Source organism: Cetorhinus maximus, chromosome 3, assembly GCF_964194155.1.
Source record: "Cetorhinus maximus chromosome 3, sCetMax3.hap1.1, whole genome shotgun sequence".
NCBI classification, from domain to species: Eukaryota; Metazoa; Chordata; class Chondrichthyes; order Lamniformes; family Cetorhinidae; genus Cetorhinus; species Cetorhinus maximus.
The window spans coordinates 196,272,426-196,333,837 of record NC_135881.1 but is presented as its reverse complement, the minus strand read 5'-3'; the positions used below and the strand labels follow the sequence as shown (position 1 = coordinate 196,333,837).

At 43.0% G+C, this 61,412-nt stretch overlaps 1 protein-coding gene across 1 annotated transcript; it reads left to right on the top strand.

The window, feature by feature from the left end:
• The first annotated feature begins 9,135 nt into the window (after nt 1-9,135).
• Nucleotides 9,136-40,708, top strand: LOC144679166 (uncharacterized). The gene is given in 8 exon segments (XM_078539550.1): nt 9,136-9,293; nt 10,615-11,787; nt 15,801-15,897; nt 17,774-17,783; nt 17,785-18,068; nt 32,937-33,070; nt 35,030-35,153; nt 40,060-40,708. Coding segments are annotated over 7 exon segments (2,058 nt in total). The 5' UTR covers nt 9,136-9,293; nt 10,615-10,616; the 3' UTR covers nt 40,298-40,708.
• The last annotated feature ends 20,704 nt before the right edge of the window (nt 40,709-61,412 follow it).

Genomic DNA, 61,412 nt, shown 5'->3' with positions numbered 1-61,412 from the left:
GCATGTTGTCAAGTGCCATTCCCCTACCTTTTCTCCATAACCCTGCACATATCCTTTTCAGATAGCAGTCTAATTTCCTCTTGGATGCCTCAATTGAACTGCCCCCCACCACACACTCAGGCAGTGCATTCCAGACCTTAAGCACTTGACGCCTGAAAAAGTTTAAATTACTTTGTATCTGTGCCCTCTCATTCTCAATCCTTTCGTGAGTAGGAACAGTTTCTCCCTAACTACTCTGTCCAGACCCTTCATGATTTTGAATACCTCTATCAAACCGCCTCTCAGCCTTCTCTTCTCCGAGGAAAACAGTCCCAAGTTCTCCAACCTATCTTCATAACTGAAGCTCCTCATCCCTTGAACCATTTTTATGAATCTTTTCTGCACTCTCTCCAATGCCTTCACATCTCTACTAAAGTGCGGCACTCAGCACCAGATGCAATATTCCAGCTGAGGGTCAACTAGTGTCTTATACAAGTTCAACATAATCTCCTTGCTCTTGTACTCAATACCTCTATTAATAAAGCCACGGATACTGTATGCTTTATTAGCCGCTCTCTCAACCTGTCCTACCACCTTCAATGACTTATGCACATATACACCCAGGGCCCTCTGCTCCTGCATAATGATATACATCATAATGATGTAACATGTAGTTTAAATGGTAGCAGACCAGTTAGAGGAAGCCATAATCAAATTCTGCTATGCTCTGGTCAGGCCACTGCATCCAGTTCTGGTCTCAGAGGAGCAAGTAACTCATTAACTGTGCAGACTGTACAGAGGGACTATGAAACATTTGGTTGGCTTGGAGTGCATGATAAATGCAACCCAACATTGACAAACATCTTATTCTTTACACTCACCACGTAGTCTGATATTGAGCCATGTAGAACGTTGCTCATTTGCACATAATCCACTTGCAGATTACAAATGTCAACACGCTTGCCATGCATCTCCAGCATTTTCTGTTTTTATTTCAGATTCTTCAGTTGTGTTGACCTACCTGGTTGCCTCAGTTTCCCCCAGTGGCTCAGCTCATTAAAGGAGTAAGCAGCTGAGCTATAGGTAGGAATGCTCTGGATTCCATCCTCAGCAATTGTCTTAGTGCCTCTCAACTAGGGACCGAGGCTTTCAGTTGGAAGTATGAATGTGTGCAGAGTCGGGTTTAGCTGTTGAGCAATTTGCCAACACTGTTTAGGTTAACATGGTAATAATAGCTGTGTTAAATAGTGATACAAAAGAAACACTGCCCAGGAAAAAGTCAATGTCTTCAGAAGAGCAGGGAGAAAGGAAAGAAAGTTTGCAGAAACGCAGACTCAGTTGTTCTCCTTGTGACAACAGCAGGAAGGTTGCAAGATTTGTTCATAGACTAGAGAGGGGAAAAGCAGGTCTCTGCTTTGCTGGTTATTACATGATGATTTCAATTGGATTTTGCCATTTTATTCAATTCCCTATTGGATTTTCGTTGAGTAACATTTATAGTCCTTTGAGAGGATTTCACAATATTCAAGCTAACACAAGTTAAACTGCTTTAATGTTTAAACAACACACCAATTTAGCAGTGTTCCTTTCCATAATTGAACTTTATCAATGTAAAATCAACAACACTGTCAAATTCCACATTACACTGAGGCCCTTTATGAACCATAATAAAAGTATAGATATGCCACATGAAAACAACAACTTCAAGAGGTTTGTTCTGCAATATGGTTTAACATACAGAATTCACATATAATTGGGACAATTGAAAAGCAACCATGTGTTCACAACCTTTTCCAGTGTGCAGTTGTTTTAAAGCTGCAGTTCAATACTTTATTTCTGGCTGAGGTATATAAGTGCAGGCTTGTGAGCTGGTAGGATCAGGAAAGATGGCTGTCTCTGCCCTGAGTTTAATTGTTTAATTGACACTGAGGATGTCAATAGAATTGCTGACAAAAACAACAGCTTTGAGTGGATGCTCTGAGCTTCCTTAGAGACCAGGTGTTGAAGTCATAACATTCAATAAGTTAGGGATGGATTTCATATTTAACTTATTCAATGCAATGCTCCAAGTTACCATTTGTGACACGTATATCTTTGGAATCTCTCAGTCTACAATTGCCCTCATTAACTTCTTCATTTCCTAACTGGGGAAACCAAATTTTTACTTTCCAATTAGATAGGTACTACAAATTACTACTTTGACATTAAATTGAAAATGAGCCAAATATTTCTGGGGAGGTGGGGATCATAGAAGCTGGGAAACCTGGGAATACAGATAACCCAAATTCTTGCCAATTCTAAGCATATTTAAACGTTTTTTTCCCTCAGGCTCCTAATTGGCTGGTGTGCGGGAAAGCTTGAGGCACTGGGCCACAGCTGGTGAGAGGAGGGCAGGATGGAAAGATATCGGAGGCTGGAAGGGGGAGGAGGGTGGTGGGTGATGGGTAGTGGGGTGGGATCCTAACATTAAAGCACTGTGGCTCACTCACTTAAAAGTGAATTGTGAACATTGATTTGCACTTCCTGCAGGAACAGAAATTTTGGAACAGCAGGCACATTTCAGGAATGCTTAGATTATCTGAGATCTGATCCTGTAATTAGAGGAAGGCAATGATCTAAGCCATGTGAAGCTATTAAATATCACGAACCAGTAGCTCAGTTGGCACTAACTTGGCACTATCATTGTCTATACCCACCTGTTGACTATCTGCTATGTTGCAATTTGTCTTTTAGCTTGACGTCTGTCATGAGGAAGTTATTAGAATCGATCATTAAGGAGGTTATAGCTGGGCACTTAGAAGAGCTCAAGGCAATCAGGAAGAGTCAGCATGGTTTTGTGAAAGGAAAATCATGTTTAACCAATTTATTGGAGTTTTTTGAAGGAGTAACCTGCGTAGTGGATAAAGGGGAACCTGTAGACGTATTGTATTTGGATTTCCAGAAAGCAGTTGATAAGGTGCCACATCAAAGATTATTACGGAAAGTAAAAGAGCATGGTGTAGGGGGTAACATATTAGCATGGATAGAAGATTGGCTGGCTGGCAGAAAGCAAAGAGTATGCATAAATGAGTCTTTTTCAGATTGGCAGGATGTGACGAGTGGAGTCCCAAAGGGGCCTGTACTGGGGCCTCAGCTTTTTATGATTCACATCAATGACTTAGGTGAGGGGAGTGAAGAAATGGTAGCTAAATTTGCAGAAGACACAAAGATAGGAAGGAAAGTATGTTGTGAAGAGAACATGAGGAAGTTGCAGACGGATATAGATAGGTTAAGTGAGTGGGCAAAGATCTGGCAACTGGAGTTTAATGTGGGAAAATGTGAAGCTGTTCACTTTGGCAGGAAGAACAAAAAAGCAGAATATTACTTAAATGGAGAACAGCTGCATAATTCTGAGGTGCAGAGGGATCTAGGTGTTCTAGTACATGAGTCACAAAAAGTTAGTATGCAGTTACAGCATGTAATTAAGAAGGCTAATGGAATGCTATCCTTTATTGCAAGTGGGATTGACCGTAAAAGTAAGGATGTTATGTTTCAGTTATGCAGGATATTGATGAGACCGCACCTCAAATTATGTGTGCAGTTTTGGTTTCCTTATTTAAGGACAGATGTAAATGTATTGGAGGCAGTTCAAAGGAGGTTTACTAGATTATTACCTAGAATGAGTGGATTGTCTTGTGAGGAAAGGTTGGACAGACTGGACTTGTTTCCACTGGAGTTTAGAAGAGTGAGGGGTGATTTGATTGAAGTATAAAAGATCCTGAATGATCTTGACAAGGTGGACTTGGATAGGATGTTTCCTCTTGTGGTTGAGTCCAGAACTAGGGGACACTGTTTTAAAATTAGGGGTCGCCTAATCAGAGATGAGAAGAATTTTTTTCTCTCAGAGGGTTGCGCAACTTTGGAATTCTCTGCCTCAGAAGGTGGTGGAGGCGGGGGTCACTGAATATTTTTAAGGTAGCGGTAGATCGATTATTGTTACGCAAGGGAATCAAAGGTTATTGGGGTTAGAAGGGAACGTGGAAATCGAAACACAAGAAGATCAGCCATGATCTTATTGAATGGTGGAGCAGGCTCGAGTGGCCGAATGGTCTACTCCTGTTCCTATTTCTTATGTTTTTATGTTCTTTTCTGGTATTTGGCTGTCTTCTTGCTCTCTCCTCCCCATCTAATTTAAATGATTTTGATTTCTGCACCAATGTTCTTCATAAGCCTTTGTTCCTACTTGGCTTGGATCATTGAATAGTAATCAGAAGGAAAAGCCCTGGCCAATTTTTAATCCAGAGGCACTGACATCAAATTGCAGCAACTCTATTGTTATCCTCCGCTGGTTTCACTTAACACTGCACAGACTTCCTTGTCTATGTAAGGCTACTCATTTGTGCCATTGAGGAGTGTACATCTCTGAATTAACTATTTATTCAATGACACACCTGACCTCTACTCCCTAGAAGGATAAGGGCAGCAGACGCTTGGGAACACCACCGCCTGCAACTTCTCCCCCAAGTCACAAGCCTTCCTGACTTGGAACTATATTGGCATTGCTTCACTGTCACTAGGTCAAAAACCTGGAATTCCCTTCTTAACAGCACTGTGAGTGTACCTTCACCATATGGACCGCAGTAGTTTAAGAAGGCAGCTCACTCCCATTTTCTCAGGGGCAATTAGGGATGGGCAACAAATGCTAGCCTTGCCATACCCCATGATAAAAAAAATGGAAGTTATAACATGGAAATAGGCCAATTGGCTCAAACTGTACATCTCCATCAGTGGTGTAGTGCTGCCGGAGCACACCGGAGCACTGCTCCGACACCTTCAATTTCAAACAGTCTTGTCAACTCAATGCAACCCGCCAAACCTGGACATTCAAGTGACAGGTATTTGAAAAATACTGTAAAGCTGCTCAGATCCAATCACAGGCTGGTTCCTTCCTGCATTTGCTGCCGATAGGCTCAATAGTGAGCCTATTGGCAGCAAATCAGAGAGAAACCAGCCTATGATCGGAAGAGCAGCAAAGAGTGGGAAGGTAAGCATTGAAGCTAAGTTTTAGGACCCAGAGCGCGAGGCAGCCGGACCGGCGGTGGGGGGGCCCCAGGCAAGGCATGGAGTGGCGGTGCAGGGCCAGGCGAGGCAGCCGGGGAGGCAGGGCCTAGGCTGGCAGCCGGAGTGACAGGGCCTAGGCGAGGCAGCTGGAGTGGCAGTGCTGGGCCGAGGCAAGGCAGCCAGAACGGCGGTGCTGGGCCGAGGCGAGGCAGGCGGAGTGGTGGGGTTGAGGTGAGGCAATTAGAGCGGCGGGGCCCAGGTGAGGCAGCTGGAGCAGTGGAGCCCACTGGCGTCTGAGTAAGTGAGTGGCTGAAGACTGTGTGAGTGAAAGAGAGTGAGGGGATGGAGGGAGACAGAGCGTGAGGGAGAGAGAGTGTGCCAGGGGAGAGAGTGGTGGGGGTGGGGTGGAGAGAGAGATTGGCAGGGAGAGAGAGTGTGGTGAGAGAGAGTGATTCACATTAATTCTTTGGCTGTTATGGCCTGAGGATGTGAGACATGATATACTGTTTGTATTCCCAGCTGGCAGCTTTACATGTAATTTACAGCCATTTGGCCCACCTCATCTATGTTGGTGTTTATGTTCCACACAAGCCTCCTCCCACCCTTCTTGATCACACTATCAGGGTAACCTTCAGCTTCTTTCTTCCCCATGTGTTTATCAAGTTCCTTGAATGTATCTATACTAGAATTGTAGAATGGTTACAACACAAAAGGAGACCATTCAGCACATTGTCTTTGTGTCAAGTGTCTGCAACAGCTACTCCCACTCAACCTTTTCCCTGTAGCCTAATAAAACCTTTTCTCTTCAGATGATTATCCAGCTCCCTTTTGAAAACCACAGTTGAATAGGGAAGTTCTTCTGGTTTCCTGGCCAATATTTATCCCTCAATTAATATCACTGCTATTTCTCCTTAGATTAGAACAATGGAAGTTTCTATATAAATGTCTCCACCATACAATCAGCCAGTGCATTCCAGATCCAAAGCACTTGTTGCATGAAGAGGTTGTTCCTCATCTCATCTCTGGTTCTTTTGTTAATCGCCTTAGTGTTCTTGAACTTCTGCCAATGGGAACAGTTTCTCTTCATTTATGCTATCCAGATCCTTCATGATTTTAAATACATCTAACAAATCTCTCAACCTTCTCTCCTCCAAGGAGAACAGCCCCACCTTTGCCCACTACACCACTGATCTCCATGTGAGCAAATAGCCCTGATCACATTTTTCTTTACTCCATGTCCTGTCTAATCTTGAATTCTTATATAACCTCACCCACTAGCTAAGATGACAGTCTTGGCTCAGTGGTAGCACTTTCACCATCGAGTCAAAAAGCTGTGGGTTAAAGTCCCAGTACTGGACTTGAGCATCCTATCCAGGCTGACTGACAACTCTGTGAGGGAGTGCTACACTGTCAGAAATGCAGTCTGTCAGATGAGTCTCCCCTGTCCTCTGGTGAATGGAAAATAGGGAAGTTCTTCTGGTTTCCTGGCCAATATTTATCCCTCAACTAATATCACTGCTATTTCTCCTTAGATTAGAACAATGGAAGTTTCCATATAAACGTAAGTTAATTCTCTAACATGTGAATGTTACAGCCTCACACCTCTTTATAGCCTATTCCCATATCTTAGCAATATCCCTTTGTTTTGCGAAAGAATTAACTGTATATTGCTGAAAAAAGAGATATGTTGTCGAAGCTTTTTGTCTTGCACTCATCAGGACAAACGCAAGAATGCCAAATTGCAAACAATCACAACAATTTATACTACAGGAGAAGAGGCTGGCTGAAGCCAACTGAATCAGCTATTCAACACAGAGCCTGAGATCATCCTAGTTTGTAGTAGTCGGCAAATGTAGTAGTCGGCAAATGTAGGCACATTAAGAATTGATTGGAGCTTTTAACAAGTTCTTAAATACAAAATTGTAATATAGGCACTGGAGTAATGTAAATGGCACGTACAATTGACAGGTATTGCTTGGTGCAGGCAGAATTACTTTTTCGTTCTTCTAACTTTCACCTAAAACCATACCGGACTAAACTGTTGTAAAATTAGGGATAGCATGTTGTAGAAAAGTACTTTCTGCAAAGTTACAGACCTATGTAAAAGTAATTGCTTAATCTTATAAAATTAATAATCAGCTAGAACACTAGTAACATGCCCGACTGACGATGGACAAAACCATTCTTTTAAATTAAATCCAACACATCTTGAAATCAACAACCTAAAGTGTCAGTTGTGGCTCAGTTGGTAGCACTCTTGACTCCAAGTCAGAATGTTCTGGGTTCAGAAGCCCACTCCAGAAACTTGACCACAAATATTTAGGCTGATACTCCAATCTGGCACTGAGGGTGTGTTGTATTGTTGGAGTTGTCATCTTTCAGATGAGACATTAAACAGAGGTACTATCTACCCTCTTAAGAGGATATAAAAGATCCCACGGCACTATTCAAAGAAGAGCAGGGCAGTTATCCTTGGTGTCCTGGCCAATATTTATCCCTGATCCAACATCACTAAAACAGATTATCCGGTCTATAAATATCTGTATTTGCTGCTTGTGGAAGCTTGCTGTGCAAAAATTCTCAGTCACATTTCCTACATCCCTAAAGCATACCCTGAGGTTGCGAAAGGTGCTATGTGAATGCAAGTCTTTCTTTGTTTAAAGAAACAAAGCATTCTTAGATTTCTCCAAACTGCTCAGGAGTGATTTAGGAAAAACTTATGTGTGGGGTAGAGGTTTCCACAAAAGGCAGTTGATGCCAGATCAATTGTTATTTTTAAATCTGAGATTGATAGATTTTCATTAACCAGAAGTATAAGGGGATATGGGGGAATGGTGGGTATATGGAGTTCGATCGCAGATCAGCCATGAGTCTTATTGAATGGCGGAACAGGTTCGATGGGCCAAATGGCCTACTTCTGTTCAACTACTATTAGCAGAAGAGATTTCCAAACTTCTAACCCACTCTGTGTGCAGAAATTTCGCTCCTGAACGGACTGGATAAATCTAGAATTAAAAACAAAAGTGTTGGAAAAACTCAGCTGGTCTGGCAGCATCTGTGGAGACAGAAACAGAGTTAAAGTTTCAAGTCCAATATGATTCTTCTTTGGAACTGAAGAGAGGTAAAGATGTAATGGGTTTTATGCTAGGGATAATCTAGGGGTGCTTTGTTCTTTTAAAGAAAGAAGGTCTTGCATTTATCAATCGCGGCGTAGATTACAAAAGTAGGGAGGTCATGTTGGAGTTGTATAGAACCTTGGTGAGGCCACAGCTGGAGTACTGTGTGCAGTTCTGGTCGCCACATTATAGGAAGGATGTGATTGTACTGGAGGGGATGCAGAGGAGGTTCACCAGGATGTTGCCTGGGATGAAACATTTAAGTTATGAAGAGAGGTTGGATAGACTCGGGTTGTTTTCGTTGGAGCAGAGAAGACTGAGGGGTGACCTGATCGAGGTGTACAAGATTATGAGGGGCATGGACAGGGTGGATAGGGAGCAGCTGTTCCCCTTAGTTAAAGGGTCAGTCACGAGGGGACATAAGTTCAAGGTGAGCGGCAGGAGGTTTAGGGGGGATGTGAGGAAAAACTTTTTTACCCAGAGGGTGGTGACGGTCTGGAATGCACTGCCTGGGAGGGTGGTGGAGGCGGGTTGCCTCACATCTTTTAAAAAGTACCTGGATGAGCACTTGGCACGTTATAACATTCAAGGCTATGGGCCAAGTGCTGGTAAATGGGATTAGGTAGGTAGGTCAGGTGTTTCTCATGTGTCGGTGCAGACTCGATGGGCCGAAGGGCCTCTTCTGCACTGTGTGATTTTGTGATTTATATTTCACGATCTCATTAAAGCAAATACACAGCAGCAGCAGTAGTATGAGCGCTAAAATATTATCAACCAGATTTTTGTTCAAAACAGAGACAAGGTCCCCTCGAACACAAGCTGCATGGCTGGTGGGGGGGGTGGGGAAGCAGGGGCCAGGTGCATGACGTCACAAGCCTCTGGTTGAATTCTGGGAATTCTGGGACTAGTTCCCAGTCTTCGGATTGCTGACGTCATAGGACTACAACTCCCGCACCCCCCCGCCCGCCCCGCTCCTCTCAGTGCGCATGCACCGACCCGGGTCGCCTGCAGCTTCCTGTCCCGGAAGCGAGTCGGAGATGTCGCTGCTCTTAGGCCTAATCACAGCGAGAGCCAAGCTGGGCAGTTCCCATTTTGTGAGGATTACTTCAGGAAAAACCTCCCGCCTGGCCGAGGTCTGTTAATCCTGTCGGTTTGTTAGTAAGTTTATCAGCAAGAATTTAAAATTGCTTGTCTCATTATATTGTGCCACTTTATCCATCCACTGGATTGACAGTATGTGAGGGTTAATATTTCCTGTTGCCATGGTTACTGATAGTTTTCCTGGGGGGTTTTTTTTGCTGCTGGGGGTACACTATTAACACCTGTATCCATGTCATGTGTGACTGTCAGCTCAGCCCTAGTGCAGAGTGTTTGTGTTTTAAAACGTGTTGGCTTTAGGAGGCCAGCCTTTTTCAGTAAAGGTCATGGAACATTTTTCAGACAACCATCAGACCAGGTGGTGCAGACTGGTCTCTTTTTTAACAAAGTCCTGCTTTATGTTCACATGTTCATGTGGGTGCATGTTACAACCGGGAGTGGAGTTAGGATTTTCAGAGGGAGAGCAGAATGCCTGGCTTGAGAAATGATTCAACTAAGGTGGCTCCATGGCTGAAGTATATTGTTTCTTTTTTTTTTCCCCCAGTTATGTTTTGTTCCCTGGAGCAGCCATTGTTAAAATTACATTATAAATAGTACATATTCTGTGTCCTTGGCCACGGGCGAAATGGATGGGATTGTACTGAGAGTTGTGGTGAAGTTACAAATGGAACTGTGAATCTTATTAATTCGTAGTGGATCTTGTGTGGTAGCAAAGGTCTGGCAGTATTTGGGAGAAAACTGGCTCTGGCAGTATTGGGTCCCAGGTTGTGGTATTAGCATGGAAAGAGGAATCTGCCGCTGTCTTCATTTGCATAGTATTAGATCAGAATTAAGATGGGTGCTTGTCCTTATGATGATGAACAAATTACATACACAACAGCAACTTGTGTAATCTACTTTTAGTAATCCAAGAAAGTGCACAACATTATGCCATGCACCAGATACTAGTTAAGTGAGTGTAGGATGAAGGTGTGGAAATTGTGCCCATTTCATTGTAGGGATAAAGTCAAGTGAATAAGAATTGGAAATCTCACCCTGCAATAATGCCAACATTTTTACTAAAGTTATGACACTGGGAATTTCAGCCTTTGGTTGCTTTGTTATTTTGACCTATTCAATAACCTCAATTTGGCTATCGCCATATCTAATATCACACCTCACAATCTAAAAATGCAAAGTTAATTGTTCCTTGGCCTTTAGTATTAAAAGATATTGCACAGAACATTATTTTTCTTCATGAATTGTATGTTAAGAGCTATATTCTTCAATTTGCTACATCATAAACTTTGAATAAGGAGTTACCCAGCAGTGAAAATTAGACCAGTAGTTAACATAATGGATTTTGCAGTTTGCCATTTCAATCTGTGATCTGTATTTGCAGATATGATTATTTTAAAGAAGATGAATGAAGCTAAATTTGTGTTCCAGAACATTCCACCAGTGACTTTACATTTGTCAGAAGAGACTACTACATCAAGTTTATGCATAAGCAATATGGAGGACATTGAGCATCATTTTAAAAACTTTGTGGAGATATTCCTTGTCGAAGTTTACAGATGTAAAATCTGTGCATTCACCTGCAGCCTGAAGATTAAAATGAACTCCCACATTGAAGACCTTCACAAACCCAAGGCCAATGATCAACCTTCTAAGAAGTTGACTGGCACATGTCACACAGAGCATGACTCCTCGTACAGCACCGATGTAGACATGGACACTGAAAGTAAGGTGGCTGAGGACATTATTGTGGACAATCTAGAGAGGATGTCATTTCTTCTTCCTATGTACAGGATGCTTCACAACATTAGCCCAGTGTCCTGTGAAATGGGACTTGGAGGACACAATGATAATCTTCATGCTGCTGATGCATGTGAGGTCAGCACACTGTTTGAAGTGGAGTCTACACCTTTTCAATTAGATGGACCCCATTCTGTGGCGTCAGGGCCTCAGCCATCTCCAGTTGGGACAGCTGTGCCTGAAGATGATGAGGAAGCTCAGTCAGAGCACCTTATGTCACTAGGCCTCTGTCGGATATCCAATAACAATAAAACGCATACAGTGAACTTGGAAGCCAACGATGATCACGTAATTCTTAAGAAGCAAAGGCAGCTCAGTAAGAAAAAGCGGAGTGAAAACCAACGTTCCAACAATGCTGAAAACTCTCAAACTGGCTCAAAAAATGAACGTTATATTTGCAAGATGTGCAAACTAAACTTGAAGTCAAAAGACATTTATCACCTTCATTTGAACTGTCACGATAGGGATACAGGTTTTAAATGTATGTACTGCAGCTCCTGCATGACGGAGTGGAATCTGATGGAACAGCACCTCAAGAGCCACAATACCAAAAGGTCGACCTACAGTTGCTCATTCTGCAAGAAAGTTTTCACAAAACAGAAAGCTTGGAAACTGCATGAAGTCACCCACCAGCAGAAGCCAGATCTCTTTTACTGCTCAAAGTGCCCATCTTTCTATTCTTCTGAGAACGTGAGAGATTTACATTCTGCCAGCCATTATGAGAATGCTTTTAAGTGTACAGAGTGTGATTTTACCGGTAGGTTTATTCATTCCACTCCCCACCCCACCACCCTTAGAAACTTGGCAAGAGCTATCTGGTCTGTTTCTTTTTATTTAGAGTTTGTCTCCATTTAGGTTTCATATATTGACATAGTAAATTTCCTTTGTTCACCATTTCTGATGAAGTTGTGCTAAAATGTGTTCCAAAAGACTGAGTTTACAATTTTGTTAGTAATAGCACTTAGAGAATATTTCTTCAGTGTTTCAGTAAGCCAGTGTGATTCAGGTGCTCTGTAAATCGTCAGTGCTTGAATCTCTTAATCACCTTTTTGGGCAGTTTTTGATTCAGTGGGTGAACGGATTTTAAGATACAACACTGAGCTTTAAAGGTCAGGTGCTCCCTGGTTTGATCCCTAGCCTGCGCTGAGTCCAGTTATCTCAGCTGTAGTAGTAAAGGGTAGCTGCAATTCACCTGAGCAACCCTGTGAACGAGAAGAGCAAAATCACCCAGAGTTTCCTCTGCTGATCATTTTCTCGTACCCTCTGTTGGGAAATGCGCAGGCTTAGGCTTAACTGTGATTTTTGTACCCCTCTCGTTCCCTCCATCTAGCCGCTCAACGCATTATCTAGATCCCCAAGTGAAGTTTAGGCATATGACAACATACCCAGAGAACAGCCATAGGATGATACCCCAGTACATCCTGGCGCATTGTCAGGGGGTGATGTGATAAGGGATGATGATTGTGGTGAGGCTAATCACATACATCATTACGTTCTTTAGGAAAGCAGTAAAAGAAGTCATAGCACACACAGCCTACTATGAGCTGCATCTGCATGTCTAATTGCTGATGCAAAGTACTGCAGAGGCTGGAAACTCTCAGCAGGTAAGCCAACACCTGTGGAGAGAACAGATAAATTAATGTTAATGCTTCTGGTTTGGACCTTTATGAACACTGGAAAATAGTATTGATGAACGGCTTTTAAAAAGGAACAGCACATGGGGGAGGTGGAGCTGGAGAAAAGGAACACACACACACACACACACACACACACACACACACACGCGCGCACACACACACACACGCATACACACACGCATACACGCACACACCCCCAATAGAAATAGTCCATTCTCAGGACTGATGTAAACAGAAGACAATAGGAGGGGGTGGCAGATAGTCTGGTGGAAAGGTGGCCCCGAGGATTCAGACCACTGCACTAACCAAGGTGTTCTGACACAGTGGGGGAGAAAGTGGGAATGGAGTCTTGCAGGAAGCACAGTAGAAAGAAATATAATCCAGGTAATTGTGGGACTCAGTGGGCTTCTGCTGGTTTTTAGTGGCATAAGAATACTTATTTCTAGTTTGAAAGCAATCATAATTCACAGTAAGATGGCCAAACTACAATTTCAAGTAGTGATTATTTTACTGGACATGTAATTCAGGAATTTAGACTAATAATCCAGTGAACATATGAACAAGGAGCAGGAGTAGGCCATTAAGCCCCTTGAGCCTGCTCCTCCATTTAATAAGATCATGGCTGATCTGATAGTAACCTGAAATCTGCATCCCACCTACCCCCCGATAACCTATCACCCCCTTGCTTACCAAGAATCTATCCGCCTCTGCCTTAAAATTATTCAAAGACTCTGCTTCCACCACTTTTTCAGGAAGAGAGTTCCAAAGACTCACGACCCTCAGAAAAAAATTTCGCCTCATCCCTGTTTTAAATAGGTGACCGCTTATTTTCAAACAGTGACCCCTAGTTCTAGATTAGCTCACAAGAGGAAACTTCCTCTCCACATCCACCCTGTCAAGACCCCTCAGGATCTTATATGTTTCAATCAAGTCGCCTCTTACTCTCAACTCTAGCGGATACAAACCTAGTCTGTCCAACCTTTCCTCATAAGACAAGCCACTCATTCCAGGTATTAGAGTGGTAAACCTTCTCTGAACTGATTCCAACACATTTACATCCTTCCTTAAATAAGGTGACCAATACTGTACACAGTACTCCAAATGTGGTCTCACTAGTGCCCTGTACAACTGAAGCATAACCTCTCTATTTTTGTATTCAATTCCCCTCGCAATAAATGATAACATTCTATTAGCTTTCCTAATTACTTGCTGAATGGAGTGCAAATCCCGCCATTTCAGTTTGAGAATTTGAATTCAGCTTTAAAAATTTGGAAATAAAAAAGCTGACATCAATAAAAGTGATCATGATGTTTTCAGATTGTTGTAAAAATCCAACTGGTTAAGTAATCTCTGTTAGTGAGGGAGAGAAATCTGCAATTCCTATCCTGTCTGACTTACATCTGACTCCAGATCAATGTACTTGACTTTTAACTGACCTCTGAAGCTGCGTCCAACTGTTTAGCTCTTTTCATGGCAACTAGAGATGGGTAAAACTGGTCGGCCTTCAGGAATGAACTTAAAAATTGGTGATGCACTTTCCAAAGCACCTTGGGAGATAATTGAGGGTTTCATCATCATCACAAAACTTTGAATAGAATAATCAGAAGTGTATTTACACTTCAGGATCAGTGTTCACAAATGTTAGTAAACAATGCTTTATTGGAACTTGTATAAACAATTTTTAAATCATCATACAATGATTAGCCTTTGATTTGGTGTGAGTAATGTCACCAGTGATCTGCTAGTCTATAGAAATATTGACTCTGTCACACTAAGTGTCAAATATATTTACATAAGGGAACAATTTTAGTGCTTTTTTTCTGACTTGGAAATTTACGTGCATCTGTCAATGTGCAAATTGTCTTTACCAATAGTAATAAACATCCAACTAACCTCAGCTTTTTGTGAATAAGTAGCAATGCGACTACGTGGCCAGGTTAAACATCACTGTATCTTTGCAGCAAAATAACACATTGTACATAACGCTTTCATCTGGAACGCTATACAGTACCATATATTGCCTGACTTATCATAAGCAGTGCCTGGTGAATCTGCTGGATGTGTATCCGCTTTTCCAGGTACCATGCCCTAAGAGGGCATTGACGACCATGGACTTCCATTAGATTAGTCCATGATTATCTTTGGCAAAGTACTGTAGTGGCTGCCATTGCCTTCTGCAGTATGGCTGACGAGGAAACTCTCCCACTCTCTTACTGCCTCCTATCAGGTGTATGGAAAGGATTTACAGGCTGATAATCAGCCTGTTTGGCCATGTTATGAACACAGCATCTATGGCCATCAAGTCCTGAAGTGGGATTTGAACCCAAAGCTCCTTCCCAGAGGTAGGGACGCTAATACTGCGCCACAAGACCTTGGATGTGTGTATATTTTTTTAAAATGCTGGACATTTTGTATGGTGGTGTGATCAGCAGATCCAGATCGGCTGTCAGGCTGATCTAATGTCACAGCCCCCATGCATTTATTGGAGTTATTCCAGAATGCATGAGAGTTCTTGCAGTCAGTGACATTGATGAAGCATCCTGGTGATAAGGAGAGATGAGATATCTGTTTCATTTAAAAAGTCTTATTTACCTTGTCAAACTCTGTTCAATAACGCTCCAATGAAGTGCCTTGGGATATTTTTCGATGTTAAAGATGCTATATAAATACAAATTGTTGTCTTTCTCCCTATGTCTGTTATGTGACTCCTTTCACAGTTGCACAGGCAATGGTCACCCTGCTATGTTTTAGTCAAGTTATTGTAACTCCATGGCAAGATTTGACAGAGATAGTAGGCTATTGAATTGCAGGTGGTATTGCAATCCTGTCACAAATCCAACAGGGATTGCTGAACAGTGATTAGGAACAGGAACCCTGGATTCCTTCCTCCTTTAAATGGTAACACCATGTGTAGCATCCCTTATATTGCCTGCCCTAGCTGAGAGCCTATAGCCCAACACTAACAATTTGCAAAAAAAAAAGTACATGACTATTTGTATGCGTGTGTAATTTTCATGTACATTGGAGGTATACTTTCCTCCCCCACAAAATAGCGTTGCCTTCGCCTTTAAGATGTTGATCAAAGCCATAAGCACTGTAATGATTATCAGCAAACTATTTTCTTTTTTATCAGATGAAACTTGGACCAAGGTTTATAAACATCTGTGCAACCATGACAGCAGTATTAAGCCACACGGGTGCACTGATTGTGACAAAAGATTCTTCAGAATGTAAGTGTTTTATGGTACTCAGTGGTGTAACTAACTAGAATCAGCTTGGGATAGCTTTAAGGGCCAGAGGGAAATGTACAGCCCAGATTTTTGTTATCCCCTGAGCCAGGATGGGGATTGTGGAAGAATAGATTTCAGCATTAATCTACCCATTTTAGGAAAACTTCAGTCAAAGCTTCCTATTTTCTGAATAATTTTGTATTCCCAAAAAAGCATGTTTTTGTAGTGAAAAATCACATGTAGTTCCTGTTTATTTGACAGTACATAAAAACACTGCTCAAATCCAGATTAGGTTTGAAAGTCATTATAAGGGGGATGGTAGTGTAGTAGTAATGTCACTGGACTAGTAATCCAGAGGCCCAGGCTAATGCTATGGGGGCATAGGTTCAAATCCTACCACGGCAGCTGGTAGAATTTGAATTTAATTAATAAATCCGGAACTGGAAGCTAGTCTCAGTAATGGTAACCATGACACTATCATCGATTGTTGTAATTCCAGTCCCACAGCAATGTGGTTAACTCTTAAGTGCCTTCTGAAATGGCCTAGCAAGCCAATCACTTCAAGGGCAATTAAGGATGGACAACAGTGACACCCATATCCCGTGAAAGAATTTTTAAAAATAAAGTAATTTCTACACTTCATTTTTTGGCATTCAGAATCCTTTATACCGTTTAAAGGCACGTGATGCCCACTTTTTAATTCACAGTAAAAAATCAACTTAATTTACTGCCGACAACAAAGCCTATTGTCAGACAAGCACAAAACAGTAGATCTGTCTGCACATCAGAAGCGTACATCAGGGAAGATAATATTATCTATAAAATTACACTGATCCCTATGGCCTATAAAATAAACTCCCAACATCTAGACAACACAATCCCCATTTTAAATAAAAACAGAAAATGCTCGAAACACTCAGCAGGTCTGGCAGCACCTGCGGAGAGAGAAACAGAGTTAATGTTTTGGGATGATGACCTTTCATCAGAACTGGGAAAAGTTAGAAATGCGGCAGGCTTTGATTAAGTACACAGGTGGGACAGGGTGGGGGCGGAGAACAAAAAGGAAAGACTGTGATCGGGCGGAAGGCAGGAGAGATTAGATGACAAAAGGGACAATGATGTAAGGCAAAGGAGATTGTAATGGGAGCAAGTAAAGAAATAAAAGATGGGTCTGGAGGAGGTGTAAGCAGAATCATTACTAACAGTTACTGTCCAAAAACAGGAAACCAATTGGGGCAAACCTGAAATTGTCGAACTCAGTGTTGAATCCAGAGGCCTGTAAAATGCTGAATTGACAGATGAGATCCTGTACTGAGAAACAAATAGAACCCAATAAGCTCCATCTGGGCTCTCACAGATTGCATAAAAAAAAAGATTAAAAGATTTACCTCTCTAGGTCTCTTCTGATTCTGACTCCTTTTCCCATGAGTTTGACGTAGTGGGAAAGTTATGATGGCCTCAATCCTCAGGCCCATTGTTAAAATAGCAGTTAGATCCTGATGAGGCCATTGGGGTAGGATCTGAATATTTACAGAAAGACCCCCACTGGTTTCTGACAGGTGTCCCTCGTGCATGCTCAGAAAGCGGAGCTTTAGGGAGTTTGTCACCTGGAGGATTTTAACTGCCTGTCCAACCTGGTTTTCCCTGGACTGGCAAACCAAAGTTACCCCTGCATTCTCTACACTCAGACATGAAGAATGGTAGTAGATAGCCTCTCTGTGGAACCGTACCACAACAACAGAGACAAAAAAATGGAGGGAAAATAAATGTTTTTAAAAATGAAGCTGATTTTTCTCAGCTTGATATTCGATCAATGGGCCTTTTTCTTCAATTATTTATAAGCCTGTTCAAAATACAGCAATTTATGTATGAGCAGGCTGATGTGCTTTTTTTTTGCAGCATGAGATGGAATTATTTTCTGCTTTTGTCAGAGTTGAACTGAAGGAACACATGGCAAAGCATAACGAGGCAAGACCATTTCTCTGCCAGTTTTGTGGACGGACATTCAAGTACAGACGGCAAGTGAATAAACACCGCAGGCAAGTTCACCAGAAGACCAAGGAAAAGAGAGAAAATGAAAATGATGCAACAAGTAAAAGGCATGAGGAGAAGGAGCCTCAGAATAAGACAAAGAAGTCAAACAAGGAATTTGTCTGCAGTATTTGTACCAGGTATTAACTTGCCAAACTAAGAAATACTAAATATTGTTTCTAAACTGCATCAGTTGCCTCTTGAAACGTAGGGGTTTTAGCAAAGGAACTTCTGACATCCTTATCTTTTTTTGTCACCTTGAGTCACAGTTTTCCTCATCGTTCTTTCTGGCCTCTCATTCTTTACCTTCATAGACTACAACAGATTCAAATCTCAGCTGCCTATATCCTGTCCTCTAGTAAGTCCCACTCATCCCATCTCTAGTTACATACATCAGCCAACAACATGTTCAATTTAAAATCTTCAGTCTCATGCCCCCACTGCCTGAGACACCTATCTCTGAGACACAAACCCCTGCTAGGCCAGTCTTTCCTCTTGAACCTTATGGTTCTCTGACACACTTTTTCTTTTTATCCTCCCTTTGCCAATCATTTATGTTAGAGCTGTCAACTGCCTCGGTTTTAACCTCTGGACCTCTCTACCAAAGGCCCTCTGCTTCTCCTCCTCCTCCTCAAACCCCATAATTTTGGCCAAGCTTTTAGCCACCTCCTAATCTCACCATCTGTGGCTTGGAACCTGTGTTCCCTTTTAGTTTTTGCTGTCTCCTTATGTTAAAGCAAGTATATTAATACAGGTTGTTTGTAATCAGCAGTGTGTTTCATATTGTGGTATATGTGGTAGGTACACAGTGGGTGTATCTACATGGTCTGCAGTGGTTCAAGAAGGCAGCTCACCACCACCTTCTCAAGGGCAATTAGGGATGGGCAATAAATGCTGGCCTAGCCAGCGACGCCCACATCCCATGAATTTAAAAAAATGAATTGTCCTGCATTTCATTAGTTAGGATTCATTGGAAACAAAAAATTGCTACTTGGTTTCAAAATATTTTTTTTATAAACTGGTCACAAACCCGTCCAGCTCTCCTAATACGTTCTTGAACAACACTGTGCTAAACGAACATCACTCTCTCATAAGGAAACACGCAATAAGGCTGGGTTATGTGCCTGACTTGTCATTTTTACATTACAAACCAATTGGCTGCCTTGAACCTAATCTGGCCCAAAAATCCTCTGACTAATTTACTGACTCTTACTAACTTCAACTCTGACTCCTTCTGACACCAACTCTTTCTAATTAGATCTGAGTCACCCCCATCTCGCCTCCTGGTGGCCGCTTCCATTCCCTGCGCCCTCCCGCCCGCTTATGGCCACATGTAATTTCCGGGCCATTGCACAGCAAAGGCGCTTGACGATATGCGCATTGCCTCCTGGCAAGCGATGTTGTCGATATGTGCGTGCGCATTGCTTCCCGGCGAGCGCGGTTGCCGCTGTCTGCACAGTAATTGGCCCATGAGGACATGCGCATACGCAGTACCTCCTGGAGAGCGATGTTGTCGATATGTGCGTGCGCAGTGCTTCCCGGCGAGCGCGGTTGCCGATGTCTGCACAGTAATGGCACATGACGATACGCGCATGCGCAGTGCCTCCTGGCGAGCGCGGTTGCCGATGTGTGCACAGTAAAGGCCCATGACGACATGTGCATGCGCAGTGCCTCCTGGCGAGCGCGGTTGCCGATGTATGTGCGCAGTAATGGCCCATGACGACATGTGCATGCGCAGTAAAAACAGAATTACCTGGAAAAACTCAGCAAGTCTGGCAGCATCGGCGGAGAAGAAATCAGTCAACGTTTCGAGCCCTCATGGCCCTTCAGCAGAACTGAAGCATAGTTTCAACAAGGGAGAAATATAAATTGGTTTAAGGTGGGTGGGGGGGAAGAGACACATTGAGGGTGTGGTGTGAGCAGATAATCAAAAGATGTCAGAGACAAAAGGGTTAAAGAGGTGTTGAAGGTGGCGGTCTTTGTCTGAGAAAAGTGCTAATTAAGAATGCAAGACAGGATATTCAAAGTACAGCTCTAGTGGGGGTGGGGTGGAAGGACTAAAGGTTTTAGTTTTAGATTTAAAAATAATGGAAATAGGTGGGGAAAGAAGAATCTATATAAATTATTGAAAAAAAGGCGGGTGGGGGGGGAAAAGAAACGGGGTGGGGATGGGGGGAGGGGGGTTTAAGATCTAAAGTTGTTGAATTCAATATTCAGCCCAGAAGGCTGTAAAGTGCCTAGTCGGAAGATGAGGTGCTGTTCCTCCAGTTTGCGTTGGGCTTCACTGGAACAATGCAGCAAGCCAAGGACAGACATGTGGGCAAGAGAACAGGGTGGAGTGTTAAAATGGCAAGCGACAGGGAGGTTTGGGTCTTTTTTGCGGACAGACCGCAGGTGTTCCGCAAAACGGTCGCCCAGTTTGCGTTTGGTCTCTCCAATGTAGAGGAGACCGCATTGGGAGCAACGAATGCAGTAGACTAAGTTAGGGGAAATGCAAGTGAAATGCTGCTTCACTTGAAAGGAGTGTTTGGGCCCTTGGACGGTGAGGAGAGAGGAAGTGAAGGGGCAGGTGTTGCATCTTCTGCGTGGGCATGGGGAGGTGCCATAAGTGGGGGTTGAGGAGTAGGGGGTGATGGAGGAGTGGACCAGGGTGTCCCGGAGGGAACGATCCCTACGGAATGCCGTCAAGGGGGGTGAAGGGAAGATGTGTTTGGTGGTGGCATCATGCTGGAGTTGGCGGAAATGGCGGAGGATGATCCTTTGAATGCGGAGGCTGGTGGGGTGATAAGTGAGGACAAGGGGGACCCTATCATGTTTCTGGGAAGGAGGAGAAGGCGTGAGGGAGGATGCGCGGGATATGGGCCGGACACGGTTGAGGGCCCTGTCAACGACCGTGGATGGAAAACCTCGGTTAAGGAAGAAGGAGGACATGTCAGAGGAGCTGTTTTTGAAGGTAGCGTCATCAGAACAGATGCGACGGAGGCGAAGGAACTGAGAGAATGGGATGGAGTCTTTACAGGAAGCGGGGTGTGAGGAGCTGTAGTCGAGGTAGCTGTGGGAGTCGGTAGGCTTGTAATGGATATTGGTGGACAGTCTATCATCAGAAATTGAGACAGAGAGGTCAAGGAAGGGAAGAGAAGTGTCAGAGATGGACCATGTGAAGATGATGGAGGGGTGGAGATTGGAAGCAAAATTAATAAATTTTTCCAGGTCCCGACGAGAGGACTCGTCGGGACCTGGAAAAATTTATTAATTTTGCTTCCAATCTCCACCCCTCCATCATCTTCACATGGTCCATCTCTGACACTTCTCTTCCCTTCCTTGACCTCTCTGTCTCAATTTCTGATGATAGACTGTCCACCAATATCCATTACAAGCCTACCGACTCCCACAGCTACCTCGACTACAGCTCCTCACACCCCGCTTCCTGTAAAGACTCCATCCCATTCTCTCAGTTCCTTCGCCTCCGTCGCATCTGTTCTGATGACGCTACCTTCAAAAACAGCTCCTCTGACATGTCCTCCTTCTTCCTTAACCGAGGTTTTCCATCCACGGTCGTTGACAGGGCCCTCAACCGTGTCCGGCCCATATCCCGCGCATCCTCCCTCACGCCTTCTCCTCCTTCCCAGAAACATGATAGGGTCCCCCTTGTCCTCACTTATCACCCCACCAGCCTCCGCATTCAAAGGATCATCCTCCGCCATTTCCGCCAACTCCAGCATGATGCCACCACCAAACACATCTTCCCTTCACCCCCCTTGACGGCATTCCGTAGGGATCGTTCCCTCCGGGACACCCTGGTCCACTCCTCCATCACCCCCTACTCCTCAACCCCCACTTATGGCACCTCCCCATGCCCACGCAGAAGATGCAACACCTGCCCCTTCACTTCCTCTCTCCTCACCGTCCAAGGGCCCAAACACTCCTTTCAAGTGAAGCAGCATTTCACTTGCATTTCCCCTAACTTAGTCTACTGCATTCGTTGCTCCCAATGCGGTCTCCTCTACATTGGAGAGACCAAACGCAAACTGGGCGACCGTTTTGCGGAACACCTGCGGTCTGTCCGCAAAAAAGACCCAAACCTCCCTGTCGCTTGCCATTTTAACACTCCACCCTGTTCTCTTGCCCACATGTCTGTCCTTGGCTTGCTGCATTGTTCCAGTGAAGCCCAACGCAAACTGGAGGAACAGCACCTCATCTTCCGACTAGGCACTTTACAGCCTTCTGGGCTGAATATTGAATTCAACAACTTTAGATCTTAAACCCCCCTCCCCCCATCCCCACCCCGTTTCTTTTCCCCCCCCACCCGCCTTTTTTTCAATAATTTATATAGATTCTTCTTTCCCCACCTATTTCCATTATTTTTAAATCTAAAACTAAAACCTTTAGTCCTTCCACCCCACCCCCACTAGAGCTGTACTTTGAATATCCTGTCTTGCATTCTTAATTAGCACTTTTCTCAGACAAAGACCGCCACCTTCAACACCTCTTTGACCCTTTTGTCTCTGACATCTTTTGATTATCTGCTCACACCACACCCTCAATGTGTCTCTTCCCCCCCACCCACCTTAAACCAATTTATATTTCTCCCTTGTTGAAACTATGCTTCAGTTCTGCTGAAGGGCCATGAGGGCTCGAAACGTTGACTGATTTCTTCTCCGCCGATGCTGCCAGACTTGCTGAGTTTTTCCAGGTAATTCTGTTTTTATTTTGTTTTGGATTTCCAGCATCCGCAGTAGCTTTTAGCTTTTTGTTTTTATCTTTGTGCATGCGCAGTGCCTCCTGGCGAGCGCGGTTGGTGATGTGTGTACAGTAATGGCCCATGACGACATGTGCATGCGCAGTGCCTCCTGGTGAGCGCGGTTCCGGGTTGTTTGGAAACCATGCTAAGTTGGGAAGGAAGGCTGAGCTGTTTGAGCAAGTTCTTGACTCTATAATCTGCCCAAATCAAAAACACGCATTCAGAACACATGTTAAGTAGGGGAACACCTGTGCCAATTTATGAAGCTTTAATTAAATAGCTGTTTCAAAGGAAGTAATTTTAATCACAATAATATTAAATGCTCAAAATGTCATGCTCTGATTGATTTTATCTCTGGCGACCCCCAAGGATCTTTCCATGTTCTGTTCCTATTTCTCATCTGCATATTGTCCCTTGGTGACATGATCTGAAAGAACGGTGGAGGCTTTCAGACGTGCACTGGTGACACCAGCTCTACCTCACCCCCATTTCTCTTTTGACTCCTCCACTCTTGCTAAGCTATCAGACTGTTTAAACAACATCCAGTACTGGATGAAAACAGAAAATGCTGGGAAAACTCAACGGGCCTGGCAGCATCTGTGGAGAGAGAAACAGAATTAACGTTTTGAGTCCGTATGACCCTTCAGAGCAAAAGAGAAGTAGGAATGTGATGAAATTTATGCTGTTTAAGGGGGGGGGGTGGAGCAGATTGATAAAGGTGTCATGAACAAAGGGCCCACTGCCCCCTCCCCCCACCCCACCTCTAAGGGCCATCTGTTACTTGGTCCATGTTCTTTCACAGAGTGAAAGTTGTTCTGTTATCACATTCTTTATTCTTACCTTTATGCCACTATCAGCACTTTTTTTAGCCCTTACCATTACTATTAACACTCCCTTTGTCCTTTTGTTCATGGGTTGCTGGTTGGAGAGGATGGGCAAGTCAAGCTTTTGATCATCTGCCCTTATATTTCCTTATGAGTCTTAGAGTCAAGTTTTGTTTGATGACACTCCTGTGAAACTCCTTGGGTCATTTCACTATATTAAAGGTGCTATATAAATGCAAATTATCGTTGAGGCTGCCCTTTTGTCTCAGTTTTGCTAATCAATGATTCATGTGTCAAAAATAATGAAAAGAAGTATTTATTGCTATCAGCAAGACGCGTTTTGTAACACACCTCACCTTTGCTCATGCCATATTGTCATAAGAGGCTTAATGACTTTCCAAATGAGAGAGAATATATTCTGCAATGTGCTCAACAGAGTGAGGTACATTATTTTCCAGGGCTCGGATTTTAAGGTTGGGTGCATTGGGGGATAGGGAGCCTCTGTCATTTAATAGCTTTTCTCTTTGGTTATGCACTTTGTCCTGCGATGACAAAGATATTACTGAAACCTGAGCCGTGCCATTGCTGTGGAATTATCCACCAACAACATGAGTGCATGAACGTGTAACATGCAAGCAGTCTTTGATGGAGTCTTTCATAGTCCTACTCAATGTCATTAGAGGATTTATCAGAATGTAAAAGCTGTGTGATGTCTAAACATGGGTTACCTAGTGATGGTGTTAGATAGGTCAGAATTCCTGAAAGCTAAGCAAGAATACCAATTGCATATCTCACTTATGAAGGTAGAGGTCAGTATCACTGTCATGCAGTACAGCAGTGGAGAGAAACTTCAGCTAACAATTACTTTGGCTAGCATCTTGCTGTTGTGCTTTTCTTTGCATCAGGGTGACCAATATTTTGACCACATGCACCATTTTAACCTGCCTGTACAATTTCCTTTTGAGGAGTCATCCCTTCTGAGCAAATAAAGCAAGTTTTCTTTGGTTCATCTCCCTCAGCTTTACTGCCAGGGCTCCATCAGAAAAGGGGACAGACCTCCCTTTTCCCCTGATTCTTGCAGACCCTCAAACCCCCTCAGAAAACTCCAAGCAAAATGAAATGCCACCAAATGTTTCATTACAACCGAAAGTGCAGGTGGCCCTTAAAGATGAGGCAGCTGCTGTTCTCTAAATGTTCCACGAATATCATGTGCTTCGCAGTCTCCATGCTCCCAGAAAAGAGCCCAATCAACTGTGGGAACGCTCCATAGTTATGTAAATTTATGGAAAATACAAACTGTTCCTCTCTTCATCCATGGTGTGGGCTGCACCAGTGCGTGAGCTGGACCAGCGTACTAATGCATACACTGGTGCATTTCTGCACCTATCTCCACTGCAGCTATAAAGGAAAAATCTGTCTGTTTATGATCTTTTTCAGAAGAAACTGCAAAGGGTTGAAATTCTCCCATAAAATTAACCAAATAAATTTTGTGTTTCTGTAAGAATGCTCCAGTGAAAGACCCAGATTGCTTGTTTGCAGATTGTGAGAGAAAATACCTGTTGTCATTGAGGAAACTGCTAGTTAACTTAAATTGTCACCTCATGTTGGAGTTGAGGTCAGCAAGCAGCTAGTTTTATTGTTTAGTGCATTCCAGTAGAGGGCAGCAAAAGATAGTTATTTTCATGCCCTCCTCATTACTTCCGCCCAGCTCAATATGCATACAAACTCTTTTTCCACAAAACTTCAATTTACAGTAAAATTGAAAGTTTCTGGATCCCAGGTTAGTCTTATTTTTACGTGACCCGAGGTAGAAATTGGTAACAAATCTAATGGGGAATTCAGGAGAGCTTTACCCTGGAATGACGAGAATATGGAACATGCATTTGGAAACATTGAGGTCAATAGCAAAGATGTGTTTAATGGGAAGCTAGATAAGTACACGAAGGCGAAAGGAATAGAAGAGCGTGCTGATAGATGAAGTAGGGTGGGGGAAGGCTTGTGTAGAGGATAAGCACCAATGGACCAATTGGGTCCAGTGGTCTGTTACTGTGCTGCAATTTCTATGAAATAAGAAATTTCCTAGGGACAATTGTTCATGAATCGTGGTTACAAAGTTGGGTTTTGCAGAATTCTCTCTGTAAGAAACCAAAACTTCTAAGACCTTTTTATCTATTTTTATTATATGAATAAATTGCAAAGCTTGTCCCAGAAAAGTGTCCTCTATGGTATCAAAACAAGTTGTGCATTTAAATTCTCATGAATTTCAAGTTTACACTTGCTTTACTAGCAGGAGTCACTGGTTAATGATCAGGTGGCAAGAGCCCTGACTGATGTTTCCTTCTATATCCCTGGGTTGCTGAGACCAACTATAGCATCCCTATTGCCGCTCCGATTGAGGTCAGCTTAAGGCACAGACTGTGGATTGGATCTGGTCCATTTGGCTTGGTACAACACTGGGTATTGCCCGTAATCAGTAAGACATCAAATTATATCTTTAACTAAAACATTGAATAATGTATGCAATTAGCAAAGTTTTCAACCACCTATTTACAGCAATGTTTGGCAAACAAACTGAAACAGTGCAAAGCTAATGTGATTGCACCATCACAGAATTAGAAAGGGAATTCATCCAATAATAAACTTGCTCTCTTTCAGTATTGATCCACTAAAACCTCATTCTTCCCATATTGTCTTTTTGTAGGTTTTTTATGGCTTTGGAGTCTATGCAAAGTGTGTACATTTGATCTTAAGCTCCCTTTCTCTTGTGTGCACATTTTTATTTATTATTTCACAGCATGCAGACGTTGCTGGCTGGGCTAGCATTTATTGCCCATCCCTAACTTCCCTTGAGAAGTTAGAAGTGAGCCGCCGCCTTGAGCCGCTACAGTCCACGTAGTATAGATGCACTTACAGTGCTGTTAGGGAGTGAGTTCCAAGATTTTGACCGAGCAACAGTGAAGGAACGGTGATATAGTTCCAAGTCAGGATAGTGTGTACCTTGGGGGAGGTGGTGGTGTTCCCATGCATCTGCTGCCCTTGTCATTCTAGGTGGCAGAGGTCATGGGATTGGAAGGTGCTATTGAAGGAGCCTTGGTGAGTTGCTCAGTGTATCTTGTAAATGGTACACCCTGATGCCATTGTGCGTAGGTGGTGGAGGGAGTGAATATTTAAGGGAATGTTTATGATGGGGGTGCCAATCCAAGTATGCTGCTTTGCCCTGGATGGTGTCAGTCTTCTTGAGTGTTGTTGGAGCTGCACTCATCCAGGCATGTGGAAAGTATTCCATCACACTCTTGACTTGTGCCATGTAGATAATGGACAGGCTTTGGGGAGTCAGGAGGTGAGTTACTTACTACAGAATTCCCAGCCCTGACCTGTTCTTATAGCCACAGTATTTATATGGCTGGTCCAGTTCAGTTTCTGGTCAATGGTAACACCCAGGATGTAGAAAGAGGGGGATTCAGTGATGATAATGCCATTGAATGTCAAGGGGCGATGGTTAGATTCTGTCTTGTTGGAGATGGTCATTGCCTGGCACTTATGTGACCCGAATTTTATTTGCCACTGAAATGCCCAAACCTGGATATTGTCTAGGTCTTGCTGCATATGGACATGGAATGCTTCAGTATCTGAGGAGTCTCAAATGGTGCTGAACATTGTGCAATCATCAGTGAATGTCCCCACTTCTGACCTTAAGATGGAGGGAAGGTCATTGATGAAGCAGCTGAAAATAGTTGGGCCCAGGTCACTACCCTGAGGAACACCTACAGCAGTGACCTGGGACTGAGATGATTGACCTCCAACAACCACAACCATCTTCCTTTGTGCTAAGTATGACCTCAACCAGTGGAGAGTTTCCCTGCTGTTACGATCCCAGCTGATGTTACTACTGGATAAGTCAGATCCCAGAGTGAAACCTGGCTTGATAGATTCTAACTTTTTTGAGAAACCGTGGGGGAAAGTTACTGAACAAATTCACAGGAGCCTGCTGATGAACTTTTAACACAGAATAAAATATTTATTAAAACAAGAAAAATGAACTATATTATACCAGACAAACACATTAGAAGAATCTCAATATAGACACAAGAAGATGATTAAATTTCCTTTACCCAGCAATATATTTACAAACACAAACCAGCGAAGAGCTACCACTAGCTTGACACAAAGTTCTCCTGGTTTGGGATTGACACGTGCAAACGATTCTCTTCCAGTCAATTCTTGAGGATTCACTTGATGCTTCTCACCCAACTTTTTATCTCTCCCGAGACACCCAAAACCATACTCTAAACTCACTATTGCTTCAACTGCAGAGCAAACATGAGTTCCCTAAACTCAATGTCCCAGTAGCCTTGTTGTGTTTCTTATTTCAGAGAGCTGAAAACCCCTGTCTTCACTCCCTGACACACATTAAACTCTTCCCTGTCTTTGTCTGTGTCTCTGTCACTTCAGCACTGTGATTAGGCAACTGTTGAGTTTTTTTCTACCTTGTGCTTTTTTCCCAAAATCCCTAAACTTCTAACGCCTTTTTAACCCATCTCTTTAACGTCAGGGGTTGTAAAACCTCATTAAAAATGTATGTATACAAACATATCCAACAGACTGACCTTTCAGTGACAGGTCCTTCCAGGCACCAAGGTCCATAAAAAACCTAAATGAAACTGGAACCATCTTAACTTTCTTAACACAAAAATACACACGTATAATTTTTAATTGAATTTATATATATTGTTCATCACACCTCTGATTCTCATTGACTTCAGTTTTGCTAGGACTCCTTGATGCCACACTGAGTCAAATGCTGCTTTGATGTCAAGAGCAGTCACTCTCACTTCACCCCTGGAGTTCAGCTCTTTTGTCCATGTTTGAACCAAGGCTGTAATGAGGTTAGGAACTGAGTGGTCCTGCCGGAAACCAAACTGAGTGTTGGTGAGCAGGTGATTGCTGAGTAAGTGCCACTTGATAGCACCGTTGATGACACTTTCGGTCATCAGAAAAATGATGAAGAGTAGACCAATAGGGTGGTAATAGGCCAGGTTGGATTTGTCCTGCTTTTTGGAGATAGGATGTACCTGGGCAATTTTCCACATTGTCGGGTAGTTGCCAGTGTTGTAGTTGCACTGGGACAGAATGGCTAGGGGCGCAGTTAGTTCTGGAATGTTGTCAGGGCCCACAACCTTTGCAGTATCCAGTGCCTTCAGCCGTTTCTTGATATCATGTGGAGTGAATCGAATTGGCTGAAGACTGGCATCTGTGGTGCTCAGGAGGAGGCTGGGATGGATCATCTACTTGGCACTTCTGCTGATCATGGTTTCAAATGCTTCAGCCTTGTCTTTTGCACTGATGTGCTGGGCTCCCCCATCATTGAGGATGGGGATATTTGTGGAGCCTCCTCCTCCAGTTAGTTATTTAATTGTCTACCACCATTCACAACTGGATGTGGCAGGTCTGCAGAGCATAGATCTGATCCGTTGGTTGTGGGATCACTTAGCTTAGTCTATCACATGCTTCTAACGCTGTTTGGCATGCAGGTAGTCCTGTGTTGTAGTTTCACCAGGTTGACATCTAATTTTTAGGCCTGGTGATACTCCTGGCATGCCCTCCCGCACTCTTCATTGAATCAGGTTGATCCCTGGTTTGATGGTATTGGTAGAGTGGGGGATATGCCAGATCATGAGGTTACATATTAAAGTTGAATGTGATTCTGCTACTGCTATGGCCCACGGTGCCTCATGGATGCCCAGTTTTGAATTGCTGGATCAGTTTGACGTCCATCCCATTTAGCACGGTGGTAGTGCCACACAGCATGATAGAGGGTACCCTCAGTGTGAAGACGGGACTTCATCTCCACAAGGACTTTGCGGTGGTCAGTCCTACCAATACTATCATGGGCAGTTGCATCTGCGACAGGTAGATTGGTGAGGACAAGATCAAGTAGGTTTTCCCTTCTTGTTGGTTCCCTCACCACCTGCCACAGACCCAGTCTAGCAGCTGTGAAGCAATCTATACTTTTGGATTTTTGTCTGTGTTTTTAGAAGTTAGCACCTTGCGGGGGTGGAGGGCTAGGGTTTGGGGGAGGTGAGGGATTGGGGGGTGGGCATTAACTTTAAAGTACAGAATCCACAGAGCAGGAGCAGAACCCTGCTGAGAGATATTAACTGGTCACGCAGATCAGTTCAAGGGGCAGAGTGAACAGCAGCCCATGATGGTGAGCAATGGTTTCTCAGATGAGTCAGGAATTGGAGGACGCAGCAGAAGGTTGCTAATTTGGTGCTGCTGGGGAGATTGGGGTTTAGAGAAGCCCAGAACATTTATCAGCCCAGTGAAGCTGAAGTGAACAGCAGCTATTGGCTCCATGAAGCTGGGAGTTGGAGCAAAGGGAATCTCGTGAGCAGTGGGATTCTGCTCAGAGTAGCTAGAGTGCTGGAATTATACTGTTAACTAGATGTTGGGGTGCAGCATTATGAACCAAGTGAAATGTAGTCTTGGGAAAAGAGATTGAGCAACTGGGAGGCAAATGGTCATTGGGGCAGGCTGTGTGGGAGCGGCTTTTGAGAGGAATCAGAGGCCAGATCTTTGAAGGAGAGGCCCTGAAATCTCTCAAGAGGAAGATAGAATTTTAAAGAATTTTTGTGATTCACTGACGTCAAGGTGGATTACTGAGAAAATTTGGGGCACTGTCTTGAGTGTGTCTGCCATTTAATGTGCAGCTTGTGGTGTGTATGACCACAGTTTGCCTGTTAATTCCTGTTTACCTCATGTAAATTCTAGGTGTTAGTGTATAAGATAGATAGCATTTACTGTTTGCTTTGTTAACTCGTTTATAAGAACATTTCTTCAGTTTATTTAAAACTGTGGAATTTTGTGGCTTTATTCTCTTAGTGAGTAACTGGGATTTCAAATTTTTGTCTATTTTAAAACAAAAGTTACTGGTCCTTAACTGGATCATAACAAAATTTGGGGGTTTCGCCTGAGACTGTAACAAAATTTGAGGGTCTGGTCTGAGATTGTAACATAGCTATGTCCTTTAGGACTCGGCCAGTTCAGTCAGTAGTGGTGCTAATTTTGGAATAGCTTCCAAAATTTTTAGTGAAACTGAAAGGAAATCTTAACTTGTATGCATGATTTCTGACAAATCAGATTTGGACTCAAATTTTCAGTGCCTTGAAGAGTCTGGCGCAAACTAAATGTCATTCCGGGAGTTCCTGGGCACATTGTACTGGATGTGAATGGTTCAAATAGCTGCCTGTGGTCAGGATTTTTAACAGTAGTGTTTTAATAGAATAAAAAATGTAGATGGGTACAATTCATCTTTTTAAAAAAAGAAATGTTTTGGAAAGTCCATATTAATGGAAGTCTTTGCTCTTTTGCTACCTTGACGATGTTTGTCATGTTGGACTCATGTCTAATTATTTTTCCTCTGGGATCCTAATTGAATTGCTATATTCTGATCTCACTATTCACTTTTTGAAGTAGCAATTACGGGGAATGATACTTAGGGGCTTTTGCCAGACTGGCTTTGAGTGTGTATTTTATATTAAAAAAAACACGCATTTCAACTGCACACTATTCTCTGTGGTCTACAAAAGTTGTGGTAATGTGGTTCAGGTCCTTGATCTTTGTCTCCTTACTGGTTATTCATCAAACCTCTATTTGCACAATAGACCTGATGATTAAGGTAACTTACCTGGAGGTCAGTTTGCGGTACAAAGTTAGCACAAAGAGTGTCAGCCTTGGCTCAGTGGTAGCACTGTCACCTTTGAATTAGAAGGTCATAGGTTTAAGTCCCATTCAAGCGATTTGAGCACAATAAAGAGGAAGTGTTGCACTGTCAGTGGTGTTGGCTTTTGGATGAGACATTAAACTGAGGCCCTGTCTGCTCTCAGATGGATGTAACAGATCTCATGGTCCCTATTTGAAGAAAAGCTTCCGTTTCTTCCCCCTCCTTTTTGTTTTTTCCAATAATTTATATAGATTTTTCTTTTCCCACCTATTTCTATTATTTTAAATGTATTTCCACCTATTGTTTATCTCTACCTTTTAGCCCTTTTAGTATTCCCCCACCCCCACTAGAGCTATCTGTACCTTGTCCTGCTTTCCACTCTAAATTAGCACATTCCTTTAGATAATATCACCACCTTCAACACCTCTTTGTCCTTTTGTCTGTGACAGCTTTTGGTTATCTCCACCTATTACTGGCTGCTTGTCCCAACAACGCCCCCCCCCCCCCCCCCCCACTTAAACCAGCTTATATTTCACCCCTTTCCTATTTTTACTTAGTTCTGTTGAAGGGTCATGAGGACTCGAAACGTCAACTGTGCTCTCCTCCGCCGATGCTGCCAGACCTGCTGAGTTTTTCCAGGTATTTCTGTTTCTGTTTTAATTCTGCCAATACCCTGGCTTGTATTCCTTGACCATACGTACCTGGCCGTTAATGCATTGTTTGCAATGGGACCTTATGGAGTGCAAACTGACTGCCTGGTTTCCGACAGTATGAGAATGACTGATTCAAAAGTATTTAAATGACTGTATCAAAACATCCACATTTATAATTTATTTATATTTTTCCTTCTATTTTTCTCTCCTTTCCCAAAGGCTATACAGACTCGCAGTACTTTAGATGCTGGTTGTCCAATGATAGTTTGTCTAAATGATTATTTGGGAGATAGATGCTGAAGTTTAGAAGACTTTGATCAATGTGGGGGTGTGGGTATCACTGGCAAGGCCAGCATTTGTTTATAGCCCTTGAACTGAGTGGCTTGCTTGGCCATTTCAGAGGGCAGTTAAGAGTCAACCACATTGCTGTGGGTCTGGAGTTACATGTAAAGATGGTAGATTTCCTTCCCTTAAGAGCATTAGTAAACCAGTCTCTTACTGAGACTAGCTTTTATATCTCAACAGCTGCTTTGGTGGGATTTGAACCTGTATCCCCAGAGCATTAGCCTGGGTCTCTGGTTCTTACTAGTTCAGTGATGTTACCACTACGCCACCATCTCCCCATGCAGCTAAACCAATCTTGTGATCACCTAGCATCTGGATGCAGCCCTCGAATAGTGGAATCCTTATATACAGCAATAAAAGATTGAAGTCCAACATCCGTTGGACTGGAAAGCAGATTGTCTTAACAACTTAAAATAGATTACAGATAGAATGTGGAAAAGTTGATTGTGATGAAATGTCTGTAATGATCACTTAGGCATTTGATTTTATTTCAGTGCTGTTAGGCATCTTGGGATATTTTTGCTACATTAAAGCTGCTATATAAATGAAACTTGATGTTATAATGCCGCTCTTGTTAGTGTTAATTAATGATTTAGAGTTCTCAATTGTATCCAGCAGAGTAAGGGTTAAGTAAAGCAATGCTTATTAAATGGCACTAAACAATTGTAACCTTGAAATGTGAATGAGGAATGATGGTGACAAATCTGTTTCCTGTTGGACAGGAAATGCTCCTCCAAGTTGGCACTCCAGAGACACATGGGAACACACACTGGTATAAAGCCATTTCATTGTCAGCACTGTGATTATAAAACCAGACTAAAGGCATCACTAATTCAACACATGAGAATTCATACAGGTAAGAATAATGTATTAGACAAGTGTTTTCCGTTGCATAACACATACTCTAAAACTCTGTAAATTTGGTGTTCCAAGAATAGTTTAAAATAACTTTAAGCGTGCCATTCCCTCTTGTTAAGTTATGAAGTTCCTACGTCCTCTCTGCTGTCTCCCTTATGGTTTCTGTGGATCTTAAAGCCTGAGCAACATCACTAATATGCTCTCAACCTTTCATTCGGCAACTTTAGAGTTGTGAGGTTCATGAGATGACCTTGAAAATTATTCTGATTACCCCTCCCACATGAAGAGGGGCCTGATATGACAACTCCTCTGTTGTAGCCAGTGCAGGTCAAAAACATGACACTTGGCAGTTTGTAAGAGCAGCTGTAAATGAGTTGGGGGCTGTTCTTTCCTGGAGTGGATGCAGAAGGAAGTGAGCTTGGAAGGGAATGGGGGATTTGGGTCGCAAGGGACACAAACAAAGTGGTAAAGGATAACCTTGTTATTGACTGAGGCTACAAGATATGGCAAGGTCGAGGGGGATAGGTAGGTATGAATGAAGGTAGGAGATGGAAGGGAAAAGTTGGTGGAGTACAGGTGAGCCGTAAATTCAAAACAAGATGAAGCTCGAGTACTATTTCAGAAATATGATCAATGCGTCTTTTTTTTTAATTTAGTCATGGAAATCGAGAAACTTGCACTTAACATTTTGATTTAATTTGCCTACATAACATAACTTCAGAAAGTTTTGATTATTAAATACTGTAGAAGATCAGTTGTTACGATAAAACACTTTCTTTAAGTTGGGGAGTAATGAAATATTTTTGAAAACTTTCTTTTTGGAAGCACACAACTGAACTGCCCTCTTCGCTTTACAATGTCTTCTAGCTTCTGTGTTTTTTATTCATTCATGGGATATGGGTGTTGCCTACATTTGTTATCCATTCATAGTTACTCTTGAGATGGCGGTGGTTAGCCACCTTCTGGAACCGCTGCAGTCTATGTGATATAGGTACACCTACAGTACTGTTATAGAGGGAGTTCCAGGATTTTCGGCCAGCGGCAAGGAGGTCGATATATTTCCAAGTCGTGCTGGCGTGTGAATTAGAGGGGAACGTGAAGATGCCGGTGTTCTCTTGCACCTGCTGCCCTTGTTTTTCTAGATGGTTGAGGTCATGGGTTTGGAGGGTGTCATCAAACAAGCCTTGGCGAGTTGCTGTAGTGTATCTTGTAGATGGTACACCCTGCAGCCACAGCGTGCCAGTGGTGGAAGGAGTGAATATTTAAGATGGAGGATCGGGGTATCAATGAAGTGGGCTGTCTTGTCCCAGCAAAGAAACAAGAGGCCTCATGTCGTCCAGGCTCTTCAAAATTTTGCTGTAGTATTGATATATTGGAGGAAAATGGTTTCTAGTTTCTTGAGTGTTGGAGCTGCCCTTTTCCAGGCAAGGATATGCAAATTTTATTTCCATGAACATTTGAAAGAGATGCATCGTGATGAAGATTACTGTGTGTGAGCTGTTGAGTTACTGCATAGATAATTTTTGTGCGCATGTTAACCTGTCACTGCTGTGTCTTTGCAGTGCAGTGAGTATTCATGTTCTGAATGTATACTTCTCCAGTTTGATGTATTGGGAAGGATGGGGATCAGGAAGGTGAACTATTTGAGTACAGTGTAATGTATAACTATAATGCTTACGCTGGTCAAGATTCAGGAGTGCAAAGGGCAATAAAAATGGAAATCAATAGTAAGGAAAAACTGGAGTCTGAGCTGGCACCACCTGTGTTATAGACTGGCTGAAGTTGAAAGTTCAACCTATCATATTCTATGCAGTAAGTACTTGAAAAGTTTTAGATTAATGCAGTTTGAAAATTTGGGTTGCAGAGGGAAGAGAAATGGAAGTAATTGTTGAATTGTGCATGTATATCTGAATGAGGTTGTTTTACAAGGTATATTATATATTTTTTGTCTCCAAAGGTGAGAAGCCCTTCAAATGTACAATCTGCCAATATGCCTCCATTGATGCCAGCTCCCTAAGGCGGCATTCCCGCACACATTCTACTGAGAAGCCTTACAAATGCCAGCTGTGCTCCTATAGTTGGTGAGTGCGTACACTACCCATTACTATCATGCTCCTTATTTACCCTTCCCATTCCACGTGGCCTAGGAACTTGCACCTTCACCCAAATGAGGGGGTAGAAACTTAAACTCTCAATAAGTACTGTACTGTAAAGGTCAATGAAATCAAGGAGTCGTCAAGATTCAAGAACATTTTATATCTTTGTTGTAACTTTACATTTCCTTGGGGAGCCTTGGCTGGAATCAGAAACTTTGAGCTGGATTTTTGCCAAGTTGGGATAACTTGGGAGCCCTTTAAAAATGGCAGGAGGGTCCCAATTCTGGGATTCCCCACCCCATTCCCACAGTTTCCAATTTTCATGAGCGCCTTTTAAGGATGCAGGCTGGTTCGGGTCGTGAGCCTGCACTCTCGACCTGGCTGGCTCTATTGTGGGGATTAGCATGTCCTAGTCCTCTGCAATTTTCATGGAGTCAGATCAGCTTTTCAATGAGCTGTGGTTCACCGCACCTCAAGAGGTGTTGTGAACCATAGTCTGCATGAGGGAGCCTTTTGAAAGGCAAGTTCAAAAAGGTCTGCTTCATGCTCCCATGCTAAGGTATTTCTCCATCCCACCCACCTTTATGGCCTTTCATGCCACCTGTGCCAACGTATGCCCATCACCCACCCTTATGATCCCTCAAGCCTCATTATATATTCTTGGCTGAGAGCCCAGAAATCCATTAGCCTGTTCAAACATTTGAGACCCAGGGAAAACATTGGTTGACAGCTCTGGGTTTCTGATCTATGCTCTCAATTTCACAATGTTTATTTGCAAAAGAAAAAGAGGTTTCAATTGTTTGTAGTTTCTACTGTTGATTCTTTAAAGGGTCTGGATGATTGACACTTTTATTGGGGCGTAGTAAAAAGGATTTTTTAAAAAGAATGGAAAGTTATCAATGAATGGCTTTTTGTAAAGCATTTTTAACGAATCCTATTGTCACTATAGTGCTTCTATACAATGTATAATGAGCGAATGGGCATGGAAATGCCATAGTTTGGCGTGGGGGGCATGAAGGACCATAGAGGTTGGGTGGGAGAAATACCTTGTCATGGGTGGGGTGCATGAGGGGCCATAGGGAGTGGATGGGGGCATGAGGAATATGTGGGGCGTGAGGGGCAAGGGCAGGAGGGCCTTTCTGTTTTCATTATAACTGGGACAAAGTCCCAGTACCCACAGTACCGGGGCGAGCCTTTTAAACAGCCTGCCTTGGCACCCGGCAGCTCTGTGGCTGTCTCCGAACGTTTTCCTGGGTTGAATGGCCCGACTGCAGCTTACAGGCTCCCCGCACAATGAAAATCCCATCCTTGCTGGGAATTTTCCCCACTCCTGCTACCCGCCTCGAGGAAGAAAATCCAACCCTCTGTGTGGGAAGAGCTCGGCAGTCCATTGTGGGAATGTGCTAAGAAAATATGTAAAATTTTTTATAAACAGCCCTGGCAAATCTTGGCTGTTGGGGTAACAGTTTCAGAAATCAATGATATGGTTTTTCTGTCTGGGTGGATTCCGTCTCAGCTGCTGGAGGGAACTTTCTTACCCATTGCAGGATTGTTTTAATACCCAAACAAAAGTGCTGCTCTCTTCACCCTCCCTTCTGGTTTCAGTTTAAGTATTTTTTTTTTCAGAGAATGACTTGCCTTTGCAAAAAGTAAAACCTTAAAGAAAGTTAAATCAGGCAGTTTATCGTGATTATCATTAAAGCAGGAAGGAAAAGCACAGAAACAAGAGGCCTCGTGGCACCCAGACTTTGCAGAGTTTTGCTTCAGTATTGACATATTGCAGGAAAATGGTTAGATCAACAACACTTATAAATGTTTTCCTGTAGTATAGCTTGTATATTTATTTTCGAGAGTCTATACAATTTATAAATAAGTACCAACTCTGTAGTTAAATGCATTGTGTGGAGTGACATTGATCCATGCAGAACAATGTTTGGACCCTGGTCTGTGCCCAGTTACCTAGTTGCAATTGGGGTGCCAGTGGAGGTACTATAGTCAGCATAATTGTTAGAAAGAGGTTAGAAAGCATTCATGGCTTCTGTTTTGTTATCCAGTCATTTGACTTAATTGTAGTATCCCACCCAGCTATAATGCCCTGCTGACGCATTGGCCTACGTTTTCCAATTGTTACACTGATTTAAAATGAATGTGTTACTGTTGACATTACAAATATAAAACCTAGGTCTAAAAATTAGTGTTCAAAGTTCTGTCTCATAAACAGCTTATTTTCACTTCTGAGGGGTATATGCTTCAAAATTGTTTTTTTATTTAGAGAAAAAAGCTTAATGGAAAATCGCAGAATTGTTACAGCACAGAAAGAGGTCATTTGGCCCATCTTGTCTGTGCTGGCTCTCCGCAGGAGCAATTCACCTTGTGCCATTGCCCCCGCCTTCTCTCTGTAACCCTGCACATTCTTTGTTTTCAGATAAAAATCTAATTCCCTTTTGAATGCTTCAATTGAACCTGCCTCCACCACACTCTCAGGCAGTGCGTTCCAGACCATAACCACTCGCTGCGTGAAAAGGTTTTTCCTCATGTCGCCATTGCTGCTTTTGCCAATTAGTTTAAATCTGTGCCGTCTTGTCCTCAATCCTTCCACCAATGGGAGCGGTTTTTCCCTATCTACTTTCCAGACCCTTCATGATTTTGAATACCCCTATGAAATTTCTCTCAACCTTCTCCTCTCCAAGGAAAACAGTCCCGACTTCTTAAATCTATCTACCTAACTGAAGTTCCTCATCTGTGGAACCATTCTTGTGAATCTTTTCTGCATTCTTTCTAATGCCTTCATATTCTTCTTAATGTATGGCGCCTAGAACTGGATGCAATACTCCAGTTGAGGCCAAACCAGTGTTATACAATTTTAACATAACTTCCTTGCTTTTACACTCTACGACCCTATTAGTAAAATCTAGGATGATTTATTAACTGCACTCTCAACCTGTCCTACCACCTTCAATGATTTATGTACAAATACATCCATTTACCACATATCATTTACCAGCAAGAGATTTATTTTCACATAGAAGTCTAAAGATCTTTAAATTTTAAATTGTTTCCCTAACAAGTGGATTATATTTATCTCTGCCATTGGGGGAGGAAGCTTCAAATATTCAAATAGCAAATGGGAAATTATATTTTCACCCAAATGCAGGATTTTAATCTGATATCTGCTTTTGAGGTAGAGTTCTGCATTTTTTTTTGCTTGTTTTCTTACTCTCTCTCCTTTGTCAACTCTGATTTAAGACGCACACTTGCCCTTGTATTCATTCTTGTGTTTTACTCACTGTTAGCTTTGCTGTCTGTTTCTATTGTTCTCATATTCCTTTGTTTCTGATTCTCTTTTTTCTCTCTCTCTCTCTCTCTCCCTCTCTCTCCGTCCTTACATTGCTTTCACTGCTGCTCTATTTTTCATTTTGTTTGATGTGTTCCCTCCTATCCTCCTTTGCCATCTCAGGGAGGAGGGGGTCTTTTTTACCTTCCGCGTTCAAAGCACGCTCGCAAAATGAAAGAGTTAATAAAAGATTAATGTATTATAAAAATGGTTGTTCAAAAAACAAGATTTACATTGGGGAAACAACTGTATACCCAAAAACATTAGCAATGGAATGGGGACATGTTGTTGCTTAGCAACCTCAGAATCTCATATTTTTTACTGTCACTTCTGCATCTACTTCAATGACTCTCCTGTGATTTTTGCACAGTGTCGATTAACAGTAGCGTTCATCTTCAGCTTCACTGACACTGGTGAGGGTGAATTTTTTCATTTGATATTTGAAATGCTGCTGGGTGAACAATTCTACCCTTGGACCTCACAGAAATGAGTTCCCTCAAAAACATTGGTCACACCTTAAGAGAGAAAATAGTGGATGTGACTCCGTTTGAGGTTTTCTTTTTCATCTTATTTTCAAGCTTACCTTTGACTTTTGTTACCGGGGTGGAGGCAAAAAAAAGTATGTGCAGATAATTAAGATGGAAAAAATAAGTGAAAAGTGACTGATCAAGTGAAAAATAATTATGAAAATTATTGGAACCTAAGAAGCGGTGAGCATTCTGAATTCAAATAAGAGAGGGGCCATTTAATGGAGAGAAGTCTTTCAAAATGGAACTGTTTCTATTTAACTCCTTGAAATTTGGGCTTTAAAATTAGTTTGTTGAGTTTTCTTTCTATTATATATTTTACAGGTTGCTGCTTCCCAAATAAGTTCAAAATGCTTATTTATTTTTATAATAACAGATAGAAATGACTCCAAGCGACTTGCACTAAAACTACTGAGCCAGTATTATTAAGGAATAGTTAGCTGACAGTTTTGATTTTCTGCACAAGCAAAATATATATTTTGCCATTAAGGTGTTTCTGCTTGACAGGAATGATTAAATATAGCAATAAGACTGGTTGGATGATTATGGTCTGTCACTATTTGAAGTTGTAGCACTTTCTTCCTATTTGCGCAGAGCTAACAAAGTGGTTAATGGAAGAAAATAGAACTTATGAAAAGGCTAATCTTGTTATCTGCAAAGCAGTTAATGGCACAGGCTACCATTTTCTGGTTGCTGTGAGCTGACCATTCAGCCCACCAATGCTGACCTTGCATTATCAGGCTACACAGATCTTTCCTGGCAAGCAGGGAACCTTGAAAGTTAGATTGCCAAAATCCCAAACAGAACTTTTAAAGAATTGGATGTGCACAAGCTTGCAAGTGCACGGTTATTTCTGTGCTGCCATGGAGCTTTGCAATGCATCCCACATTGTCAATGGGGGAGGTTACACAGACCAAGCAAAATGGAATTGCTTCAGGCCAAAGTGCCTCTGCATAATATAAATTATACAGTACAAATATTCATTGAAATCACAAATTTAGTTTGATTTGATTCTTCTTTTATTATGTAGCATTCAAAAGAAGAGCCTGGACCTTCATGTGCGCAGGCATCACACGGGTGAGACATTTGGGTGTCACTTGTGCATCTATTCCTCTCCTGACAAGCAGCTTTTGCAAAAACATCTGAAGAAACACCAGAAGGAGATGGAAGAATCCTTAAGGAGCATTCAAACGACTTCTGGAGTGGAGCCATTTACAACAGAACATTTCGAGGGAGCCCCCGACATCCTGCAAACTGGCAATTCATAAGAAACTGTGAGATCACACATCTGCAAGCTGGAGATTTTTTTTTTATATTAGGTCAGCTGGGCCATCTGCTATTATCTCTGTACTGAAGGAGCTGGCAACGATGACTAAACTCACTGATGGCTTGGACTACGTTCCAAGATTGTTAGCATTCTGAAAGGAGCTTTGGTATGTTGAAGTTAGAATGTACCAGTGAATTGTGAGAAAGCTGACTGTACAATCCCTTATGCTTATAGAAAATAGTGTCTCTGTTTCCCAGCCATTTAGACCTTTCAAAACCGAGTCTGCTCAACCCCAGTGTTACACCCCCACTTATTTATTTTTCAAGAGAGGGTTAAAGTGGTGGGATTAATTTAATATGGACTGTGTTTGCAGTAAGGCTGACCAAAGAAATTAAAAAATACTTACAAACCAGAGAGTGAAGATGTCTCTTAACAAAAGTGATACCACTGCTGTACGCTTCTAGTATATCGCTAATAAACAGTGTTCCCGTTCTTAAAAAAAAAAACAGAGATGGATAGAAGCAAGTTTGGCTTTTCCTGTAGCTTTTCTGCCACGTTTTGTTCCTCATCATAAATTCTGATGGTCTAACTGTTAGTTTGAGTTTCCACTATTACATCATTCAGAGCTCTGAAATGCTACCACCACCACACTGCCTACAATTGAATATCTAGTTGCTTGCAGCAAAATTGCTTTTAGATTTTAATATTACAATCAGAGGTTCTCAATAAATGCAATGAAGCTGCTTACAAAAACACTTAAAGCAATAGACAATGAGGTACCAGTAATGCATTTTTTTCCTGAAGAAACAATAGCCTACAAATTACATTTAGCAATATTATTCAAGCACTTAATGCACTGGTTTGATGGTGTCAGTCTTGACTCAGTGGTAGCACTTACCTCCTGAGTTAGAAAGTCCTGGGTTCAGGTTTCACCCTCGCCACTTGTGCACATAAGCTATCATGACATTTAAGTACAATACTGATGGAGCGCTGCATTGCTGCAGGTTAAATGAAAGCCGTGTCTGCCCTCTCTGGTGGATGTAAAATACCCTACAGTATTATTCAAAGAGGAGCAGTTATGCTGTTGTCCTGTCCAATGGTTAAACCCTCAACCAACATCAGTAAAACTGATATCTGGTCATTAATCTCATTGCTGTTTCCAGGAGTTTGCTGTGTGCAAAGTTGCTGCTGCATTTTCCTGCGTTACAACAGCGACTACATTTCAAGAGTACTTCATTGCTGTGAATAATTTTGGGGCATGCTGCAGTTGTGAAAGGTGCTATACAAGTGCAAGTTCTTTCTCTTTCTCTGTTCATTTAACATGGGCGAAACCCATGTAAAATAAATGCGTTAATACCCATGTTAATAGCATATGCCTGTTGATAGTGTCAAAAGTAACTTCTAAACTAATATCTCTACTCTGTAAGAAAAATGCATAATTATATGACCATTCTATTGATTAGCATGGATTAACTGCAGTGTCAGTTTCTTTAAGCTTCTTGCAATACTGTGCATATAGATGAAATATAGGACTGCAAGCTGATAAAAAAAATGTCATTGTGGAAGTGATGTTGAAATATTTGAGCTCAATATGAAGCCAGGATCATGTTGCCAAAGAGGAACAACCTGTAGTACAGTTGATCATTAATACTTCACTTACAATTCAGAGAAGCACACAGTGACATGGTAACAGAAGAAATGTGGCAATTGGAACCAGTTGAGTTGCAGATCAGGGTGTGAATTGGTGTTTGTGCTGAGTTCTGATGCTTCAATTCAGGCAAAGAAATGTAAAACTCCAATGCCAAATGATACACCGGCCTGGTTTAAGTCACTAACTCTCATTGTGACCATGAGAACAGTTCTACGAAAATATTACACTTTCTCCTTGGCTTTTTAAATTTTTTGGAAATGTTTCATGTGTTTGTGTGGGTTCGTTTTGTTGAAGCCTGGCTTTCAGCAGTCCTGTAAGGCTGCATTTAGTATTCTGAAGGGAAGTTACATTTGCATGTTAATTTGCTGATTCCAACATCTTTTTTGGAATACGAAAAGTCTCAAACCAACCCTTCCAGTGTCCGTGAATTTGGAGCTGGCTAAGACCCAGCTCCTTTGTTGTTTCTGATTTCTGAAACTGCTCGAGTCTCTTGCCATTTTGTAGTTCTCTCTGCTCTCAAGTTGACAGCACTAAGAAAGCAAAGATATGGTGGTCTTCACATGACTGACATTTCGTGGGTCTCCAAATCCATTAGTACAGCCTCTCCCAGTGACCTTCTGAACATGCTGAACTGGCTTAATGTGCTTTTTCCCTGTGACCTTTCTGATCTCTGTGGCTAGATACTACATCAGGCAGTGAATTCATCGTTGAGCCACCTGAAGAGCCTAGTGCTTTTTAAAAAAAATTCAGTTTCCCTCAGTCAGCCTCCAGCTGCTCAGTTAACTCAGCAGAGAGGAGGGCTGGAACCTAGAGCCATCCAGGTATTCTAGGTTAGTACCGTGTAGTGTAATTATCCAATGAGACAGTAGTAAAATCATACACGCCTGGAATATTTTGTTCACAAAGATCGAAAAAGTTATAAAAATCTGCAGTGATCTTTCAAAATATATTCTCTATGTATTAAACGTTTTCTATAAAATTTTGAGCTTAATGGGTAAATACATTGCTTGGTGCAATACTAGACTAGAGTGATGATAAGGCCCTATGTTCGGTACTTAGCCTGAGCTGAACAGGTTGATCTCAGCTGAGATGACAGTTTATTTTGTTCTTGGAATGTGACCAATACTAGGAAAGCCACATATATTGTCCATCCCTAAGTGGCTGCTTTAGGAATGGAAAATGCACTTGTATAGCAGTTTTCATGATCCTGGGACATCCCAAAGAATGTAGTAATTGTGTACTATTATTTAAATGCAGTCACTGTTGTAATGTGGGAAACATGGCAGCCAATTTGCACATAGCATGCTATATGCAAACGACTATCAAATCAATGACCAGATCTCTTTTGGGTATTGATTGAGGTATAAATATTGTCCAGGACACTGGGAAATATCCTCTACTACTCCTTCAAATAGTACCATGGGATCTACTATGTGAACCGTGGCACTGAAATTTAGGGTAAGGGTGCAAAGCAGCACTTGATGGACTGCTGCATAATATCAGGTGTCATCTTTTGGATGAGATATAAAATTGAAGCTCTGCTGGCTCTCTAAAATGGATGTAAAAGATGTCCTGGCGCCAGTTTGGAGAAGAGCAGGGGAGTTAATCCTGATGTCCTGGCCAATATTTATCCCTAATTGAACATAAATGTAACATGTTATCTGATCGTCATCATATTGCTGTTTGTGGGAGCTTGCTGTGCACAAATTGACTACCATGTTTCCTTCGTCATAACAGTGACTATACTTCAAGAGCACTTAATTAGCTGTGAAGTGCTTTGGAATGTCCTGAGTTCATGAAAGGTGCTATATAAATGCATTTCTTTCTTTTACTTTTTCCTTTTTGCTTGGGAGGGCAGGCAGGCCCTCTGGTTAGCATCTCAAAAAAGATTGTTTTTACGACCTAAGTGGCTTGCTTGGACAATTAAAGGTCATTATGGTACTGGAGTCACATATAGACGAGGGGTGGCAGGTTCCTGATCCTGAAATGTTAATTTTTTTTTAAAGATTTCTTTGCTTCCTGAACCTATATGAAATTGCATTCAGTGATTGCTCTAAGGGTTGTGTTTGTTGCTTCTCATTGAGTCCTTATTACACATTGGGATTAACTGAGAGAAGGCCCCCCAATGTTGCACCTATTTATAGTAGTTTGAGTAACTGACAGCAAATGAGCGTCATTAGCTGTTAACCATGAATAGGCTTTCCGCTTCCCCTTTAATGTGTACCATTTGATTATGCTTTTCCTTTCTTTAATCCAGATTTCCACCTTTTTCTGCCCCTCCCCCTCCCCTGAAGCTTTTGATTTTTGTCAGGGTACAGTTTCATGGGCATTATCCAATAACTTTCCTAAAAGAAAGAAAAGATAAAGCCTTTGTGTTTGAGCCTACATGTTGAATGCCAGTGGGCTGTTTGTGGAGGGAATCACAACTGAGCCTGCTTTTGACTCCATCTGACATCCTTTCCTAGGCAGCCTTAACCGATTAACATTGTGGGAAACATACAACTGCATTTGATAGGGCCTGAGATGAGCAATAAAGATGGTTCTGGTATTAGGAGTGTGTTATAAGGAAAGGTTTCTATGGGAAATAAGTGATTTTGGGGTGCCTGCTGATGAAGTTTTCAGGATTGTGAAGAAGCTGCCAAACTCGATCATGACAAGTTGTCAGGTTGTTCCCTATGGTGAAGGGTTCAAATAACAGAGAACACAAGCATAAAAATATTTTAAAAAGGAATAATAAAGGTAATGGAGTTTGGAACTTCATTCAAAGAGAGATAGTTGTGGACTTAATTAAAAGGTTTAAAAGGATTCAGGAATAATTGGTTTTATTTCTGGAGAGAGAGGGATAGATTTTGCAGTAACTGCACATGGATTGCCTGGGCACAACAAATAGGGCAAATACAGACTGGGAGGATCACACGCCCATAAGCCTGCTTGATCTGTCAGCCATTAATTTAAATGGAACCAAAATTGTGGGGGATCCCTTAAAGCTTTTTTTTTTGAAAAATATACTTTATTCATAAAATATCTGAAAGAACATTACAAAACATTTCTAAATGGCCATAACAAAAAGTGCAATCATATTCAACTTTTACACATGGATCACGAGGCGCTTCAATACAATTTCATTTCAATGTGGTCAATACAGAGTGCGATGGTATTGGAGTTATCGACATACATCATGTTGCACTCTGGGGTGCTTCAATACAATTATAATGCATTTATTATTCACTACGTACATTCATTATGAGTCATACAGCCTGAGGGGTCTATACAATATCTTGACCCTTGGTGCACTATGGCTGAAAGGTCTTAGACAGCGACCTTTCCCCATAGCGCCTTTGCGGCGGCTGCCCCAAGCTTTAATGCATCCCTCACCACATAGTCCTGGACCTTGGAATGTGCCAGTCTGCAACACTCGGTCCGGGGACAACTCTTTGCACTGGAAGACCAACAGGTTTTGAGCAGACTAAAGAGGGTCTTTCACCGAGTTGATGATCCTCCAGCTGCAGTTGATGTTTGTCTCAGTGTGCGTCCCTAGGAACAGCCCGTAGAGCACAGAGTCCTGTGTCACAGCACTACTTGGGATGAACTCGACAAAAGCCACTGCATATCTCTCCAGACCTCCTTTGCAAAGGCACATTCCACAAGGAATGTTACAGTCATTTCAATATGGTCAATACAGAGTGCAATGGTATTGGAGTTATCGACATACATCATGTTGCACTCTGAGGTGCTTCAATACAATTATAATACATTTAGTATTCACTACGTACATTCATTGTGAGTCGTACAGCCTGAGGGGTCTATACTATATCTTGACCCTTGGTGCACTATGGCTGAAAGGTCTTAGACAGCGACCTTTCCCCATTGAACAATGGTCTCTTCCCCCACCACAGCCACCTCGAGGGCAACGTGCAGATTGGGTGAGACTCCTGGCGTGTAGGAAGGATCTGACGGGGAGGGCCTTTCTCACCACCAGCCAAGCTACATCTTGGTGCTTGTTGGAAAGTTCTGGCAATGAGGCATTCTGTCAAATGACTGACAGTCTGCTCGGGGAACTATCCGACAGGATCCACCATCTCCTTTTCCCTAGGGCCTCTAGGACGTTACATGCCAACCACTGCCTGATGGACTTGTGGTCAAAGGTGTTTCTCTGCATAAATCTTTCCATGAGGGACAGGTAGTATGACACAATCCAGCGTTCTGCGGCAGCGTGGCCAGACTCATCCTTCACAACACTGGGGACAGGTAGAACCTCAGCACGTAGTGACACTTGGTGTTTGCGTACCGAGGGTCTAAGTACAGCTTTATGCAGTCGCACACAAAAGTGGCCATCAGGATGAGGGCGATGTTGGACATGTTTATTCCCCCTTTATCTAGAGGCTTGTACATTGCGTCCCTGTGAACACGATCTATTTTTGCCCTTCAGATAAAGCTCGGGTGATTGCCACCACGCAGGAGTGAGGAATGGGCCAGACCTGCGCCACACACAGCAACACTGAGTGTGCCTCACACCTGATGACCAGGTTTTTACCTGCAATGGAGAGGGAACGTCGCTCCCACTGCCCAGTCTCTTTCCACCATAGTCACTTGTTCCTTCCAATTTCTAACGCATGTCCCGGCCCCTTCGGACCATATCCCCAGCACCTTCAGGCCGTCTGACCTGACGGTGAAGGGAACAAAGGACCGGTCAGCCCAGTTCCCAAAGAACATGGCCTCACTCTTGACTTGGCTCCAGAGGCCAGTTCGGACTGGCCGCAGATGTTGATCAGTCTGCGCACCGACAGCGGATCCGAGCAGAAGACAGTGACATCGTCCATGTATAGGGAAGCTTTAACTTCAGTGCCTCCACTGCCTGGGATCGTCACTCCTCTTATGGCCAGATCCTTCCTGATGGACTCAGCAAAGGGTTCTATGCAACACACAAACAGGACAGGGGAGAGAGGGCAGCCCTGCCTGACTCCAGATTTAATTGGAAAGCTTTCTGATTCCCACCCATTGATTGAGATTGCGCTACTGATGTTAGTGTAGAGCAGTTGGATCCAATTGCAGATTCCGTCCCCAAACCCCATTTTGGAGAGCACATTCACCATGTAGGTGTGCAATATTCTGTCAAAGGCCTTCTCCTGATCCAGGCTGATGAGGCAGGTGTCCACCACTCCTGTCCTGCACATAGGCATTCGTGTCCCTGAGTAGCGCAAGGCTGTCAGAGATCTTCCTGCCGGGGACAGCGCAGGTCTGGTCAGGGTGGAAAACCAACTCCAGACCAGACTTGACCTGATTGGCGATGACCTTGGACAGAATCTTATAGTCCACATTCAACAGTGAAATGGGTCGCCAATTTCTAATTTCCTCCCTTTCCCCCTTCCGCTTGCAGATGAGGGTGATGATGCCTTTCCACATGGATTCTGACATGCTGCCGGTCAGGAGCATGCCCTCGTACACTTCTAGCAGGTCTGGGCCGATCCAGTCCCACAGAGCCGAATACAACTCCACCGGCAAGCTGTCGCTTCCGGGAGTTTTACTCTTCTTGAAGGACTCAAGGGCCTTAGTCAGTTCATCAGGAGTTAGCGGTTTGTCCAGGCTCTCCTGTGTACTGTCGTCTAAGACCTCCATGATAGAGGACAGGAAGGACTGGGAGGCCGTGCTGTCTGTGAGCTTCATGTCATACAATCCGGCATAAAGGGATTTGCTGATCCTCAAAATGTCGGACTGTGATGACTTTACTGAGCTGTCTTCTTCCTTCAGGCTGCTGATCGCAGAGCTCTCTCTGTGTACCCTTTGGAAGAAGAACCGTGAGTACGTCTCATCCTGCTGCACGGAGCGGACTCTGGACCGGAAGATGATCTTGGAGGCCTCTGAGGCAAAGAGCGAGGCTTGCTGGCTCTTCATCTCTTGGAGTTCCTCCTTGACATCGCGCCCCCCCCCCACACCATCGACTGCAGCCGGAGCAGATTCTGCATGTATTTCTGGAGTCGGGACATTTCCCTCTGTTCCTTTCTAGCTTTCTGGACACCTTTGAGGATGAAAATCCTTTTGGTGTTCTCCTTGATCGCTTCCCACCAGTGTGTCAGGGACTCAAAGAGGGGTTTGACGGTTCTCCAACCTTTGTAATCCCTCTTGAGTTCCTCAATGTTCTCAGGGGTCAGCAGTTGCACATTCAGCTTCCATGTACCCCTGCCAACCCTCTGGTCTTCCTGTAAGTGACAGTCAGCCAGTAGGAGGCAGTAGCCAGAGAAGAACACTGGCTTGATGTCGGTGGATCTGACTGTGAACGCACGGGACAGAAACAGTAAGTCTATCCTGGAATGGATGGACCCGTCTGACCATGACCAGGTGTATCTACATCTGCATCTGCTCCATCTGCAGGGTTGTTGAAGACGTCGTGCAGCTTGGCATCCTTTACTGTTTCCATCAGGGATCTGGACGTGACGTCCAGTCTGCTGTCGGCCCTGCTGGATCGTCCAGCCGCATCAATGATGCAGTTGAAGTCACGGCCCAGAATGACCAGCCTGGAGGTCGCCAACAGCAGTGGGAGCTGCTTAAGGATCCCTTAAAGCTGTGCCGAATGGCCTTTTCCTGTTCCTGAAAATTCTGCGTTGTGGTGAGTGTGAGTAAAGGACCCAGATTGTTTCTGCTGCTCTATCAAGGTCAAGGTGCTGAGGACAGTTACAGCAACCCTAATGCTGGTTTGGCTAAGACAAGTTTAAAAAAAGGTCAAACGAAAACAAAAATTGCTGGAAAAACTCAGCAGGTCTGACAGCAGCTGTGGAGAGGAACACAGAGTTAACATTTCGAGTCCGTATGACTCTTCATCAGAACTCAACTTTTTTTTTTCTTTTTTTTCTCTTTTAAAAAAGGTCAAAGCGGGGGTTGGATCTGACGGAGTGCCACTCCGTGTGACACATCCACTGACAAGTTGTCAGAAAAGTATCTAATTATGCATGTTCTGTCAGGGCATTTTGTTTCCTTTCTCCTAATCCTAAGAATTTGTGTAGGAATGCTGGCTATTAACAGTACTTGACCTGATATTTTTTAAAAATGGTAATGGATTCTTCAGTTCTGATGAGACGTCAACTCGACTTGAAACGTGAACTCTTTCTCTCCATGGATGCTGCCTAGCCTGCTGAAGACTTCCAGTATCCACAATGTTTTGCTTTTGTATCTGACACACTTAAGTATTTTTACATATACATTTTCTGTTAGTGCCCCTTTTCTTCCAGCCAGCCAGGAAGGTCCATAACCTGAAGCTGAGAGTGGTGGCGTTCTGATCAGTTAACAAAAGGGTTCACAGAGTTACCCCCCGGGTAAGATGGCCAGACTGAGTTCTTGTCCCCTCTATTATCTGTCTTTTCTTCCTCTAGTTTGAATCCCTGAGATGGTAGCAAAGCCAAGAAATAAACTAATCCTACCTGTGATTATTGGAAACCTTTGGAACTTAAATATGTCAGCATCTGCCTTCTGAAGTAGTGGCTGTACTAGCAGGCCACAGTACGGCTCAGAATTTAATGGGCAATGTTGTGTTACAATTACCCATTAATTACATAGTATTAGCGTTGTTTCTGTTTGAAGTCGGGACAGTTCATCATGCTCATTGATCAGCAGTGCTCATGCAAACTTGCGGCTATAATTGTTTGTTTTCTGTTGACTGGCACATCAGGAGACTAACAGGTTGATCTGGCTCACAACTTATGTGAAAACGATTTCTACCGATCAGTAAAGTAGTCCCGGTTATCTCTGGCGCCGCAATATTTCTATTTGATATATGCATTATTACAACATAGCCTGTATGACAGAACATTATTGGAATCAAGTGAAGATTTTGGACTATTCCTTCTCTGTATGTGTGAAAATATACAATCAAACTGGTGAAGTTTGACAGCATTTCTCATTTCAGCTAAATAAGGCAATTTTTATCAGGAGAGACAAAGTAAAACCCAAATTAGGCAGTTTTAATTTGTCTCCCTCGTTTACACAAGTTGCTGTATTGTTTAAACAGCACAAAGAAGCCTTGGTGTGAATTTATACTGATGTGTGACAAGGAGCTGTGTACAGAAGCAATGTTGACTCTGGATAGAATGTAATCTGGCTTTTACTAATAGCAGTGTTTGAGAGAGGGGTGCCTGGGACTTACAGTAAAATTGGGAAGTAGGAGGTGCATGGCACTTGGGAATTAGCACCAGAAGAAGCTGCTTGAGGAATCACTGGGAGCTACTGAAACAGAGTGGATAAAAAAGGGAATGAAGGAAGTTTTAGACCGCAATGTCTTTCAAAACTCTTCTCTAAAGCACACCATATATTTGCCTTAACTGTAATGTGCTTTTAGCAATTTTGAGGGGGTTTACATAATTATATCCTTTTAATAATTCTTATGACAAGTTTATTGTCTACATTGTTAAGTTTGCTGGATCCTTTCAGAGTTTTTGCTCTTTAATCATTTTCTATTCAGTTGTACTTTTTGCTATTTAATCAGATTACATAAAACATTTCTCCCTAATTTTATTCATGTTCCACTAAAAACAATTCTCCAAGTACATCATCCACTTCATCATATGCCCTTTATAAACCTTTTACTGCATCACAAGTGTATGAAGTATTGCAAAGTTGCCAATCAACCCAGCTCCCAACATTGTTTGCTTCATTTCACAAATAGTGGAATGCACCCTGGGGAAATGCTGTACCCTAGGCATACCCTGTCTGTTAGCTGCTTACCTCCCTCCATTTAGGGTCCCAGTGTAAACAAACAAAATGCATAGGCACCATTCCCAATTAGAACCTCTATGGGCATTCCCTCTTGCTGTCTGGAATCATTCAGTAGTGATTGAAAGATTTCAGACAACAGGAGGAAACAGTGGCCAGAAAATATATATGAAATGAAAAGAATGAAGAAGAGAGAAGAAAAAAAAGCAGTAAAGTAATTGTGCCTAAGGTGAAGATTACTCCCCCCCATCTGATTGGTGCGCAAGCTGCGTGTACAGCTGAACATGCATTATTTTGCAACAATTTCTACGCGTTCCCTGAGCAGATTGTCGTGCACACAGGCAGTTGGCTGAGGTCTTAGGGTGTGATACCCAAACGATCAGCAGCTCTTCACAGGCTGCTGCTTACAATTAAAAATGAGCCATGCGTTTTCGAAGTTTGACCTTTCCTGATGCCATCAGAAAAGGACGGCAAAAACGGGAAGTGGGGCAGAAACTCATCCTTTTGACAATGTGTCTCCGAAGGTGATGCTCCAGGAGGTGCTAATAAGAAGACCTTTCTCTCTTGGGAATTGTGGGCTTGGTTCTTTGTTCAGGAGATTTGTTTGAAATGCTTTCTTTGGAGGTAGAGGGGCAAATCTAAATTCGTGGATTGAGAGTGCAGTTGTGGAAGAAATTTTCCAGACTCAAAAGATCGATAAGATACTCATATGCCTACTTATAATATATAGCCTTACAATGACTACCAACAACAGTAGGCCATTCAGCCCCTAGAGCCTGTTCCAAGATTCAATTAGATCATGGCTGATCTACACTTCATCTTCATTTACTCATCTTTGATTTGTACCTCTTAGATTTTTGTTAGGTTGGGGTAATTTCATTAAAAAATCAATTGCCTCAGTCTCCACAACTTTTTAAAGAGAGAGTTGCAGATTCTCATTGCCCTTTGTGTGGAATAAGTGCTTCCCTGATTTCGCTTCTAATTTTAAGATTGTGCTCCCTGGTTCTAGATTTCAAATTGTTTTGACGCTTCTACTGTCATGGCATCAATTAGATCACCCCTCAACCTTTTAAACTCAAGGAACTACAAGCCAGGTTTCTACAACCCCTCCTCATAATTTAACTCTTTAAGTCTTATCATCATTCTGGTAAGTCTGTACTGCACCTCTTGAAAGCTGGTATATTCTTCCTGAGTTTTGGTGCCCAATGGGATCTTACCAACTCCCTGTACAACTGAAGCATCACTTCCTCACTTTTGTCTCAAATTAGTTGGAAAACAAAGGCCAACATTCCATTAGCCTTTATTGGTAACTTTTACACCTGTGCATCAGCTTTTAGCAACCTGGACAAATGGGCACCTAAATCCCTTTAGCCCTTCATAGATTCTCATCTATTGCCATCAATAATTCTGGTTTAATGAGGAGCTTTGGAGAGCTAGCCAAGAAAAGCACCAAGAAGACCTAAAAATGAGGTGCCAACCTGGTGAAGTTGGCAGGGTGTCCCCAAGATGCACTGGTTTCCCTTGGTAATTGCTGTTTCCTGCGTGCGTTGAATAATCTGTTTTCATTCTAACGTGGCTGTGGAGGCCAATTGCAAACCTGCCTGGCTTTCCATAGTGCCAATTAGGTTGCATTGTCTGATTTTGTTGAGACTGCCTGGTCTTTCCAGCTTACCTTTTGTCCTTAGCTGCCTGTATTTTTTGCTGTTCGAAGAAAGCAATGCTGCTACTTCAGATCGCTCCCGAGGTAGTGCTTCCTTGTGCATTTCCCTTCTATTCCATTGTGGGCATGCCATATTTCCTGAGGTTCGCCTTCAAGGAGTCCTTGAACTTAAATCTCGGCCTACCTCGCAGGCAGTTTCAAGTCTAAGTTGCAAACACATGACTGCCTTAGGGACTTTATCATCAGTCATATTAAATGTCTACTCCATCTGATCTGAGCTCTGATGATGAGTGCTTCAATTCCATAATTTTTGCTCTTTGAAGTACCTCTGGCTGTGTTTATAGCTAGCCTGGGCACCAAAGCGCAGGGGTCTTCCTTGCCTGGTTTCAAAATGTTTGAGACAGCAATAATTTTTCATATAGATTCCTGTGAGGATGAGGGTGGCAGGGAAATGCAGACATCGACAGAGATGAAGAAGATTTTTCTCAGAGCTAAGCCAATCCCAGCAACTACACTCAAATGAGTTGAAAATTGCCAGAAAGTGGGTGGGTTCTGGTGGCTGACGTGTCATCAGCAGTTGCAGGGCCATCTTATTATATAGCGCAAGAAATCACTAGACCACCTTCATCCTGAGAGGTATATACTGACACCCATCATCCAGCTCACTGGATCCAGAGGTGAATCACTGCCAATAAGTGCTGCATTTGGAAGGCATGCACCTTATACTTTTGGAAAGGCACAAGAATGATGTACAGTAGAAGACATTAATTAGTGGGACAGTGCATCAGTCCACTTTTTTGGACACATGTAGATATTGCTGTTGTGCATTGGACAGACTGGCACTTGAGAAGTGCTGAGCCTTCCATCTATTACCTGCTAGATGAATTGGTGAACTGCTGATTGCCAAATTTAACACACAATCTGCTGTTACTTGAAACAGTCCAGTAGCTTGGAAGGTGATGGATACAGCCACCATAAAAACCACTGAGTGAGCCATTCCTAATGTGGTACTTTTTTTGAAGATTTATTTTTTATTCGTTCACGGGATGTGGGCCAGCATTTATTGCCAGCATATATATAAGTGTGACTAAGGGCTGGATTTAATGGGGCACCTTGTTCCCTGCCACCCCCGACTGAAAAATCACAGAAAAGCCGGCTGCCCTGCAGCTTTTTATGCTTGGCGGGGAGTTGGCTCAGGGCAAGATTTTCACCCCCATTGAGAGGAAGTCACACTTTACAGACTTGCCAGCCAACCGGGTTAGCCGACAGCCCTTGTAGTCCTAGCAGTGCCGGGTTTGAGTATGGCCGCTGCTGGCATCACAGCCAATACCCAAAGAAGAGCAGGTTATGGAGCTGGACTTAAGATAAGTCCAGGGTGTTGGCAGGACCAGGCTGGCACGCCCCAGTGAGAGGCTTGAGGGGGATGAAAGGACATGTTTGAGAGGCCAGGGAGGGAGAGATAAAGTGAGGGGTATGACGTTAGTGCGGGGGGAGAGGGGGGTGCCTCTGCTGGGCACAGGGACCTCCCCCAATGGAGGTGCCCAACACCAACCCACCCAGAAAAAGTTGCTGGGCTACCCGCTTGGCGTGGGCTTCTCTGTGCTGCAGGCAAAATAGTGATGGGGGCAGGGTTAGGCCCTTAAGTGACCTTTAATTGGCTATCACAGTCACCTCTGACCCATTAATTGGCCACTTAGGGGCCTCAATAAGCCCAAGGGTGTGTGAGCCACCCAACACCTCTACCGAAGCCTGTAAAATGGGAGGCAGGTAGGTGGCGGGCAGGCCACATGCAGGATTTTGAGCCTGTGCCCAGCAGAGGCACGCCCACCTTCAAACATGCTGCTGGGGTGCCCTAAAATCCAGCCCTATGTTCCTAGTTCTGGAAAAGAAGCAAAGGCAGTTCTCTTAATATGTTCCTTGGTCTGTAGACACATGTACCCAACTAATAGTGAGGTAAACGCAGTGGGGCGTCCATCTTGAGAGTTATGGATGTGGTCACATAGACTACATCAAGCTACAGGGGGAAAATGGGGAGGCATAGAAAGATCCAGAAAAAGCAAAAAAAAGACTACCAATGCCAACTCTGTAATCTGAGTACTGTAACAAAACAAAATTTTACCATTAATGAGATGCTACAACATGGCTGAAGGGTGTTCAAAGCCACACTTGTTTGCAATGGTCGCTGAACATCAAAATGACAGCAACGTGTACATTAAATTAGTTAGCATGATTTTCAAAAGTTTATTTAGGAGGAACATATGAAAAGGGCAATCACCCACTACTCTTAAAACACAGCCTGGCCACAGAATGGCTCCCCACGCACATCAGTCATGAAATAGGCCGAAGGCTGGCTTACCCAATAACGCATTCCCTATTTCTCCTCCTGACACCAAAGCACGCAGTCACATAATCATTCCCATAATCATTCCCATAATACATATAAAAGTAATTGCCTGTAACATTTCAGTTAATGGCCATTATAGCACTGGGGAGATGTGGTGAGCTCAATTCACAGCACTCCTTGGGGGGTGGGAAAAAAACGAAATGTAAAAGATTTACAATTTTGACACACACCCCTGTAGACCTAGCAAGGTCAGCATAAGAATATTTAGTGTTTGATCTGAAATTAAAGTTTTAACTCATCAGAGAGGAAGTGCTGCACACAGAATGCGCTGCTGCCTATTTGCTGCTGCTCCTGTTGGCATGGCAGTTGTGGTTTTCGTTATAATTCCATGTTATTACAGTTATGTTGTCTGCTACATGCCTTGTTCCAGAAAATTATCTTGGCTTCAGTAGCAAGAGCAAAATCAGTTCACATTTCCCTCTCATTGAAACAACTTAGACTTGGTGAAGTATGTTTCCAATTTCGCCAGCCAGGCATAAAGTATGGCCTGGTTAGAGCAGAGGGATGAAAACTGACTGGGGAAATGTCTTCTGTGTGCAATGAAGCTTTAATTTTTTTTTAACTTTACGCTGCTTCTTCTGAACATAAGAAATAGGAACAGGAGTAGACCATTCGGCCCCTCGAGCCTGCTCCGCCATTCAGTACAATCATGGCTTACCTTCTACCTCAGCTCCACTTTCCCCACCCACTCCCATATCCCTCGATTCTCTGAAAGATCAAAGGTCTATCAATCTCAGTCTTCAATATACTCAATGATGGAACATCCACAATCCTCTGATGTAGAGAATTCCAAAGATTCACAGTCCTCAGAATGAAGAAGTCACTCATCATCACAGAATGACAGAATTTTAACGGCATAGAAGGAGGCCATTCGGCCCATCGCATCTGCAATGGCTCTTCAAATGAGCATTATGACCTAGTGCCCTTTCCATGCCTCTTCCCCATACCCCTGCACATTGTTTCTATTCAAATAATCATCTAGTGCCCTCTTGAATGCCTCGATTGAACCTACCTCCACCACACTTCCAGGCAGTGCATTCCAGCCTCGAACCACTCATTGTGTGAAAATGTTTTTTCTCACGTCACATTTGCTTCTTTTGCAAATCATTTTAAACCTGTGCCCTCTTGTTCTTGATCTTTTTACGAGCAGGAACAGCTTCTCCCTATATACTCCATCCAGCCCCCTCATGATTTTGAATATCTCCTCTTAGCCTTCTTTTCTCCAAGGAGAACAGTTCCAACCTCTCCAATCTATCCTCACACCTGAAGTTTCTCATCCCTGGAACCATTCTTGTAAACCTCTTCTGCACTCTCTCCAATGTGTTCACATCCTTCCTATAGTGAGCCCAGAACTGGCAGCTGTGGTTTTCATTATAATTCCATGTTATTACAGTTATGTTGTTTGCTACATGCCTAGTTCCAGAAAATTATCTCAGCTTCAGTAGCAAGAGCAAAATCAGTTCAGGTCTGAGGTCTAACTAGCGTCTTATATGAATTCAGCATAACCTCCCTGCTCTTGTAGTCTATGCCCCTATTAATAAAGCCCAGTGTACTATATGCTTTATTAACTGCACTCTTCACATGTCCTTCCACCTTCAATGATCTATGCACATATACACCTAAGTCTTTCTGCTCCTGCACCCACTTCAAAATTTCGCCTCTTATTTTATACTGTCTGTCCCTGTTGTTCCTAACAAAATGCATCACCTCACACTTTGCATTGAACTTCATCTGCCACCTATCTGCCCACTCCACCAACTTGACTATGTCCTGTTGAATTTTCGCACAGTCCTCCTCGCAGTTCACAACACTCCCAAGCTTCATATCATTCGCAAACTTTGAAATTGCCCCCTGCACAGCAAGACCTAGATCATTAATATATATCAGGAAAATCTAGGGTCCCAATACCCATCCCTGGGGAACTGCACTCCGAAAAAAATCCACTGACCATTACTCTCTCCTTCCTGTTTTTCAGCAAATTTTGTATCCACATTGCTACTGTCCCTTTTATTCCATGAGCAATAACGTTTCTCTCAAGTCTGTTGTGTGGCCCTGTGTCGAATGCCTTTTGAAAGTCCATGTACACCACATCAACAGCATTACCCTCATCGACCTTTCCTGTCACCTCTTCAAAAAATTCCAGCAAGTTAGTTAAACATGATTTCCCCTTTAGAAATCCATGCTGGCTCTTCCTTATCAACCCATATTTTTCCATGTGACTACTAATTTTATCCTGAATAACTTTTTCTAGAATTTTGCCCACCACTGAAGTTGAATTGACTGGTCTGTAATTGCTGGACTTATCCTTATAACCTTTTTTGAACAAGGGTGTAATGTTTGCAATTCTCCAGTTCTCTGGCACCACCCCTGAGTCTAGGGAAGACTGAAAGATTATGGCCAGTGCCCCTGCAATTTATACTCTCACTTCCTTCAATATCCTTGGATGTATCTCATCCAGTCCCGGTGCCTTGCCAACTTTAAGTACTGACAGTCTATTCAACACTTCCTCCTTATCAACTTTGAACCCTTCTAGTGACAGAGTTTCCTCGTCTGTCACCGTGGCCTGGGTAGCATCTACTTCCTTGGTAAAGACGGATGCAAAGTATTCATTTAATGCCTCAGCCATGGCCCTTTCGTCCATGTGTAAATTCCATTTTAGGTCCCTAATCGGCCCTACTCCTTTTACTGCCCTTTTACTATTTATATACCTATTGAAGACTTTGGGATTCCCCTTTATGTTGGCTCCCAGTCTTTTCTCATAATCCTTCTTCGTTTCTCTATTATGCTTTTTCACCTCCCCTCTGAACCTTCAGTATTCCTCTTGGTTCTCAATTGTATTTTCTACCTGACACCTGTCGTGAACGCACTTTTTCTTCTTTATCTTAATTTCTACCCCGTTTTACATCCAAGGAGCTCTGGATTTGTTTGCCCTCCCTTTCCCTTTTGATGGAATGTACCTTGTTTGTGCCTGAACCAATTCTTTTTTGAAGATAGCCCATTGTTCTGCTATAGTTTCTCCTGCCAATCTTTCATTCCAGTCTATCTGCCCCAGCTCCGTTCTTGCCCCATCGAAGTCGGCTCTCGCCCAGTTAATTATTCTTACTCTGGATTGCCTATCGCCCTTTTCTATCATCATCCTAAATGGTACAATACAATCATCACTGTCTCCTAAATGTTCCCCCACTGACACTTGATCTGCTTAGCCCACCTCATTTCTAAGAACCAGGTCCAACAATGCGTATTTTCTTGTTGGATTGGACACATACTGCTGTAGAAAATTCTCCTGAACACAATCTAGGAACTTTTGGCCCTTTCCACCCTTTACACTAACACTGTCCCAGTCTACATTTGGGGAATTGAAGTCCCCCATTATAACTACTCTATAATGCTTGCATTTCTGTAATTTCCCTGCAGATTTGTTCTTCTACGTCCTCACTAGTTGGTAGTCTATAGACTACACCAAGCAATGTAATTGCACCCTTTTTGTTCCTTAGCTCTAGCCAAATTGATTCTGTCCTTGAACCCTCTGGGACATCCTCTTTCTCCAGGACTGCAATGCTCTCCTTAACCAATACCGCCACCCTTCCTCTCCTTATTTTCCTATCTTTTCCTTGTACCTGGGAATATTTAACACCTAGTCCTGCCCTTCCTTGAGCCAGGTCTCTGTTATCGCCACAACATCATATTTCCACATGGCAATCTGCGCCTGTAACTCCCCAATCTTATTTACTATACTCCGTGCATTCACATACATGAATAGTAACCCTGATTTAGATTTTGTTACTTTCTCCTTTGCCCCGACCTTACCTATTAATTTACTATTCTCTATACTAGTGCTATCTGTCCCTCCCAATATTTTGTGCACCCTGGTATTCCTCTCTAATATTTTCTCATGGCTCCTACACCCCTGCTGAGTTAGTTTAAAGCCCTCCCAACAGCACTAGCAAAACACCCACAAGGACCTCAGTCCCAGCTCTGTTCAGGTACAACCCGCCTGGCTTGTACAGGTGCCATCTCCCCCAGAGCCAGTCCCAGTGTCCCAGGAATCTAAAGCCCTCCCTCCTGCACCATCTTTCCAGCCAGGCATTCATCTACCTTCTCCCCCTATTTCTGTACTCACTAGCACGTGGCACTGGGAGTAATCCAGAGATTGCTACATTTGAGGTCCTGCTTGCTAATTTTCTACCGAGCTCCCTAAATTCTGATTGCAGGACCACACCCCACTTCCTACCTAAATGACCAGCCCGTTATCTTGAGACTGTGCCCCTATGTTCTAGATTCCCCAGCCTGCAGGAACAGCCTCTGTGTCTTACCTATGACGTCCCTTCAGAATCTTGTATGTTTCAATGAGATCACCTCTCATTGTTGTGGACCCCAGAGAATATAGACGCAGATTGATGCTGATCGAGGTGCCTTCACAGAGCTTTCTCTTCACAGGGTGAATGGGCTGTTTGACTGTAGGAATCATCACGGTCACATCTGACCCTTTTTCTAATTCACCATTCATAGGCACATACCTCCAGTATGGGTGACTGATTAATGAGCTGGAGTAGAACTGCTGGCTGATTCCTCCTTTTTCTCCAGATTGAAAACACTGAGACTATTTACACATAATTCAGTACAGATGAGGAACTAAGACAATGCAACCTTCTATACTAGCACTTGCGATTTGTCTTCCTTTTTCCTCAACCAAGGATTCTCTCCCAGCATGGTTGACTGGGCCTCCACCATGTCTAATCTATTTCTCACAATCCTGCCCTCACCCATTCCCCCCAACTCCGAGAATCACAACAGGGTTCCCCTTGTCCTTACCTTCCAATCCACAGTCTCCATATTCAACGAATCATCCTCCAATTTTCCGCCACCTCCAACATGATGCCACCACCAAATGCATCTTCCCTTGTCCTACCCTTTCAGTGTCCCAAAGGACTGTTCCCTCCGTGACACGCTAGTCCACTCTGCAGTCACTCCAGAGCCCTCTGCCTTTCCTGCATCACCTTTCCATGCATGTGTAGGAGATGCAACACCTGTCCACCCTCTTCTCATCATCCAAGGCCCAAAACACTTCTTCCAAGTGAAACGGCAATTTTGCTTATACATCTTTCAATTTAATATATTGCATTAGCTGTTCATGTTGTGGTCTCCTCTCCTCTACACAGAGGAAACTGAACTCAGACTGGGTGACCACTTTGCAAGACACCTCTGTTTAGTCTGCAAGTGTGACTCTAAGCTTCCCGCCGCTTGTCATTTTAATTCTCCACTTCGCTCCCACTCTGACCTTTCTGTCCTTGGCCTGCAACAAAGTTTCAATGAAGTTTAACACAAGCTTGAGGAACAGCACCTCATCTTTTATCTCGGCACTCTACAGCCTTCCAGACTCAGCATTGAGTTCAACAACTTAGATCATAACCACTGCCTCCATCTTGTTCTATGTTTTTTTTGCTGGTTTTGTCTTGTCTCGTTTCTTAGTTTATGCCTTCATGTTACATTTGGACGGTTGCCATTCACACCTCATCTGGATATATCTTTTCTTTCTTTACTATACCCATTATCAGGGGGCCGGTTAGCTCAGTTGGCCCGTGTCTGGTTCAGAATATCTCTAACAGCGTGGGTTCAATTTCTGTTCTGGCTGAGGTAGGGAACTACCTCTTTGTCTGCCCCATATTTGATGTGCAGTGATGCCCCTCAAGCTATATAACCAATTGTCCTCTCTAATAGAGAGAAATGCCTACTCTCCCTTATGGACTATGGTTAATTACCGTCCATTACCACTCTCTTTGGCTTCTGTACCAACCTAATCTCCCCTTCCCTCCACCCTATCACAGACCTTCCCTTTTGTTCTTCCTGTCCCTATCCTCCTTCCACTGGCTTAATACCTATTACATTTCTATCTTTCTGCGGTTCTGATGAAAGGTCGTTGACCTGAAACGTTAATCCTGTTCCTTTCTCCACAGATGCTGCCTGACCTGCTGAGTGTTTCCAGCATTCTCTGTTCCTATTTCAGCTTTCCAGCATCCATAGTATTTGCTTTTGAAATGTTGCTAGTCTGTATAGGACATAGTATCACAACAACATGATGCATTTGCCTGCACTTGTTGGTATTTTTTAGCGGGGGTGGGGGTGTGGTTGGGGCTGAAGGGGCAATAGAACTTGTCCCTTTAAGGTGAACATTAAGTGGCATTTAATTACAGTAGCCTGTTATGTAATTGATCAGTTAAAACACAGTAAAGTACTTGAGGATTGATTCTGGCCCGAACTGTTAGATTATTTTACATTCTACGTCCAGGAGAAGTCTAATATATACTGTCTTGGCCTAATCTGCTTAAATCATCCTTCTTTGTTCTTGGTGCAATTTCAGTGTTCTTCATAATCAGATTTCACACTTATTTTGCCAATAACTGGATGTGATGCGTTCGCAGCTATCATTGCCATTTGTGATTTCTTCGTATATCACATTTCCTCCCTTTGTTGTTCTAGTCTAAACATTATTTAGATTGGTATGCACCTTAAAATAAAAATGCGAAACAAAACGACTGGTAAAAAAAACAGCACAGCAGAAACTCGGCAACAGGATTACACAGCAAAAATGGCACAGAAACAGGCCATTCTGCCCACCCTGTCAATGTTGGTGTTTATGCTCCATTTGAGCCTGTACCCATCTTTCCTCATCGAAAGCACTATCATAACCCTCTGTTCCCTTT